This window comes from Phyllobates terribilis, unplaced genomic scaffold, assembly GCF_046119375.1.
Source record: "Phyllobates terribilis strain yellow unplaced genomic scaffold, ASM4611937v1 Scaffold_25__1_contigs__length_18738178, whole genome shotgun sequence".
Lineage (NCBI taxonomy): Eukaryota > Metazoa > Chordata > Amphibia > Anura > Dendrobatidae > Phyllobates > Phyllobates terribilis.
Genome location: NW_027362785.1, coordinates 6,573,039 through 6,633,110, shown reverse-complemented (window position 1 = coordinate 6,633,110; position 60,072 = coordinate 6,573,039). Strand labels below are relative to the sequence as shown.

At 47.7% G+C, this 60,072-nt stretch overlaps 3 protein-coding genes across 4 annotated transcripts; 2 read left to right on the top strand and 1 right to left on the bottom strand.

Annotated features, from left to right (window-relative positions):
• The first annotated feature begins 26,865 nt into the window (after window positions 1-26,865).
• LOC141176339 (uncharacterized) lies at window positions 26,866-37,902 on the top strand. Of its 2 annotated transcripts, none has more exons than XM_073660285.1 (8): window positions 26,866-27,004; window positions 29,020-29,076; window positions 30,784-31,264; window positions 34,160-34,981; window positions 35,741-35,854; window positions 36,033-36,080; window positions 36,164-36,290; window positions 36,380-37,902. In XM_073660285.1, the coding sequence occupies exons 3-8, from the start codon at window positions 30,785-30,787 to the stop codon at window positions 37,150-37,152; spliced, it is 2,364 nt and encodes a 787-aa protein (XP_073516386.1). In that variant the 5' UTR covers window positions 26,866-27,004; window positions 29,020-29,076; window position 30,784; the 3' UTR covers window positions 37,153-37,902. The 2 variants fall into 2 exon arrangements, with proteins under 2 accessions (XP_073516386.1, XP_073516385.1); XM_073660284.1 differs by having other exon boundaries at window positions 36,152-36,290; window positions 36,380-37,898.
• A 2,656-nt stretch (window positions 37,903-40,558) lies between these two features.
• LOC141176424 (E3 ubiquitin-protein ligase TRIM39-like) lies at window positions 40,559-43,385 on the bottom strand. The gene has a single exon (XM_073660409.1). The coding sequence runs from the start codon at window positions 43,307-43,309 to the stop codon at window positions 41,864-41,866; it is 1,446 nt and encodes a 481-aa protein (XP_073516510.1). The 5' UTR covers window positions 43,310-43,385; the 3' UTR covers window positions 40,559-41,863.
• An 11,212-nt stretch (window positions 43,386-54,597) lies between these two features.
• On the top strand, window positions 54,598-58,092 carry LOC141176423 (uncharacterized). The gene is made up of 4 exons (XM_073660408.1): window positions 54,598-55,001; window positions 55,080-55,148; window positions 56,853-56,921; window positions 57,464-58,092. The coding sequence occupies exons 1-4, from the start codon at window positions 54,782-54,784 to the stop codon at window positions 57,820-57,822; spliced, it is 717 nt and encodes a 238-aa protein (XP_073516509.1). The 5' UTR covers window positions 54,598-54,781; the 3' UTR covers window positions 57,823-58,092.
• The last annotated feature ends 1,980 nt before the right edge of the window (window positions 58,093-60,072 follow it).

Sequence of the window (60,072 nt, the reverse complement as noted above, 5' to 3'; positions counted from 1 at the left end):
ATATAATATACAGAGTATCTTGTGGCTGTCGGTATATAATATACAGAGGAGCTTGTGCTGTCGGTATATAATATACAGAGGACCTTGTGCTGTCGGTATATAATATACAGAGGAGCTTGTGCTGTCAGTATATAAAATACAGAGGAGCTTGTGCTGTCAGTATATAATATACAGAGGAGCTTGTGCTGTCAGTATATAATATACAGAGGAGCTTGTGCTGTCAGTATATAATATACAGAGGAGCTTGTGCTGTCAGTATATAATATACAGAGGAGCTTGTGCTGTCAGTATATAATATACAGAGGAGCTTGTGCTGTCAGTATATAATATACAGAGGAGCTTGTGCTGTCAGTATATAATATACAGAGGAGCTTGTGCTGTCAGTATATAATATACAGGAGGAGCTTGTGCTGTCAGTATATAATATACAGAGGAGGCTTGTGCTGTCAGTATATAATATACAGAGGAGCTTGTGCTGTCAGTATATAATATACAGAGGAGCTTGTGCTGTCAGTATATAATATACAGGAGGAGCTTGTGCTGTCAGTATATAATATACAGAGGAGCTTGTGCTGTCAGTATATAATATACAGAGGAGCTTGTGCTGTCAGTATATAATATACAGAGGAGCTTGTGCTGTCGGTATATAATATACAGAGGAGCTTGTGCTGTCAGTATATAATATACAGAGGAGCTTGTGCTGTCAGTATATAATATACAGAGGAGCTTGTGCTGTCAGTATATAATATACAGAGGAGCTTGTGCTGTCAGTATATAATATACAGAGGAGCTTGTGCTGTCAGTATATAATATACAGAGGAGCTTGTGCTGTCAGTATATAATATACAGAGGAGCTTGTGCCTGTCAGTATATATTATACAGAGGAGCTTGTGCTGTTATATACAGTATATAATATACAGAGGAGCTTGTGCTGTCAGTATATAATATACAGAGGAGCTTGTGCTGTCAGTATATAATATACAGAGGAGCTTGTGCTGTCGGTATATAATATACAGAGGAGCTTGTGCTGTCAGTATATAATATACAGAGGAGCTTGTGCTGTCAGTATATAATATACAGAGGAGCTTGTGCTGTCAGTATATAATATACAGAGGAGCTTGTGCTGTCAGTATATAATATACAGAGGAGCTTGTGCTGTCGGTATATAATATACAGAGGAGCTTGTGCAGTCAGTATATAATATACAGAGGGAGCTTGTGCTGTCGGTATATAATATACAGAGGAGCTTGTGCTGTCGGTATATAATATACAGAGGAGCTTGTGCTGTCGGTATATAATATACAGAGGAGCTTGTGCTGTCGGTATATAATATACAGAGGAGCTTGTGCTGTCAGTATATAATATACAGAGGAGCTTGTGCTGTCAGTATATAATATACAGAGGAGCTTGTGCTGTCGGTATATAATATACAGGAGGAGCTTGTGCTGTCAGTATATAATATACAGAGGAGCTTGTGCAGTCAGTATATAATATACAGAGGAGCTTGTGCTGTCAGTATATAATATACAGAGGAGCTTGTGCAGTCAGTATATAATATACAGAGGAGCTTGTACTGTCGGTATATAATATACAGAGGAGCTTGTGCTGTCAGTATATAATATACAGAGGAGCTTGTGCTGTCAGTATATAATATACAGGAGGAGCTTGTGCAGTCAGTATATAATATACAGAGGAGCTTGTGCTGTCAGTATATAATATACAGAGGAGCTTGTGCTGTCAGTATATAATATACAGAGGAGCTTGTGCTGTCAGTATATAATATACAGAGGAGCTTGTACTGTCAGTATATAATATACAGAGGAGCTTGTGCTGTCAGTATATAATATACAGAGGAGCTTGTGCTGTCGGTATATAATATACAGAGGAGCTTGTGCAGTCAGTATATAATATACAGAGGAGCTTGTGCTGTCAGTATATATATACAGAGGAGCTTGTACTGTCAGTAAATAATATACAGGAGGAGCTTGTACTGTCAGTATATAATATACAGAGGAGCTTGTGCTGTCAGTATATAATATACAGAGGAGCTTGTGCTGTCAGTATATAATATACAGAGGAGCTTGTACTGTCAGTATATAATATACAGAGGAGCTTGTGCTGTCGGTATATAATATACAGGAGGAGCTTGTACTGTCAGTATATAATATACAGAGGAGCTTGTGCTGTCAGTATATAATATACAGAGGAGCTTGTACTGTCGGTATATAATATACAGAGGAGCTTGTGCTGTCAGTATATAATATACAGGAGGAGCTTGTGCTGTCAGTATATAATATACAGTGGAGCTTGTGCTGTCAGGTATATAATATACAGAGGAGCTTGTGCTATCAGTATATAATATACAGGAGGAGCTTGTGCTGTCGGTATATAATATACAGAGGAGCTTGTACTGTCAGTATATAATATACAGAGGAGCTTGTACTGTCGGTATATAATATACAGAGGAGCTTGTACTGTCGGTATATAATATACAGAGGAGCTTGTGCTGTCGGTATATAATATACAGAGGAGCTTGTGCTGTCGGTATATAATATACAGAGGAGCTTGTGCTGTCGGTATATAATATACAGAGGAGCTTGTGCTGTCAGTATATAATATACAGAGGAGCTTGTGCTGTCAGTATATAATATACAGAGGAGCTTGTGCTGTCAGTATATAATATACAGAGGAGCTTGTACTGTCAGTATATAATATACAGAGGAGCTTGTGCTGTCAGTATATAATATACAGAGGAGCTTGTGCTGTCAGTATATAATATACAGAGGAGCTTGTACTGTCAGTATATAATATACAGTGGAGCTTGTGCTGTCAGTATATAATATACAGAGGAGCTTGTGCTGTCAGTATATAATATACAGAGGAGCTTGTGCTGTCAGTATATAATATACAGAGGAGCTTGTGCTGTCAGTATATAATATACAGAGGAGCTTGTGCTGTCAGTATATAATATACAGTGGAGCTTGTACTGTCAGTATACAATATACAGAGGAGCTTGTGCTGTCAGTATATAATATACAGAGGAGCTTGTGCTGTCGGTATATAATATACAGAGGAGCTTGTGCTGTCAGTATATAATATACAGAGGAGCTTGTGCTGTCAGGTATATAATATACAGAGGAGCTTGTACTGTCAGTATACAATATACAGAGGAGCTTGTGCTGTCGGTATATAATATACAGAGGAGCTTGTGCTGTCGGTATATAATATACAGAGGAGCTTGTGCTGTCAGTATATAATATACAGTGGAGCTTGTGCTGTCAGTATATAATATACAGAGGATCTTGTGCTGTCAGTATATAATATACAGGAGGAGCTTGTGCTGTCAGTATATAATATACAGAGGAGCTTGTGCTGTCAGTATATAATATACAGAGGAGCTTGTGCTGTCAGTATATAATATACAGAGGAGCTTGTGCTGTCAGTATATAATATACAGAGGAGCTTGTGCTGTCAGTATATAATATACAGAGGAGCTTGTGCTGTCAATATATAATATACAGAGGAGCTTGTGCTGTCAGTATATAATATACAGAGGAGCTTGTGCTGTCAGTATATAATATACAGAGGAGATTGTGCTGTCAGTATATAATATACAGTGGAGCTTGTGCTGTCAGTATATAATATACAGAGGAGATTGTGCTGTCAGTATATAATATACAGAGGAGCTTGTAGTGTCGGTATATATTATACAGAGGAGCTTGTGCTGTCGGTATATAATATACAGAGGAGCTTGTGCTGTCGGTATATAATATACAGAGGAGCTTGTACTGTCGGTATATAATATACAGAGGAGCTTGTACTGTCGGTATATAATATACAGAGGAGCTTGTGCTGTCAGTATATAATATACAGAGGAGCTTGTGCTGTCGGTATATAATATACAGAGGAGCTTGTGCTGTCAGTATATAATATACAGAGGAGCTTGTGCTGTCGGTATATAATATACAGAGGAGCTTGTGCTGTCAGTATATAATATACAGAGGAGCTTGTGCTGTCAGTATATAATATACAGAGGAGCTTGTGCTGTCGGTATATAATATACAGAGGAGCTTGTGCTGTCAGTATATAATATACAGAGGAGCTTGTGCTGTCAGTATATAATATACAGAGGAGCTTGTGCTGTCAGTATATAATATACAGAGGAGCTTGTGCTGTCAGTATATAATATACAGGGGAGCTTGTGCTGTCAGTATATAATATACAGAGGAGCTTGTGCTGTCAGTATATAATATACAGGAGGAGCTTGTGCTGTCAGTATATAATATACAGAGGAGCTTGTACTGTCAGTATATAATATACAGGAGGAGCTTGTACTGTCGGTATATAATATACAGGAGGAGCTTGTACTGTCGGTATATAATATACAGAGGAGCTTGTGCTGTCAGTATATAATATACAGAGGAGCTTGTGCTGTCAGTATATAATATACAGAGGAGCTTGTGCTGTCAGTATATAATATACAGAGGAGCTTGTGCTGTCAGTATATAATATACAGAGGAGCTTGTGCTGTCGGTATATAATATACAGAGGAGCTTGTGCTGTCAGTATATAATATACAGAGGAGCTTGTGCTGTCGGTATATAATATACAGAGGAGCTTGTGCTGTCAGTATATAATATACAGAGGAGCTTGTGCTGTCAGTATATAATATACAGGAGGAGCTTGTGCTGTCGGTATATAATATACAGTGGAGCTTGTGCTGTCAGTATATAATATACAGAGGAGCTTGTACTGTCGGTATATATTATACAGAGGAGCTTGTGCTGTCGGTATATAATATACAGAGGAGCTTGTGCTGTCGGTATATAATATACAGAGGAGCTTGTGCTGTCGGTATATAATATACAGAGGAGCTTGTGCTGTCGGTATATAATATACAGAGGAGCTTGTGCTGTCGGTATATAATATACAGAGGAGCTTGTGCTGTCGGTATATAATATACAGAGGAGCTTGTGCTGTCGGTATATATTATACAGAGGAGCTTGTGCTGTCGGTATATAATATACAGAGGAGCTTGTGCTGTCAGTATATAATATACAGAGGAGCTTGTGCTGTCAGGTATATAATATACAGAGGAGCTTGTGCTGTCAGTATATAATATACAGAGGAGCTTGTGCTGTCGGTATATAATATACAGAGGAGCTTGTGCTGTCGGTATATAATATACAGAGGAGCTTGTGCTGTCGGTATATATTATACAGAGGAGCTTGTGCTGTCGGTATATAATATACAGGAGGAGCTTGTGCTGTCAGTATATAATATACAGAGGAGCTTGTGCTGTCGGTATATAATATACAGAGGAGCTTGTGCTGTCAGTATATAATATACAGAGGAGCTTGTGCTGTCAGTATATAATATACAGAGGAGCTTGTGCTGTCAGTATATAATATACAGGAGGAGCTTGTGCTGTCGGTATATAATATACAGAGGAGCTTGTGCTGTCAGTATATAATATACAGAGGAGCTTGTGCTGTCAGTATATAATATACAGAGGAGCTTGTGCTGTCGGTATATAATATACAGAGGAGCTTGTGCTGTCAGGTATATAATATACAGAGGAGCTTGTGCTGTCGGTATATAATATACAGAGGAGCTTGTGCTGTCAGTATATAATATACAGAGGAGCTTGTGCTGTCAGTATATAATATACAGAGGAGCTTGTGCTGTCAGTATATAATATACAGAGGAGCTTGTGCTGTCAGTATATAATATACAGAGGAGCTTGTGCTGTCAGTATATAATATACAGAGGAGCTTGTGCTGTCAGTATATAATATACAGAGGAGCTTGTGCTGTCAGTATATAATATACAGAGGAGCTTGTGCTGTCAGTATATAATATACAGAGGAGCTTGTGCTGTCAGTATATAATATACAGAGGAGCTTGTGCTGTCAGTATATAATATACAGAGGAGCTTGTGCTGTCAGTATATAATATACAGAGGAGCTTGTGCTGTCAGTATATAATATACAGGAGGAGCTTGTGCTGTCAGTATATAATATACAGAGGAGCTTGTGCTGTCAGTATATAATATACAGAGGAGCTTGTGCTGTCAGTATATAATATACAGAGGAGCTTGTGCTGTCAGTATATAATATACAGGAGGAGCTTGTGCTGTCAGTATATAATATACAGAGGAGCTTGTGCTGTCAGTATATAATATACAGAGGAGCTTGTGCTGTCAGTATATAATATACAGAGGGGCTTGTGCTGTCAGTATATAATATACAGGAGGAGCTTGTGCTGTCGGTATATAATATACAGGAGGAGCTTGTGCTGTCAGTATATAATATACAGAGGGGCTTGTGCTGTCAGTATATAATATACAGAGGAGCTTGTGCTGTCGGTATATAAAATACAGAGGAGCTTGTGCTGTCAGTATATAATATACAGAGGAGCTTGTGCTGTCGGTATATAATATACAGGAGGAGCTTGTGCTGTCAGTATATAATATACAGAGGAGCTTGTGCTGTCGGTATATAATATACAGAGGAGCTTGTGCTGTCGGTATATAATATACAGAGGAGCTTGTGCTGTCAGTATATAATATACAGAGGAGCTTGTGCTGTCAGTATATAATATACAGAGGAGCTTGTGCTGTCAGTATATAATATACAGAGGAGCTTGTGCTGTCAGTATATAATATACAGAGGAGCTTGTGCTGTCGGTATATAATATACAGAGGAGCTTGTGCTGTCGGTATATAATATACAGAGGAGCTTGTGCTGTCAGTATATAATATACAGAGGAGCTTGTGCTGTCAGTATATAATATACAGAGGAGCTTGTGCTGTCAGTATATAATATACAGAGGAGCTTGTGCTGTCAGTATATAATATACAGAGGAGCTTGTGCTGTCGGTATATAATATACAGAGGAGCTTGTGCTGTCAGTATATAATATACAGTGGAGCTTGTGCTGTCAGTATATAATATACAGAGGAGCTTGTGCTGTCGGTATATAATATACAGAGGAGCTTGTGCTGTCAGTATATAATATACAGAGGAGCTTGTGCTGTCAGTATATAATATACAGAGGAGCTTGTGCTGTCAGTATATAATATACAGAGGAGCTTGTGCTGTCAGTATATAATATACAGAGGAGCTTGTGCTGTCAGTATATAATATACAGAGGAGCTTGTGCTGTCAGTATATAATATACAGGAGGAGCTTGTGCTGTCAGTATATAATATACAGGAGGAGCTTGTGCTGTCAGTATATAATATACAGAGGAGCTTGTGCTGTCGGTATATAATATACAGAGGAGCTTGTGCTGTCAGTATATAATATACAGGAGGAGCTTGTGCTGTCAGTATATAATATACAGAGGAGCTTGTGCTGTCGGTATATAATATACAGAGGAGCTTGTGCTGTCGGTATATAATATACAGAGGAGCTTGTGCTGTCAGTATATAATATACAGAGGAGCTTGTGCTGTCAGTATATAATATACAGAGGAGCTTGTGCTGTCAGTATATAATATACAGAGGGGCTTGTGCTGTCGGTATATAATATACAGAGGAGCTTGTGCTGTCAGTATATAATATACAGAGGAGCTTGTGCTGTCAGTATATAATATACAGAGGAGCTTGTGCTGTCGGTATATAATATACAGAGGAGCTTGTGCTGTCAGTATATAATATACAGAGGAGCTTGTGCTCTCAGTATATAATATACAGAGGAGCTTGTGCTGTCAGTATATAATATACAGGAGGAGCTTGTGCTGTCAGTATATAATATAAAGAGGAGCTTGTGCTGTCAGTATATAATATACAGGAGGAGCTTGTGCTGTCAGTATATAATATACAGAGGAGCTTGTACTGTCAGTATATAATATACAGAGGAGCTTGTGCTGTCAGTATATAATATACAGAGGAGCTTGTGCTGTCAGTATATAATATACAGGAGGAGCTTGTGCTGTCAGTATATAATATACAGAGGAGCTTGTGCTGTCAGTATATAATATACAGGAGGAGCTTGTGCTGTCAGTATATAATATACAGAGGAGCTTGTGCTGTCAGTATATAATATACAGAGGAGCTTGTACTGTCAGTATATAATATACAGAGGAGCTTGTGCTGTCAGTATATAATATACAGAGGAGCTTGTGCTGTCAGTATATAATATACAGAGGAGCTTGTGCTGTCAGTATATAATATACAGAGGAGCTTGTGCTGTCAGTATATAATATACAGAGGAGCTTGTACTGTCAGTATATAATATACAGAGGAGCTTGTGCTGTCAGTATATAATATACAGAGGAGCTTGTGCTGTCAGTATATAATATACAGAGGAGCTTGTGCTGTCAGTATATAATATACAGAGGAGCTTGTGCTGTCGGTATATAATATACAGAGGAACTTGTGCTGTCAGTATATAATATACAGGAGGAGCTTGTGCTGTCAGTATATAATATACAGAGGGGCTTGTGCTGTCAGTATATAATATACAGAGGAGCTGTGCTGTCAGTATATAATATACAGAGGAGCTTGTGCTGTCAGTATATAATATACAGAGGGGCTTGTGCTGTCAGTATATAATATACAGAGGAGCTTGTGCTGTCAGTATATAATATACAGAGGGGCTTGTGCTGTCAGTATATAATATACAGAGGAGCTTGTGCTGTCAGTATATAATATACAGAGGAGCTTGTGCTGTCGTATATAATATACAGAGGAGCTTGTGCTGTCGGTATATAATATACAGAGGAGCTTGTGCTGTCGGTATATAATATACAGAGGAGCTTGTGCTGTCGGTATATAATATACAGAGGAGCTTGTGCTGTCGGTATATAATATACAGAGGAGCTTGTGCTGTCGGTATATAATATACAGAGGGGCTTGTGCTGTCGGTATATAATATACAGAGGAGCTTGTGCTGTCGGTATATAATATACAGGAGGAGCTTGTGCTGTCGGTATATAATATACAGGAGGAGCTTGTGCTGTCGGTATATAATATACAGGAGGAGCTTGTGCTGTCAGTATATAATATACAGGAGGAGCTTGTGCTGTCAGTATATAATATACAGAGGAGCTTGTGCTGTCAGTATATAATATACAGAGGAGCTTGTGCTGTCGGTATATAATATACAGAGGAGCTTGTGCTGTCGGTATATAATATACAGGAGGAGCTTGTGCTGTCGGTATATAATATACAGGAGGAGCTTGTGCTGTCAGTATATAATATACAGAGGAGCTTGTGCTGTCAGTATATAATATACAGAGGAGCTTGTGCTGTCAGTATATAATATACAGGAGGAGCTTGTGCTGTCAGTATATAATATACAGAGGAGCTTGTGCTGTCAGTATATAATATACAGAGGAGCTTGTGCTGTCAGTATATAATATACAGAGGAGCTTGTGCTGTCGGTATATAATATACAGAGGAACTTGTGCTGTCAGTATATAATATACAGGAGGAGCTTGTGCTGTCAGTATATAATATACAGAGGAGCTTGTGCTGTCAGTATATAATATACAGAGGAGCTTGTGCTGTCGGTATATAATATACAGAGGAGCTTGTGCTGTCGGTATATAATATACAGAGGAGCTTGTGCTGTCAGTATATAATATACAGAGGAGCTTGTGCTGTCAGTATATAATATACAGAGGGGCTTGTGCTGTCAGTAAATAATATACAGAGGAGCTTGTGCTGTCAGTATATAATATACAGAGGAGCTTGTGCTGTCAGTATATAATATACAGAGGAGCTTGTGCTGTCAGTATATAATATACAGAGGAGCTTGTGCTGTCAGTATATAATATACAGAGGAGCTTGTGCTGTCAGTATATAATATACAGAGGAGCTTGTGCTGTCAGTATATAATATACAGAGGAGCTTGTGCTGTCAGTATATAATATACAGAGGAGCTTGTGCTGTCGGTATATAATATACAGAGGGGCTTGTGCTGTCAGTATATAATATACAGGAGGAGCTTGTGCTGTCGGTATATAATATACAGGAGGAGCTTGTGCTGTCAGTATATAATATACAGAGGAGCTTGTACTGTCAGTATATAATATACAGAGGAGCTTGTGCTGTCAGTATATAATATACAGAGGGGCTGTGCTGTCGGTATATAATATACAGAGGAGCTTGTGCTGTCAGTATATAATATACAGAGGAGCTTGTGCTGTCGGTATATAATATACAGAGGAGCTTGTGCTGTCGGTATATAATATACAGAGGGGCTTGTGCTGTCAGTATATAATATACAGGAGGAGCTTGTGCTGTCAGTATATAATATACAGAGGAGCTTGTGCTGTCAGTATATAATATACAGAGGAGCTTGTGCTGTCAGTATATAATATACAGAGGAGCTTGTGCTGTCAGTATATAATATACAGAGGAGCTTGTGCTGTCAGTATATAATATACAGAGGAGCTTGTGCTGTCAGTATATAATATACAGAGGAGCTTGTGCTGTCAGTATATAATATACAGAGGAGCTTGTACTGTCTGTATATAATATACAGAGGAGCTTGTACTGTCGGTATATATATACAGAGGAGCTTGTGCAGTCGGTATATAATATACAGAGGAGCTTGTGCTGTCAGTATATAATATACAGAGGAGCTTGTGCTGTCAGTATATAATATACAGAGGAGCTTGTGCTGTCAGTATATAATATACAGAGGAGCTTGTGCTGTCAGTATATAATATACAGAGGAGCTTGTACTGTCAGTATATAATATACAGAGGAGCTTGTGCTGTCGGTATATAATATACAGTGGAGCTTGTGCTGTCGGTATATAATATACAGAGGAGCTTGTGCTGTCAGTATATAATATACAGAGGAGCTTGTGCTGTCGGTATATAATATACAGAGGAGCTTGTGCTGTCGGTATATAATATACAGAGGATCTTGTGCTGTCAGTATATAATATACAGAGGAGCTTGTGCTGTCAGTATATAATATACAGAGGAGCTTGTGCTGTCAGTATATAATATACAGAGGAGCTTGTGCTATCAGTATATAATATACAGGAGGAGCTTGTGCTGTCAGTATATAATATACAGAGGATCTTGTGCTGTCGGTATATAATATACAGAGGAGCTTGTGCTGTCGGTATATAATATACAGAGGAGCTTGTGCTGTCGGTATATAATATACAGAGGAGCTTGTGCTGTCGGTATATAATATACAGAGATCTTGTGCTGTCGGTATATAATATACAGAGGAGCTTGTGCTGTCGGTATATAATATACAGAGGAGCTTGTGCTGTCAGTATATAATATACAGAGGAGCTTGTGCTGTCAGTATATAATATACAGAGGAGCTTGTGCTGTCGGTATATAATATACAGAGGATCTTGTGCTGTCAGTATATAATATACAGAGGAGCTTGTGCTGTCAGTATATAATATACAGAGGAGCTTGTGCTGTCAGTATATAATATACAGAGGAGCTTGTGCTATCAGTATATAATATACAGGAGGAGCTTGTGCTGTCAGTATATAATATACAGAGGATCTTGTGCTGTCGGTATATAATATACAGAGGAGCTTGTGCTGTCGGTATATAATATACAGAGGAGCTTGTGCTGTCGGTATATAATATACAGAGGAGCTTGTGCTGTCGGTATATAATATACAGAGGATCTTGTGCTGTCGGTATATAATATACAGAGGAGCTTGTGCTGTCGGTATATAATATACAGAGGAGCTTGTGCTGTCGGTATATAATATACAGAGGAGCTTGTGCTGTCAGTATATAATATACAGAGGAGCTTGTGCTGTCAGTATATAATATACAGAGGGGCTTGTGCTGTCAGTATATAATATACAGAGGAGCTTGTGCTGTCAGTATATAATATACAGAGGAGCTTGTGCTGTCAGTATATAATATACAGAGGAGCTTGTGCTGTCAGTATATAATATACAGGAGGAGCTTGTGCTGTCAGTATATAATATACAGAGGAGATTGTGCTGTCAGTATATAATATACAGAGGAGCTTGTGCTGTCAGTATATAATATACAGAGGAGCTTGTGCTATCAGTATATAATATACAGGAGGAGCTTGTGCTGTCAGTATATAATATACAGAGGATCTTGTGCTGTCGGTATATAATATACAGAGGAGCTTGTGCTGTCGGTATATAATATACAGAGGAGCTTGTGCTGTCGGTATATAATATACAGAGGAGCTTGTGCTGTCGGTATATAATATACAGAGGAGCTTGTGCTGTCGGTATATAATATACAGAGGAGCTTGTGCTGTCAGTATATAATATACAGAGGAGCTTGTGCTGTCGGTATATAATATACAGAGGAGCTTGTGCTGTCGGTATATAATATACAGAGGAGCTTGTGCTGTCGGTATATAATATACAGAGGAGCTTGTGCTGTCAGTATATAATATACAGAGGAGCTTGTACTGTCAGTATATAATATACAGAGGATCTTGTGCTGTCGGTATATAATATACAGAGGAGCTTGTGCTGTCGGTATATAATATACAGAGGAGCTTGTGCTGTCGGTATATAATATACAGAGGAGCTTGTGCTGTCAGTATATAATATACAGAGGAGCTTGTGCTGTCAGTATATAATATACAGAGGGGCTTGTGCTGTCAGTATATAATATACAGAGGATCTTGTGCTGTCGGTATATAATATACAGAGGAGCTTGTACTGTCAGTATATAATATACAGAGGAGCTTGTACTGTCAGTATATAATATACAGAGGATCTTGTGCTGTCGGTATATAATATACAGAGGAGCTTGTGCTGTCGGTATATAATATACAGAGGAGCTTGTGCTGTCGGTATATAATATACAGAGGAGCTTGTGCTGTCAGTATATAATATACAGAGGAGCTTGTGCTGTCGGTATATAATATACAGAGGAGCTTGTGCTGTCGGTATATTAATATACAGAGGAGCTTGTGCTGTCGGTATATAATATACAGAGGAGCTTGTGCTGTCGGTATATAATATACAGAGGAGCTTGTACTGTCAGTATATAATATACAGAGGAGCTTGTACTGTCAGTATATAATATACAGAGGATCTTGTGCTGTCGGTATATAATATACAGAGGAGCTTGTGCTGTCGGTATATAATATACAGAGGAGCTTGTGCTGTCGGTATATAATATACAGAGGAGCTTGTGCTGTCAGTATATAATATACAGAGGAGCTTGTGCTGTCAGTATATAATATACAGAGGGGCTTGTGCTGTCAGTATATAATATACAGAGGAGCTTGTGCTGTCAGTATATAATATACAGAGGAGCTTGTGCTGTCAGTATATAATATACAGAGGAGCTTGTGCTGTCGGTATATATATACAGGAGGAGCTTGTGCTGTCAGTATATAATATACAGAGGAGCTTGTGCTGTCAGTATATAATATACAGAGGAGCTTGTACTGTCGGTATATATTATACAGAGGAGCTTGTGCTGTCGGTATATAATATACAGAGGAGCTTGTGCTGTCAGTATATAATATACAGAGGAGCTTGTGCTGTCGGTATATAATATACAGAGGAGCTTGTACTGTCAGTATATAATATACAGGAGGAGCTTGTGCTGTCAGTATATAATATACAGGAGGAGCTTGTGCTGTCAGTATATAATATACAGAGGAGCTTGTGCTGTCAGTATATAATATACAGAGGAGCTTGTACTGTCAGTATATATTATACAGAGGAGCTTGTGCTGTCGGTATATAATATACAGAGGAGCTTGTGCTGTCGGTATATAATATACAGAGGAGCTTGTGCTGTCAGTATATAATATACAGAGGAGCTTGTGCTGTCGGTATATAATATACAGAGGAGCTTGTGCTGTCAGTATATAATATACAGAGGAGCTTGTGCTGTCAGTATATATTATACAGAGGAGCTTGTGCTGTCGGTATATAATATACAGAGGAGCTTGTGCTGTCGGTATATAATATACAGAGGAGCTTGTGCTGTCAGTATATATTATACAGAGGAGCTTGTGCTGTCGGTATATAATATACAGAGGAGCTTGTGCTGTCGGTATATAATATACAGAGGAGCTTGTGCTGTCAGTATATAATATACAGAGGAGCTTGTGCTGTCGGTATATAATATACAGGAGGAGCTTGTGCTGTCAGTATATAATATACAGAGGAGCTTGTGCAGTCAGTATATAATATACAGAGGAGCTTGTGCTGTCGGTATATAATATACAGAGGAGCTTGTGCAGTCAGTATATAATATACAGAGGAGCTTGTGCTGTCGGTATATAATATACAGAGGAGCTTGTGCTGTCGGTATATAATATACAGAGGAGCTTGTACTGTCGGTATATAATATACAGAGGAGCTTGTGCTGTCGGTATATAATATACAGAGGGGCTTGTGCAGTCAGTATATAATATACAGAGGAGCTTGTGCTGTCAGTATATAATATACAGAGGAGCTTGTGCTGTCGGTATATAATATACAGGAGGAGCTTGTGCTGTCAGTATATAATATACAGGAGGAGCTTGTGCTATCAGTATATAATATACAGAGGAGCTTGTGCTGTCAGTATATAATATACAGAGGAGCTTGTGCAGTCAGTATATAATATACAGAGGAGCTTGTACTGTCGGTATATATTATACAGAGGAGCTTGTGCTGTCAGTATATAATATACAGAGGAGCTTGTGCTGTCAGTATATAATATACAGGAGGAGCTTGTGCAGTCAGTATATAATATACAGAGGAGCTTGTACTGTCGGTATATATTATACAGAGGAGCTTGTGCTGTCAGTATATAATATACAGAGGAGCTTGTGCTGTCAGTATATAATATACAGAGGAGCTTGTACTATCAGTATATAATATACAGAGGAGCTTGTGCTGTCGGTATATAATATACAGAGGAGCTTGTGCTGTCGGTATATAATATACAGGAGGAGCTTGTACTGTCAGTATATAATATACAGAGGAGCTTGTGCTGTCAGTATATAATATACAGAGGAGCTTGTACTGTCAGTATATAATATACAGGAGGAGCTTGTACTGTCAGTATATAATATACAGAGGAGCTTGTGCTGTCAGTATATAATATACAGAGGAGCTTGTGCTGTCAGTATATAATATACAGAGGAGCTTGTACTGTCAGTATATAATATACAGAGGAGCTTGTGCTGTCGGTATATAATATACAGGAGGAGCTTGTACTGTCAGTATATAATATACAGAGGAGCTTGTGCTGTCAGTATATAATATACAGAGGAGCTTGTACTGTCGGTATATAATATACAGAGGAGCTTGTGCTGTCAGTATATAATATACAGGAGGAGCTTGTGCTGTCAGTATATAATATACAGGAGGAGCTTGTGCTGTCAGTATATAATATACAGGAGGAGCTTGTGCTGTCGGTATATAATATACAGTGGAGCTTGTGCTGTCGGTATATAATATACAGAGGAGCTTGTGCTATCAGTATATAATATACAGGAGGAGCTTGTGCTGTCGGTATATAATATACAGAGGAGCTTGTACTGTCAGTATATAATATACAGAGGAGCTTGTACTGTCGGTATATAATATACAGAGGAGCTTGTACTGTCGGTATATAATATACAGAGGAGCTTGTGCTGTCGGTATATAATATACAGAGGAGCTTGTGCTGTCGGTATATAATATACAGAGGAGCTTGTGCTGTCGGTATATAATATACAGAGGAGCTTGTGCTGTCAGTATATAATATACAGAGGAGCTTGTGCTGTCAGTATATAATATACAGAGGAGCTTGTGCTGTCAGTATATAATATACAGAGGAGCTTGTACTGTCAGTATACAATATACAGAGGAGCTTGTGCTGTCGGTATATAATATACAGAGGAGCTTGTGCTGTCGGTATATAATATACAGAGGAGCTTGTGCTGTCGGTATATAATATACAGAGGAGCTTGTGCTGTCGGTATATAATATACAGAGGAGCTTGTACTGTCAGTATACAATATACAGAGGAGCTTGTGCTGTCGGTATATAATATACAGAGGAGCTTGTGCTGTCGGTATATAATATACAGAGGAGCTTGTGCTGTCGGTATATAATATACAGAGGAGCTTGTGCTGTCAGTATATAATATACAGTGGAGCTTGTGCTGTCAGTATATAATATACAGAGGATCTTGTGCTGTCAGTATATAATATACAGGAGGAGCTTGTGCTGTCAGTATATAATATACAGAGGAGCTTGTGCTGTCAGTATATAATATACAGAGGAGCTTGTGCTGTCAGTATATAATATACAGAGGAGCTTGTGCTGTCAGTATATAATATACAGAGGAGCTTGTGCTGTCAGTATATAATATACAGAGGAGCTTGTGCTGTCAATATATAATATACAGAGGAGCTTGTGCTGTCAGTATATAATATACAGAGGAGCTTGTGCTGTCAGTATATAATATACAGAGGAGATTGTGCTGTCAGTATATAATATACAGTGGAGCTTGTGCTGTCAGTATATAATATACAGAGGAGCTTGTGCTGTCAGTATATAATATACAGAGGAGCTTGTAGTGTCGGTATATATTATACAGAGGAGCTTGTGCTGTCGGTATATATATACAGAGGAGCTTGTGCTGTCGGTATATAATATACAGAGGAGCTTGTACTGTCGGTATATAATATACAGAGGAGCTTGTACTGTCGGTATATAATATACAGAGGAGCTTGTGCTGTCAGTATATAATATACAGAGGAGCTTGTGCTGTCAGTATATAATATACAGAGGAGCTTGTGCTGTCAGTATATAATATACAGAGGAGCTTGTGCTGTCGGTATATAATATACAGAGGAGCTTGTGCTGTCAGTATATAATATACAGAGGAGCTTGTGCTGTCAGTATATAATATACAGAGGAGCTTGTGCTGTCGGTATATAATATACAGAGGAGCTTGTGCTGTCAGTATATAATATACAGAGGAGCTTGTGCTGTCAGTATATAATATACAGAGGAGCTTGTGCTGTCAGTATATAATATAACAGAGGAGCTTGTGCTGTCAGTATATAATATACAGAGGAGCTTGTGCTGTCAGTATATAATATACAGAGGAGCTTGTGCTGTCAGTATATAATATACAGGAGGAGCTTGTGCTGTCAGTATATAATATACAGAGGAGCTTGTGCTGTCAGTATATAATATACAGGAGGAGCTTGTGCTGTCAGTATATAATATACAGAGGAGCTTGTACTGTCAGTATATAATATACAGAGGAGCTTGTACTGTCAGTATATAATATACAGGAGGAGCTTGTACTGTCGGTATATAATATACAGAGGAGCTTGTGCTGTCAGTATATAATATACAGAGGAGCTTGTGCTGTCAGTATATAATATACAGAGGAGCTTGTGCTGTCAGTATATAATATACAGAGGAGCTTGTGCTGTCAGTATATAATATACAGAGGAGCTTGTGCTGTCGGTATATAATATACAGAGGAGCTTGTGCTGTCAGTATATAATATACAGAGGAGCTTGTGCTGTCGGTATATAATATACAGAGGAGCTTGTGCTGTCAGTATATAATATACAGAGGAGCTTGTGCTGTCAGTATATAATATACAGGAGGAGCTTGTGCTGTCGGTATATAATATACAGTGGAGCTTGTGCTGTCAGTATATAATATACAGAGGAGCTTGTACTGTCGGTATATATATACAGAGGAGCTTGTGCTGTCGGTATATAATATACAGAGGAGCTTGTGCTGTCGTATATAATATACAGAGGAGCTTGTGCTGTCGGTATATAATATACAGAGGAGCTTGTGCTGTCGGTATATAATATACAGAGGAGCTTGTGCTGTCGGTATATAATATACAGAGGAGCTTGTGCTGTCGGTATATAATATACAGAGGAGCTTGTGCTGTCGGTATATATTATACAGAGGAGCTTGTGCTGTCGGTATATAATATACAGGAGGAGCTTGTGCTGTCAGTATATAATATACAGAGGAGCTTGTGCTGTCAGTATATAATATACAGAGGAGCTTGTGCTGTCAGTATATAATATACAGAGGAGCTTGTGCTGTCGGTATATAATATACAGAGGAGCTTGTGCTGTCGGTATATAATATACAGAGGAGCTTGTGCTGTCGGTATATATTATACAGAGGAGCTTGTGCTGTCGGTATATAATATACAGGAGGAGCTTGTGCTGTCAGTATATAATATACAGAGGAGCTTGTGCTGTCGGTATATAATATACAGAGGAGCTTGTGCTGTCAGTATATAATATACAGAGGAGCTTGTGCTGTCAGTATATAATATACAGAGGAGCTTGTGCTGTCAGTATATAATATACAGGAGGAGCTTGTGCTGTCGGTATATAATATACAGAGGAGCTTGTGCTGTCAGTATATAATATACAGAGGAGCTTGTGCTGTCAGTATATAATATACAGAGGAGCTTGTGCTGTCGGTATATAATATACAGAGGAGCTTGTGCTGTCGGTATATAATATACAGAGGAGCGTGTGCTGTCGGTATATAATATACAGAGGAGCTTGTGCTGTCAGTATATAATATACAGAGGAGCTTGTACTGTCAGTATATAATATACAGGAGGAGCTTGTGCTGTCAGTATATAATATACAGAGGAGCTTGTGCTGTCGGTATATAATATACAGAGGAGCTTGTGCTGTCAGTATATAATATACAGTGGAGCTTGTGCTGTCAGTATATAATATACAGAGGAGCTTGTGCTGTCAGTATATAATATACAGAGGAGCTTGTGCTGTCAGTATATAATATACAGAGGAGCTTGTGCTGTCAGTATATAATATACAGGAGGAGCTTGTGCTGTCAGTATATAATATACAGAGGAGCTTGTGCTGTCAGTATATAATATACAGAGGAGCTTGTGCTGTCAGTATATAATATACAGAGGAGCTTGTGCTGTCAGTATATAATATACAGGAGGAGCTTGTGCTGTCAGTATATAATATACAGAGGAGCTTGTGCTGTCAGTATATAATATACAGAGGAGCTTGTGCTGTCAGTATATAATATACAGAGGGGCTTGTGCTGTCAGTATATAATATACAGGAGGAGCTTGTGCTGTCGGTATATAATATACAGGAGGAGCTTGTGCTGTCAGTATATAATATACAGAGGGGCTTGTGCTGTCAGTATATAATATACAGAGGAGCTTGTGCTGTCGGTATATAATATACAGGAGGAGCTTGTGCTGTCGGTATATAATATACAGGAGGAGCTTGTGCTGTCAGTATATAATATACAGAGGAGCTTGTGCTGTCGGTATATAATATACAGAGGAGCTTGTGCTGTCGGTATATAATATACAGAGGAGCTTGTGCTGTCAGTATATAATATACAGAGGAGCTTGTGCTGTCAGTATATAATATACAGAGGAGCTTGTGCTGTCAGTATATAATATACAGAGGAGCTTGTGCTGTCAGTATATAATATACAGAGGAGCTTGTGCTGTCAGTATATAATATACAGAGGAGCTTGTGCTGTCAGTATATAATATACAGAGGAGCTTGTGCTGTCGGTATATAATATACAGAGGAGCTTGTGCTGTCAGTATATAATATACAGTGGAGCTTGTGCTGTCAGTATATAATATACAGAGGAGCTTGTGCTGTCGGTATATAATATACAGAGGAGCTTGTGCTGTCAGTATATAATATACAGAGGAGCTTGTGCTGTCAGTATATAATATACAGAGGAGCTTGTGCTGTCAGTATATAATATACAGAGGAGCTTGTGCTGTCAGTATATAATATACAGAGGAGCTTGTGCTGTCAGTATATAATATACAGAGGAGCTTGTGCTGTCAGTATATAATATACAGGAGGAGCTTGTGCTGTCAGTATATAATATACAGAGGAGCTTGTGCTGTCAGTATATAATATACAGGAGGAGCTTGTGCTGTCAGTATATAATATACAGAGGAGCTTGTGCTGTCGGTATATAATATACAGAGGAGCTTGTGCTGTCAGTATATAATATACAGGAGGAGCTTGTGCTGTCAGTATATAATATACAGAGGAGCTTGTGCTGTCGGTATATAATATACAGAGGAGCTTGTGCTGTCGGTATATAATATACAGAGGAGCTTGTGCTGTCAGTATATAATATACAGAGGAGCTTGTGCTGTCAGTATATAATATACAGAGGGGCTTGTGCTGTTGGTATATAATATACAGAGGAGCTTGTGCTGTCAGTATATAATATACAGAGGAGCTTGTGCTGTCAGTATATAATATACAGAGGAGCTTGTGCTGTCGGTATATAATATACAGAGGAGCTTGTGCTGTCAGTATATATATACAGAGGAGCTTGTGCTCTCAGTATATAATATACAGGAGGAGCTTGTGCTGTCAGTATATAATATACAGAGGAGCTTGTGCTGTCAGTATATAATATACAGAGGAGCTTGTGCTGTCAGTATATAATATAAAGAGGAGCTTGTGCTGTCAGTATATAATATAAAGAGGAGCTTGTGCTGTCAGTATATAATATACAGAGGAGCTTGTGCTGTCGGTATATAATATACAGAGGAGCTTGTGCTGTGAGTATATAATATACAGAGGAGCTTGTGCTGTCGGTATATAATATACAGGAGGAGCTTGTGCTGTCGGTATATAATATACAGAGGAGCTTGTGCTGTCAGTATATAATATACAGAGGAGCTTGTGCTGTCAGTATATAATATACAGAGGGGCTTGTGCTGTCAGTATATAATATACAGGAGGAGCTTGTGCTGTCAGTATATAATATAAAGAGGAGCTTGTGCTGTCAGTATATAATATACAGAGGAGCTTGTGCTGTCAGTATATAATATACAGAGGAGCTTGTGCTGTCAGTATATAATATACAGAGGAGCTTGTACTGTCGGTATATAATATACAGAGGAGCTTGTGCTGTCAGTATATAATATACAGAGGAGCTTGTGCTGTCAGTATATAATATACAGAGGAGCTTGTACTGTCAGTATATAATATACAGAGGAGCTTGTACTGTCGGTATATAATATACAGAGGAGCTTGTACTGTCGGTATATAATATACAGAGGAGCTTGTACTGTCGGTATATAATATACAGAGGATCTTGTGCTGTCAGTATATAATATACAGAGGATCTTGTGCTGTCAGTATATAATATACAGAGGAGCTTGTGCTGTCGGTATATAATATACAGAGGAGCTTGTGCTGTCAGTATATAATATACAGAGGAGCTTGTACTGTCGGTATATAATATACAGAGGAGCTTGTGCTGTCAGTATATAATATACAGAGGAGATTGTGCTGTCAGTATATAATATACAGAGGAGCTTGTGCTGTCAGTATATAATATACAGAGGAGCTTGTGCTGTCAGTATATAATATACAGAGGAGATTGTGCTGTCGGGATATAATATAGAGAGGAGCTTGTGCTGTCGGGATATAATATACAGTGGAGCTTGTGCTGTCAGTATATAATATACAGAGGAGCTTGTGCTGTCAGTATATAATATACAGAGGAGCTTGTGCTGTCGGTATATAATATACAGAGGAGCTTGTGCTGTCAGTATATAATATACAGAGGAGCTTGTGCTGTCGGTATATAATATACAGAGGAGCTTGTGCTGTCGGTATATAATATACAGAGGAGCTTGTGCTGTCGGTATATAAAATACAGAGGAGCTTGTGCTGTCAGTATATAATATACAGAGGAGCTTGTGCTGTCGGTATATAATATACAGGAGGAGCTTGTGCTGTCAGTATATAATATACAGAGGAGCTTGTGCTGTCGGTATATAATATACAGAGGAGCTTGTGCTGTCGGTATATAAAATACAGAGGAGCTTGTGCTGTCGGTATATAAAATACAGAGGAGCTTGTGCTGTCGGTATATAATATACAGGAGGAGCTTGTGCTGTCAGTATATAATATACAGAGGAGCTTGTGCTGTCAGTATATAATATACAGAGGAGCTTGTGCTGTCAGTATATAATATACAGAGGAGCTTGTGCTGTCAGTATATAATATACAGAGGAGCTTGTGCTGTCAGTATATAATATACAGAGGAGCTTGTACTGTCAGTATATAATATACAGAGGAGCTTGTGCTGTCGGTATATAATATACAGAGGAGCTTGTGCTGTCAGTATATAATATACAGAGGAGCTTGTGCTGTCGGTATATAATATACAGGAGGAGCTTGTGCTGTCAGTATATAATATACAGAGGAGCTTGTACTGTCAGTATATAATATACAGAGGAGCTTGTGCTGTCAGTATATAATATACAGAGGAGCTTGTGCTGTCAGTATATAATATACAGAGGAGCTTGTGCTGTCGGTATATAATATACAGGAGGAGCTTGTGCTGTCAGTATATAATATACAGAGGAGCTTGTACTGTCAGTATATAATATACAGAGGAGCTTGTGCTGTCGGTATATAATATACAGAGGAGCTTGTGCTGTCAGTATATAATATACAGAGGAGCTTGTGCTGTCAGTATATAATATACAGAGGAGCTTGTGCTGTCGGTATATAATATACAGAGGAGCTTGTGCTGTCAGTATATAATATACAGAGGAGCTTGTGCTGTCGGTATATAATATACAGAGGAGCTTGTGCTGTCAGTATATAATATACAGAGGAGCTTGTGCTGTCAGTATATAATATACAGAGGAGCTTGTGCTGTCAGTATATAATATACAGAGGAGCTTGTGCTGTCGGTATATAATATACAGAGGAGCTTGTGCTGTCGGTATATAATATACAGGAGGAGCTTGTACTGTCAGTATATAATATACAGAGGAGCTTGTGCTGTCAGTATATAATATACAGAGGAGCTTGTGCTGTCGGTATATAATATACAGAGGAGCTTGTGCTGTCGGTATATAATATACAGAGGAGCTTGTGCTGTCGGTATATAATATACAGGAGGAGCTTGTACTGTCAGTATATAATATACAGGAGGAGCTTGTACTGTCAGTATATAATATACAGAGGAGCTTGTGCTGTCGGTATATAATATACAGAGGAGCTTGTGCTGTCGGTATATAATATACAGAGGAGCTTGTGCTGTCGGTATATAATATACAGAGGAGCTTGTGCTGTCGGTATATAATATACAGAGGAGCTTGTGCTGTCGGTATATAATATACAGAGGAGCTTGTGCTGTCGGTATATAATATACAGAGGAGCTTGTGCTGTCGGTATATAATATACAGGAGGAGCTTGTACTGTCAGTATATAATATACAGAGGAGCTTGTGCTGTCGGTATATAATATACAGAGGAGCTTGTGCTGTCAGTATATAATATACAGAGGAGCTTGTGCTGTCGGTATATAATATACAGAGGAGCTTGTGCTGTCGGTATATAATATACAGAGGAGCTTGTGCTGTCGGTATATAATATACAGAGGAGCTTGTGCTGTCGGTATATAATATACAGAGGAGCTTGTACTGTCGGTATATAATATACAGAGGAGCTTGTACTGTCAGTATATAATATACAGAGGAGCTTGTGCTGTCAGTATATAATATACAGAGGAGCTTGTGCTGTCAGTATATAATATACAGGAGGAGCTTGTGCTGTCAGTATATAATATACAGAGGAGCTTGTGCTGTCGGTATACAATATACAGAGGAGCTTGTGCTGTCGGTATATAATATACAGAGGAGCTTGTGCTGTCAGTATATAATATACAGGAGGAGCTTGTGCTGTCAGTATATAATATACAGAGGAGCTTGTGCTGTCAGTATATAATATACAGGAGGAGCTTGTGCTGTCGGTATATAATATACAGGAAGAGCTTGTACTGTCAGTATATAATATACAGGAGGAGCTTGTACTGTCAGTATATAATATACAGAGGAGCTTGTGCTGTCAGTATATAATATACAGAGGAGCTTGTGCTGTCAGTATATAATATACAGAGGAGCTTGTGCTGTCAGTATATAATATACAGAGGAGCTTGTGCTGTCGGTATATAATATATAGGAGGAGCTTGTGCTGTCGGTATATAATATACAGAGGAGCTTGTGCTGTCAGTATATAATATACAGAGGAGCTTGTGCTGTCGGTATATAATATACAGAGGAGCTTGTGCTGTCGGTATATAATATACAGAGGAGCTTGTGCTGTCAGTATATAATATACAGAGGAGCTTGTGCTGTCGGTATATAATATACAGAGGAGCTTGTGCTGTCGGTATATAATATACAGAGGAGCTTGTGCTGTCGGTATATAATATACAGAGGAGCTTGTACTGTCAGTATATAATATACAGAGGAGCTTGTGCTGTCAGTATATAATATACAGAGGAGCTTGTGCTGTCAGTATATAATATACAGAGGAGCTTGTGCTGTCAGTATATAATATACAGAGGAGCTTGTGCTGTCAGTATATAATATACAGAGGAGCTTGTGCTGTCAGTATATAATATACAGAGGAGCTTGTGCTGTCAGTATATAATATACAGAGGAGCTTGTGCTGTCAGTATATAATATACAGAGGAGCTTGTGCTGTCGGTATATAATATACAGAGGAGCTTGTGCTGTCGGTATATAATATACAGAGGAGCTTGTGCTGTCGGTATATAATATACAGAGGAGCTTGTGCTGTCGGTATATAATATACAGAGGAGCTTGTGCTGTCAGTATATAATATACAGAGGAGCTTGTGCTGTCAGTATATAATATACAGAGGAGCTTGTGCTGTCAGTATATAATATACAGAGGAGCTTGTGCTGTCAGTATATAATATACAGAGGAGCTTGTGCTGTCGGTATATAATATACAGGAGGAGCTTGTGCTGTCTATATAATATACAGAGGAGCTTGTGCTGTCGGTATATAATATACAGAGGAGCTTGTGCTGTCGGTATATAATATACAGGAGGAGCTTGTACTGTCAGTATATAATATACAGAGGAGCTTGTGCTGTCAGTATATAATATACAGAGGAGCTTGTGCTGTCAGTATATAATATACAGAGGAGCTTGTGCTGTCGGTATATAATATACAGGAGGAGCTTGTACTGTCGGTATATAATATACAGAGGAGCTTGTACTGTCAGTATATAATATACAGAGGAGCTTGTGCTGTCGGTATATAATATACAGGAGGAGCTTGTACTGTCGGTATATAATATACAGAGGAGCTTGTACTGTCAGTATATAATATACAGAGGAGCCTTTACTGTCGGTATATAATATACAGAGGAGCTTGTACTGTCAGTATATAATATACAGAGGAGCTTGTGCTGTCGGTATATAATATACAGAGGAGCTTGTGCTGTCAGTATATAATATACAGAGGAGCTTGTACTGTCAGTATATAATATACAGAGGAGCTTGTGCTGTCAGTATATAATATACAGAGGAGCTTGTGCTGTCAGTATATAATATACAGGAGGAGCTTGTGCTGTCAGTATATAATATACAGAGGAGCTTGTGCTGTCGGTATATAATATACAGGAGGAGCTTGTACTGTCGGTATATAATATACAGAGGAGCTTGTACTGTCAGTATATAATATACAGAGGAGCTTGTGCTGTCGGTATATAATATACAGAGGAGCTTGTACTGTCAGTATATAATATACAGAGGAGCTTGTGCTGTCGGTATATAATATACAGAGGAGCTTGTGCTGTCAGTATATAATATACAGGAGGAGCTTGTGCTGTCAGTATATAATATACAGAGGAGCTTGTGCTGTCAGTATATAATATACAGAGGAGCTTGTGCTGTCAGTATATAATATACAGAGGAGCTTGTACTGTCGGTATATAATATACAGAGGAGCTTGTACTGTCGGTATATAATATACAGAGGAGCTTGTGCTGTCGGTATATAATATACAGAGGAGCTTGTGCTGTCGGTATATAATATACAGAGGAGCTTGTGCTGTCGGTATATAATATACAGAGGAGCTTGTACTGTCGGTATATAATATACAGAGGAGCTTGTGCTGTCGGTATATAATATACAGAGGAGCTTGTGCTGTCAGTATATAATATACAGAGGAGCTTGTGCTGTCGGTATATAATATACAGAGGAGCTTGTGCTGTCAGTATATAATATACAGAGGAGCTTGTGCTGTCGGTATATAATATACAGAGGAGCTTGTGCTGTCAGTATATAATATACAGAGGAGCTTGTGCTGTCGGTATATAATATACAGAGGAGCTTGTGCTGTCAGTATATAATATACAGAGGAGCTTGTGCTGTCGGTATATAATATACAGAGGAGCTTGTACTGTCGGTATATAATATACAGAGGAGCTTGTGCTGTCAGTATATAATATACAGAGGAGCTTGTGCTGTCGGTATATAATATACAGAGGAGCTTGTGCTGTCAGTATATAATATACAGAGGAGCTTGTGCTGTCAGTATATAATATACAGAGGAGCTTGTGCTGTCAGTATATAATATACAGAGGAGCTTGTACTGTCAGTATATAATATACAGAGGAGCTTGTACTGTCAGTATATAATATACAGAGGAGCTTGTGCTGTCAGTATATAATATACAGAGGAGCTTGTGCTGTCAGTATATAATATACAGAGGAGCTTGTGCTGTCAGTATATAATATACAGAGGAGCTTGTGCTGTCGGTATATAATATACAGAGGAGCTTGTGCTGTCGGTATATAATATACAGTAATATATAGCAGGTATATACATAGTAACGGACACTACACGCGGACATCACTCACCTCTCACAGACGCGCACAATATAGTAATAACACGTTTGACAACGATGCTGCCTGATGATTGGTTAGCAGTCAGATACGTCATCAATCGGTTCCCTGAGCTGAGATAAGGATGCTGGGAGTTGTAGTTCTGTCCTCCTGTCTGCGGACTCTTCGCGCCCTGTAGTACGTCATAAAGCCCAGCCATTCACAACGCCGGATCTCCTAAGCAAAATAAACCATATTTCCCACAAGACCCAGCGGCCAGTGGTAGTACGCGATGACGTCACGGGGGTTCGCAGCCAATTAGCACCTCGGGAGAGTGTTGTTCTCGTAGCTGCACGCTGAGGGTTTGAGGGCAGGTAACGTGTGTGGGGCTGAGACCTGATTGCGGGGGCGGAGGTGTGACGGGGGTCGTTGTCCAGCATCCCCGTGTGTGTGTGTGTGTGTGTGTGTGGCGGAGGTATGGGTGCCTCGTGTTATCAGCGTACTACATGTGAGAAAGGCATGAAAATGGTGCTGGAATGATGCTCCAGGACTAATGCAGCAGTGCAATCATCCATGATATGTATAATAGGGGTGCCAGGACTAATGCAGCAGTGCAATCATCCATGATATGTATAATAGGGGTGCCAGGACTAATGCAGCAGTGCAATCATCCATTATATGTATAATAGGGGTGCCAGGACTAATGCAGCAGTGTAATCATCCATGATATGTATAATAGGGGTGCCAGGACTAATGCAGCAGTGCAATCATCCATTATATGTATAATAGGGGTGCCAGGACAAATGCAGCAGTGTAATCATCCATTATATGTCTAATAGGGGTGCTAGGACTAATGCAGCAGTGTAATCATCCATTATATGTATAATAGGGGTGCCAGGACTAATGCAGCAGTGCAATCATCCATGATATGTATAATAGGGGTGCCAGGACTAATGCAGCAGTGTAATCATCCATTATATGTATAATAGGGGTGCCAGGACTAATGCAGCAGTGTAATCATCCATTATATGTATAATAGGGGTGCCAGGACTAATGCAGCAGTGTAATCATCCATTATATGTATAATAGGGGTGCCAGGACTAATGCAGCAGTGTAATCATCCATTATATGTATAATAGGGGTGCCAGGACTAATGCAGCAGTGTAATCATCCATTATATGTATAATAGGGGTGCTAGGACTAATGCAGCAGTGTAATCATCCATTATATGTATAATAGGGGTGCTAGGACTAATGTAGCAGTGTAATCATCCATTATATGTTTAATAGGGGTGCTAGGACTAATGCAGCAGTGTAATCATCCATTATATGTATAATAGGAGTGCTAGGACTAATGCAGCAGTGTTATCATCCATTATATGCATTATAGGGGCGCTAGGACTAATCCAGCAGTGTCCTCGTCCATTATATGCTCTATAGGGGCGCTAGGACTAATGCAACAGTGTCATCGTCCATTATATGTATTACAGGGGCGCTAGCTCAAGTGGTGTCATCATTTTTATTATAGGGGCGCTAGGACTAATGCATCAGGGTCATTATTCTTTATATTTATTATAGGAGGCACTAGGAGTAATGCAGCGGTGTCATCATCCATTATATTATAGGGGCGCATGGACTAGTGCAGCGGTGTCATCATCCATTATATTATAGGGGCGCATGGACTAGTGCAGTGGTGTCATCATCCATTATATTATAGGGGCGCTAGGACTAGTGCAGTGGTGTCATCATCCATTATATTATAGGGGCGCATGGACTAGTGCAGTGGTGTCATCATCCATTATATGTATTATAGGGGCGCATGGACTAGTGCAGCGGTGTCTTCATCCATTATATTATAGGAGGCGTTGGGAGTAATGCAGTGGTGTCGTCATCCATTATAGGGGCGCTAGGACTAATGCAGCAGTGTCATCCATTATATGCATATTATAGGTGGACTTTTAAGGACTTTGCAGTAGTATATACATACAGTAAATGTGATGCCCATAGCAAACAATCAGATGTCAGTAATTTCTTATGAATGCTGAGTCTGTGATCTCTTTCTTTGCGGTCAGTGGTCTCCGCGGAGGTTAGAGGTCTCCTTTCTGCCGCTCAGTGCTCTCGGTGGAGGGCCGCGGTCTCCTTTCTTGCGGTCAGTGGTCTCTGCAGCGGTGCAGCGGTGCAGCGTTATCTGCGCCCCCACTACGGTGTGTTGTGACAATGGATGTACACACAGCTTCTGCTCCAGTAATCACCAGGATATGTGGTTGGATGCAGAATTTTCGAGCCGATTCGTGGCCGATACCATAAATAACCGATGCCACAGACCCCGTTCACTGTACGTGGTGCCGGCGCCGGTCTTGTGCCACCATTACTGAATCTTCTCTTTACAGGACTCTGCGTCGTCATCTGTGGATCCAGATCTGTAGACTTCTCTTACTTTTATGAAGGTGAGCGCAGCCACCTTTTCTGTTCTCCGTACTGACTCCTCGCCTTACCCCTGCCTGCTGCTGCTGACCTAGTCTGTTCTCCGTACTGACCCCTCGCCTTACCCCTGCCTGCTGCTGCCGACCTCGTCTGTTCTCCGTACAGACCCCTCCCTTTAATCCTGCCTGCTGCTGGCCTCGTCCATTCTTGCTACTGACCCCTCACCTTACTCCAGCCTGCTGCTGGCCTCGTCCGTTCGCCGTAATGACCCCTCACCTTACCCCTGCCTGCTGCCTACCTCGTCCATTCTCCCTACTGACACCTCACCTTACCCCTGCCTGCTGCCGACCTCTTTCCTTCTTCGCACTGACCCCCTCCCTTTACCCCTGCCTGCTGCTGGCCTTGTCCGTTCACCTTAATGACCCCTCACCTTACCCCTGCCTGCTGCCGGCCTTGTTCCTTCTCTGTACTGACCCCTCCCTTTACCCCTGCCTGCTGCTTGCCTCGTCATTTCGCCGTACTGACCCCTCACCTTACCCCTGCCTGCTGACGGCCTCGTTCCTTCTCCGTACTGACCCCTCACCTCACCCCTGCCTGCTGCTGCCGGCCTCGTCTGTTCTCCGTACTGACCCCTCACCTTGCCCCTGCCTGCTGCTGCCTGCCTCTTCCTTTCTTCGTACTGACCCCTCACCTCACCCCTGCCTGCTGCTGCCGGCCTCGTTCCTCCTCCGTACTGACCTCTCACCTTGCCCCTGCCTGCTGCTGGCCTCGTCCGTTCTCCTTACTGACCCCTCACCTTACCCCTGCCTTCTGCTGCCGGCCTCGTTCCTTCTCCGTACTGACCTTTCACCTTGCCCCTGCCTGCTGTCGGCCTCGTCCGTTCTCCGTGTTGAGCCCTCCCATTATCCCTGCCTGCTGCCTACCTCGTTCCTTCTCCGTACTGACCTCTCACCTTGCACCTGCCTTCTGCCGGCCTCGTCCGTTCTTCGTACTGACCCCTCACCTCACCCCTGCCTGCTGCTGCCCGCCTCTTTCCTCTTCCGTACTGACGTTTCACCTTGCCCCTGCCTGCCGCCGGCCTCATCCGTTCTCCGCGTTGACCCCTCACCTCACCCCTGCCTGCTGCTGCCTGCCTCGTTCCTTCTCCGTACTGACCTCTCACCTTGCCCCTGCCTGCTGTCGGCCTCGTCCGTTCTCCGCGTTGACCCCTCCCCTCACCCCTGCCTGCTGCTGCCCGCCTCGTTCCTTCTCCGTACTGACCTCTCACCTTGCCCCTGCCTGCTGTCGGCCTCGTCCGTTCTCCGCGTTGACCCCTCCCCTCACCCCTGCCTGCTGCTGCCCGCCTCGTTCCTTCTCCGTACTGACCTCTCACCTTGCCCCTGCCTGCTGCCGGCCTCGTCCGTTCTCCGCGTTGACCCCTCACCTTACCCCTGCCTGCTGCCTGCCTCTTTCCTCCTCCGTACTGACCTCTCACCTTGCCCCTGCCTGGTGCCGGCCTCGTCCGTTCTCCGCGTTGACCCCTCACCTTACCCCTGCCTGCTGCCTGCCTCGTTCCTCCTCCGTACTGACCTCTCACCTTGCCCCTGCCTGCAGCTGGATTCGTTTCTCCATTTCCTTCCCACTTTTTACCCAATTCTCCTGTTTGCAGACTCTAGGGATCTGTGCACACAGGCCCTGAGAAAGACGTTGTGTGCACAGACCCCAAGGAGGAATCTTTGCATTTCTTGCAGGATGACGTCTTGTATCGTCAGGGGATGTCCGATAACCTGGAGGAGCGACGTCCCCGGCGTGACGCTGCATTCATTCCCAGACCACATCGGCCACATCAAGTCTTGGCTGCTGCAGACTGGACTGAACTTCCAAGAAACGGAGGAAATGTCACAGAAGATCCTAGGTGACAAATCTAAATCCTTGTACCAGATCTGTTCCCGCCACTTCTCCGCGGAGAGCTACACGATAGTGGATGGGCGCAGGGTTCTGAAGAAGGACGCGGCCCCAACGCTGATGATCCAGCGGGCTTCACTTTCCTCTCCGCCATTAGACTCCAAGATAGTCCACATAAAAACAGAAGAGTGCGACTACGACTCCTCATCACCAACACCGTCCGCCAGCGGCACCAACACCTCCTGCATCACCCCACCACTGAAGATGGAGCCGCCGCTCTCCCACAGTCCTTCCACAAGTCCAATCCACCCAGAACCCGAGCAATCGGCAAGTCACTTACAGCTTATAGTGCCAGCACAGACTTACTCATAAATGGCAGTATTATACCAGCTATAATCCTATACATAAGGGGCGGTATTATACCAGCTATATTCCTATACATAGGGGGCGGTATTATACCAGCTATACTCCTATACATGGGGGCGGTATTATACCAGCTATAATCCTATACATAGGGGGCGGTATTATACCAGCTATAATCCTATACATAGGGGGCGGTATTATACCAGCTATAATCCTATACATAGGGGGCGGTATTATACCAGCTATATTCCTATACATAGGGGGCGGTATTATACCAGCTATAATCCTATACATAGGGGGCGGTATTATACCAGCTATAATCCTATACATAGGGGGCGGTATTATACCAGCTATACTCCTATACATAGGGGGCGGTATTATACCAGCTATATTCCTATACATAGGGGGCGGTATTATACCAGCTATAATCCTATACATAGGGGGCGGTATTATACCAGCTATATTCCTATACATAGGGGGCGGTATTATACCAGCTATATTCCTATACATAGGGGGCGGTATTATACCAGCTATATTCCTATACATAGGGGGCGGTATTATACCAGCTATATTCCTATACATAGGGGGCGGTATTATACCAGCTATATTCCTATACATAGGGGGCGGTATTATACCAGCTATATTCCTATACATAGGGGGCGGTATTATACCAGCTATATTCCTATACATAGGGGGCGGTATTATACCAGCTATATTCCTATACATAGGGGGCGGTATTATACCAGCTATATTCCTATACATAGGGGGCGGTATTATACCAGCTATATTCCTATACATAGGGGGCGGTATTATACCAGCTATATTCCTATACATAGGGGGCGGTATTATACCAGCTATATTCCTGTACATAGGGGGCGGTATTATAGTAGTTATATTCTTGTACATAGGGGCGGTATTATAGTAGTTATATTCTTGTACATAGGGGGCAGTATTATAGTAGTTATATTCTTGTACATAGGGGGCAGTATTATAGTAGTTATATTCTTGTACATAGGGGGCAGTATTATAGTAGTTATATTCTTGTACATAGGGAGCAGTATTATAGTAGTTATATTCTTGTACATAGGGAGCAGTATTATAGTAGTTATATTCTTGTACATAGGGAGCAGTATTATAGTAGTTATATTCTTGTACATAGGGAGCAGTATTATAGTAGTTATATTCTTGTACATAGGAGGCAGTATTATAGTAGTTATATTCTTGTACATAGGAGCAGTATTATAGTAGTTCTATTCTTGTACATAGGGGGCAGTATTATAGTAGTTCTATTCTTGTACATAGGGGGCAGTATTATAGTAGTTATATTCTTGTACATAGGAGCAGTATTATAGTAGTTATATTCTTGTACATAGAGGGCAGTATTATAGTAGTTATATTCTTGTACATAGGGGCAGTATTATAGTAGTTATATTCTTGTACATAGGAGCAGTATTATTGTAGTTATATTCTTGTATATAGGGAGCAGTATTATAGTAGTTTTATTCTTGTATATAGGGAGCAGTATTATAGTAGTTATATTCTTGTATATAGGGGGCAGTATTATAGTAGTTATATTCTTGTACATAGGGGCAGTATTATAGTAGTTATATTCTTGTACATAGGAGCAGTATTATTGTAGTTATATTCTTGTACATAGGAGCAGTATTATTGTAGTTATATTCTTGTATATAGGGGGCAGTATTATAGTAGTTATATTCTTGTATATAGGGGGCAGTATTATAGTAGTTATATTCTTGTATATAGGGGGCAGTATTATTGTAGTTATATTCTTGTATATAGGGGGCAGTATTATAGTAGTTATATTCTTGTATATAGGGGGCAGTATTATAGTAGTTATATTCTTGTATATAGGGGGCAGTATTATAGTAGTTATATTCTTGTATATAGGGGGCAGTATTATAGTAGTTATATTCTTGTATATAGGGGGCAGTATTATAGTAGTTATATTCTTGTATATAGGGGGCAGTATTATAGTAGTTATATTCTTGTATATAGGGGGCAGTATTATAGTAGTTATATTCTTGTACATAGGGGCAGTATTATAGTAGTTATATTCTTGTACATAGGGGGCAGTATTATAGTAGTTATATTCTTGTATATAGGGGGCAGTATTATAGTAGTTATATTCTTGTATATAGGGGGCAGTATTATAGTAGTTATCTTCTTGTACATAGGGGCAGTATTATAGTAGTTATCTTCTTGTACATAGGAGCAGTATTATAGTAGTTATATTCTTGTACATAGGGGGCAGTATTATAGTAGTTATATTCTTGTACATAGGAGCAGTATTATAGTAGTTATATTCTTGTACATAGGGGCAGTATTATAGTAGTTATCTTCTTGTACATAGGAGCAGTATTATAGTAGTTATATTCTTGTACATAGGGGGCAGTATTATAGTAGTTATATTCTTGTACATAGGAGCAGTATTATAGTAGTTATATTCTTGTACATAGGAGCAGTATTATAGTAGTTATATTCTTGTACATAGGGAGCAGTATTATAGTAGTTATATTCTTGTACATAGGAGCAGTATTATAGTAGTTATATTCTTGTACATAGGGGGGCAGTATTATAGTAGTTATATTCTTGTACATAGGGGGGTGGTGTGATAGCAGGTTATATCCTTGTACATGGGGGGCGGTATGACAGTAGGGGGCAGTATTGCAGCCTCAATGCTCGTCATTCGGCCATGTTTCTGGCTTGCTGACATACTGTATATAGTAGTAATCTTTCCTTTCTTTTACGCTCTTGTCATGTGTTCGGTGCGGTGTTTCTCGTTTGCCCACTATGGCGGTGTAATGCCTGTTCTCGTCTGATCACGGTGTTTCTCCGCAGGGTGACGTCACGCTGAGATGTATTGTTACAGACTGTCCGAACTTCTCGGCGCTCCAGCACCCCAATGTGGCTGTTCATACGTTCCCCAGTAACTTCTCTATGGTGCGGCTGTGGCTGCGGCAGACCGGGCAGAACTTTGGTGATCTGGACCTCGCTGCCCGGCAGGTTCTGGACATGAGCCCCTCGGAGAGATTTGGGATGTGTTCTGATCACTTTGCCCCCACTAATTACACAATTCGGGGGACGGAGGTGAAGCTCAAACCTGACGCTGTGCCAACCATATTTCCGGGTCTGCAAAGAAACCCTGTGAAGGAGGAGGAGGTGGAGGTGGAGGTACCGTATCAGTCTGATCCGAGCTGCGCTGGATCCAGAGGAGCCGTCACCGTGTACGCCGATAAGAACCACAAACTGAGACACGTCGCCACCAGCACTGACCCCTACTGGGGCGTCCGCAGCATTGGACTTCTCACCAGACCCATTCTTGTCCGTGAAGCGTCAACATCCACGCGGTTTGGAAGATTCCTCACTCCTCTGAAGGCTCAGCCGTGCACGTCAGACAAGGCCGTCCAGTGCTCGGAGCACTTACTGAACCGCAGAGACGATTCCTGGAACGTCAGACCGGACTACCTCTATCGGTTTGGTCATGCTGTCCCACCCAGAGACATGACCTCAGGGGGCACCCAAACCGTGGCTCCAATGCACGAAGCAGAAGAGCAGAAATGGTCGGATTTAGTGCAAGGGTTAACGCCAGACCATTCCCAATTACCAAGAAACATCCCCGTAAAAGACAGCAGGCTGTTCTTTGCAATGGAGGAAGTGATGGTAGGTCTCCATTGGGTCTATACCTCCCGTTTTATGGACGCTGCACCAGCCCCCTGACTGTAAGCTGCGGCCGTGTGGACGCTGCACCAGCCCCCTGACTGTAAGCCGCGGCCGTGTGGACGCTGCACCAGCCCCCTGACTGTAAGCCGCGGCCGTGTGGACGCTGCATCAGCCCCCTGACTGTAAGCCGCGGCCGTGTGGACGCTGCGCCAGCCCCCTGACTGTAAGCCGCGGCCGTGTGGACGCTGCGCCAGCCCCCTGACTGTAAGCCGCGGCCGTGTGGACGCTGCGCCAGCCCCCTGACTATAAGCCGCGGCCGTGTGGACGCTGCGCCAGCCCCCTGACTATAAGCCGCGGCCGGGTGGACGCTGCGCCAGCCCCCTGACTATAAGCCGCGGCCGGGTGGACGCTGCGCCAGCCCCCTGACTATAAGCCGCGGCCGGGTGGACGCTGCACCAGCCCCCTGACTATAAGCCGCGGCCGTGTGGACGCTGCACCAGCCCCCTGACTGTAAGCCGCGGCCGTGTGGACGCTGCACCAGCCCCCTGACTATAAGCCGCGGCCGGGTGGACGCTGCACCAGCCCCCTGACTGTAAGCCGCGGCCGGGTGGACGCTGCACCAGCCCCCTGACTGTAAGCCGCGGCCGGGTGGACGCTGCACCCCCTTCCCTGTAATCCCATTCGGCATGGGCAGTGCACCCCCTTCCCTGTAATCCCTGACCCTATGGCCGCCCTGCTGATCTTTTCTCTTCTCCTCAGGTCTCGCTCATGCAGCATTTGCTGAACACTCCCTTTATTGAAGAAACTTCCAAGATGATGACACAGAAGTTCCTGAATCAGATCCTGGAGATCGTGGCTCTTCTGACCGGAGACGTAAGTTTTCCTGTGGTCACGGTGGTTTCAGTCCACAAGGGGACTTGTCTGCATTTATGCTTCCCCTCCATTAATCATCATTTACAGCTGTCGGTGGAGTTTGGGGGTCTTTGCTCCTTCAGGGTAATGATTGCTTTACAGATACTTTTCTGGCTGACATCTTTGTCGTCTTCTATAGAAATGGCTGCTTGCTGATCGCGAGGACTCCCCTGACAATCCTAAGGAGGTGAGTCCTGTGCCCCTTGTACGTGACCGTGTGCGTCTCGCCAGTGTTCACCCAGATCTCTTATGTGCCAGGTGCCGGTGAAGTGTGACGACATCGCCATGTATTTCTCCACCGAGGAGTGGGACTATATTAAATCGCACAGGGAGCTGTACGGCGACGTGGCCGTAGAGGAGGACGTGGTCACAGAAATGGTGGACGATACAGACTCGGGTAGGTTTGGTGCCGCTCCACTAAACTCCGTCATCTCATGGATGGAAACCCATAAATGTGTAACAATCGTGGCTTATCTCACATCACAGATGAGTCCGGCAGCGAGGAAGAAGCCAAAGCCACCACAAAGCAGCCTAACTCCCCGGAATGGCTGCCGGACGGGGTGGTCAGCGAGTACAGCGAGTCCGAGCTGCTGTCAGAAGACGAGGATGGCGAGGACTCCATGCTCGGAGACGAGGACTTCTCCATTCTTCCCGGCTCGTCCGGTGACGCCGCGCCCAATGGAGGCTCCAAGCTGAAGAAATACAGTTTACTCCGTGGAAAGGGCAGAATCTACCACTGCAAGAAGTGCGACATGACCTTCCCCAAAAGACTGGCCTTCAGGAGGCACCTCAAGTCCCAGAAGCACTTAAAGAGTTACGAGGTGGAGGAGGTGGACGTGGAATGTGAGGACTGCGGCCAAGTGTTTGTCACCAAGTCCTTGCTGATCAAGCATCGGGCGGAGAACCACGCCGTGAAGCGCTACGCCTGCACCATCTGCGGCATCCAGTACGACTACAAGTCCCAGTTCATCATCCACCAGCGGGCGCACACCGGAGAAAAACCCTTCGAGTGTGACCAGTGCGGAAGGAAGTTCGGCCATAAGTGCAGCCTGCTCGTTCACCAGCGGAGGCACACCAAGGGCAAGACCATATCCTGCAGCAAATGCGACCATCGCTTCGACACCAAGTCCCAGCTGGCCAAACACGAGAAGATCCACGACCACGAGAAGCCCATCATGTGCCGCCTGTGCGGGAAACGCTTTGCCCACAAGTCCCACTTCATGAAACACAAGTGGGCCTTCCACCACGAGGAGATTTGACGGCCGCAGACTCGGCCGCTCCTTGTGAAATTATTTTTTAGGCGTTAAGTTCACCACAAGTGCCATCGAGAAGAAAATAAAACTCATTTGTTGAACATTGTGAGATTTTTTTTTCTTGTTTTTTTAGTCCTCCATAGGGCGGCACTCATGACCCGGCTTTTCTGCTTCCTTTTTTGTCCCCTCCGGGTTCAGGTATGAGGTGAGTGACGCCCGAGACGTCATAGGGATGTCTGCATTACAGGGGCATTACGTGTCATGTGAATAGAGACCCCCCATCATTGCCAGATTGATGGGGCCGCCGTCCATCACCTATGGGATGGTGGAAGATGGTCTAGAAAACCACCAGACATCTCTGACAAGTCCTCTGCTCTAGCAACCGGTGGGGGGTGTCGGCAGTCAGACCCCCCAACGTGCTGCTCCTCTCATGTCCACCACTATCTTAAGAAATGGCTTTCTCCTTGCATATGACGTCTATCTCCCCTCCTAATCTCCATTCCATGAACAATGGAGGATGTTTAGTCCTAGAAGGTTTCTCTGAATTCGGCCGCGTGGTGCTGAGTGTCGGCCCACCGCCATCATACGTGGTCTCGGCAGCCTCCACAGGGGGGCGGTGTGCTCCTCCATACTATAGGATGGCGTTGTCTCATTACATTCCTTAGTGGTGTCTCTATTCGGGGTCTTTGGCTGCCGGGACCACTCACATTCATTGCTGAGACAGGTTTTATTTGAAGGTTCTGTCCATATAATGGGGGGGGGGGGGATAGAAAGTATTTGTCAGGGTCTCCAAGTCATTGGCACCCCATTATCAGTCCATCCCAGACCAGATGATTTATGGGGCCATATAAGCAGGTGACATTAACATAAGTCCTCACGCCCTGTCTATGACTTCTGTAGAGGACGATCCTATGTGGAGATACAATAAAAGCAATGTCGATCTTGTCTGGAGTCTGATGTATCACACATGTCCCCGAGGTCGTGCGTCATCTTGTCGTGTGCACAGTGATGTCATAGCATCAGATACTGACCCGGGGGTCCGGACTACCCTGTGCCGGGGCAGTTTTGTCCCGTATGTTCTGTTCCTGCCATGACGGCTGGCGTTCATAGGTCACCGTGATTTTAACTATATACTGCTATACAGGTGTATATATCATCAGATATCGCAGGTTCAAATATTACAGTGAGCGTCGTGAGGTTCCTACTGATCCCATCCACGGTATGGGGACCGTACGACGCTGCACAGTGACAAGGTTCATCATGGGAACGTATCCTAAGAGGTCATGAACAATGGCGACCAATGCATTTACAGTGGATAGAAAAAAAAGCCCCCAATTTTTTTTTTTTCACAAGGGTAACAGGAGAAATTGGACCCCAAAATTTGTTGTGCAATTTCTCATGAGTACGCAGATACCCCATATGTGGGGGAAAACTACTGTTTAGGTGCACAGCATGGTTCAGAAAGGAAGGCATGACGCTTTGGAATGCAGAGCCCCCTGCATGTGCCTAAACGGTGGAAACCCTCCACAAGTGACCCCATTTTTGAAACTAGACCCCCCTCAAGGAATTTTTCTAGACCTGTGGTGAGCACTTTGAATTCACAGAATTTTACAACGTTGATCTGTAAAAAATGTTTTAGCCCCAAATCTTCTCATTTTCACGAGGATAGCATGAGAAAATGGACCCCAAAATTTGCTGGTATCTGGTTGAAAACTACTTTTGAGGCACGGTGCAACGCTCATAAGGGAAAAAGTGCCATCTTGGAGTTCAGATTTTACTGGACTGGTTTGAGGATGCCATGAAACATTGGTAGAGCCCCTGAGGTTCCAGAACAGCAGTCCCCCCCCCCCCCATAAGAGACACCATTTTACAAACTACACCTCTCAATGAATCCATCGAGCGGTGCAGTGATCATATTGACACCACAGGTTGGTCACAGCATATTATACCATTGGGCAGTGAAGAAAAAATACATTTTTTTTTACCACCAAAATTTTGTTTTAGCCCCAGATTTTACATTTTCACACTGGAAAATGGGTAAAAAATGGCACTAAAATTTGTCCCACAATTTTTGCTGAATGTAGAAATACCCCATATGTGGCTATACGGTACTGCTTAGCCACACGGTGAGACTCGGGAGGGTATGAGCGCTATTTGCCTCCTGGAGCACAAATTTTCCTAGAATAGTTTGCAAACTCCATATACAGAGCCCCCAAGTGCTAGAAGAGCAGAATCCACCCTCAAGTGACCCCATTTTGGAAATTACACCCCTTTGGGAATTTATCTACAGGTGTTGTGATGATTTTGACTCCATTGGTGGTTTCCAGAAACAATCAGCAGTGGATGTTGCTCAGTGAAAATTGCAAACTGCCGTTGTAGTGACCAGGCCGTTGTAGTGACCAGGCCGTTGTAGTGACCAGGCCGTTGTAGTGACCAGCTCATGCTTCTGGAGACATGCACCCTTAAATTAGGCAGGCTCTCATCACTACACAAATGGCAAACGTGTGGACGCTTACTGCAGTTTAGACACACTGTTGGGCTCAGAAGGGAGGGAGACATTTGGATTTGGGAGCACAGAATTTGCTGAATTTCTTTTGGAGGGAGCCATTTTGCTTTTCCATAGCCTTTGTGCCACCAGTAACGTGAAAGTCCCCTATATTTCCATTGAGAGATGATGGACCTGAGTGAGGAATTGCTTATTTTGTGAATGGAGTTGAAGCTTTTATTGGGAACATTTTCCATAACATTTTGGGTCACATTTATCCTGCGCTCTACACTGAGCACTTATATTGGGGTTTCCATTAAAATTTCCGAGTAACGTGACAGATGAAACCCCCGAGGGATCCATTCACTATAATGAGGCAGTAGAGTTACTCTTGACTCCGTCTAGCCTCTGTTTAGGGGTGTCCTTCTTATCAAAAGTGCACAAAACTGTGGCCAACCGCACTTTTCTGCACACCTAAAAAAGACGGACACTGCCGGATCACAGGCCAGACGGTGTCCATGGTGCCTCCATCTGCCTCATTACAAAGAATCTTCCGCTGGGGGATCCGTCTGAATTATGTATTTCAGAGATTTACACGGAAACCCCGGTGTAAGCACTCAGGGAAGGATGAATGTGAGCTGAGCCTTACTGAGATCTTTGGGAGGCAGAATGAACAAATCAACAGTAGATCAAGAATTTGGTTTCATTTTTTACGCTGTTCCTCGTGCGCTATAAATGATTAGATGACTTTATTCTTCGGGTCGGTGCGATTACAGCGATACCAGATTTATATCGGGTTTTTAGGTTTGGCTGCTAAATGACACCTTTTTATTGCAAAAACAAGTTTTTGCATCCCCATGTTTAGACAGCTATAATTTTTCCACATTTCTGATGACAGTCATGTGAGGGCTTGTTTTTTGCGGGACGAGTTGACGTTTTTATTGGTGACATTTTTTAATCGCTTTCTATTCCGATTTTTGGGAGGCAGAATGAACAAAAAACAGCAATTTAGGATTTTTTTTTATTTTTATGCTGTTTCACGTGTGGTAAAACTGATAAGGCAGCTTTAGTCTTCGGGTCAATACGATTACAACCAGACCACATTTATATCTTTTTTTTTTTTTTAATGTTTTGACACTTTTACACAACAAAAACAATTTTATAGATAAAAATATGTTTGCATCGCTTTATTCTGAGAGCTATAACTTTATTTTTCCGCTTACGGAGCTGTATGGCGTCTTGTTTTCAGGCGTCACATCCGGACCTTCCGGTGCGTCACATCCGGACCTTCCGGTGCGTCACATCCGGACCTTCCGGTGCGTCACATCCGGACCTTCCGGTGCGTCACATCCGGTCCGTGAAGCGCATAAGTGGGACATATGTGTCGCCAAACTCGCGTCATATCGGCATATGGACCGCGCTCCTGGAACGCATGCCTCACTATCAAGTGCCAGCTCCCTGGTATCATTTCCTGTGCGTCACATGCCACCACCGATATATTACCATGCAACAACAACGTATCCAAGAAACCAAATTCATATAGGATGGTGAGAAAGACAAAGGGAGCGCCCTTTCGTAGCAATGATTTTATTTATACAAGCTAACAGATATGTGCACCACTCATCTCTATTTCCAAAAGGACAATAAGTCCCATATATAATTGATTACCAAATCAGGTTTTAGGCAGGTTTATCCATACAACATAGTGCGAGGACTATAATTAACTAATTTTAATGAAAGATGATACTTGTTCATGAGTGAGTATGAATGGCAAGAGGAGTATTTTCTATAGCTGAATATTCCTCTTGCCATTCATACTTGCCCTTATTCATCTAACATACCCTTCATTCACCATTTCTTACGAAGGCAAACATTCAGGCCCGGCGATGTTCTGCCAAAACCTCTATCGCATCAGCCAGAAGCAGGAAATGTGTTCTGTCTGATGAGATGAACATTAATTCTGGTCATCACCAGAAGATCACCATCCCCACAGTGAGGCATGGTGGGGGCTGCATTATGCTTTAGGGATGGTTTTCAGCCATTGGAACTGGGGCTTTAATCAAGAGGGGAGGAATTATGGACTGAACAAATATCAGACAATTTTACATCAGAACTTTCCTCTGCTAAAAAGCTGAAGATGAGGATTTTTGCCTTTCAGTTTAATGACCTCCATCACCCTGCAATGGTCCTCACCAGGGGGCCATTTTAGAAGCGACTTGTCACATCACTTTGCTATAACTTGTCACTTACAATTTTTATATATCCTTCCATCATTACCATAAAGGCGGCATGCAGGGGCTCGGTGAAGGTGGCCTTCAAGGTTGTCAAGTACCTGATGGGGTCCGTGAGATCGTAGAAGGACAGCTGCCCGACATCATAATCCAGATAGATCCCTATTCTATTGGAGGAGACCTCGTCGGGAAGCTGAGTGGCTTTTCCGTCATGTTCTACAAACCACCGGTAAGCCACGTATTTGAGGCACCAGGACTTCTTGTTCTCCCCGATGTACACGTATCCTTTTCTGGCTATACTGGGATAACACACTCCAATCCCCATATTTCCGGATTTACTGATTTCCACCACCCAGTAATGTCGTCCTGACGAGAAGACTCTACTGCTCAGAGCTTGAAAATGGTCAAACCTCTCGGCCGTTTCTGGACGATTGTGTCCTTCATATGAGAGTTGAATTGCTTTCAGGTCCCTGGACAAAGTAACGTCGTTCGAGACCGTGTCCACGTCCAGTAGGAAGTCTACAGGCTTCAGCATATGGATCCACACGTTTGTGCCGGCGCTGATGTCCGATAAACCCGTTTGTAGGAATAGAGCGATCTGACGGTCGTTAATGTCTTCGATGCGGTAGACCTCCTCATCGGTGGCCCAGTCCTTATCGTTTCTTTGCTCTACGTCTCGTAAGAAGTCCTTGTGTAGGATGGTCAGATGATCGCTCGTCTTACACATCTTCTCAATGTCAAGGATCTTCCTGGACAATTCTTCCCTCTTGACTTGCAGATGGTCGATCAGGTCCTCTACTGTATGCAGCACCTTCTTCTCTTGCTTGGAGATGACCTCCAGAGCTGTCATTTCTAAGCGATTTAGCTTCTTTCTGAGGTCTCTGAACAAGGAGTAAACTCTTTTTTCCATTTCTGCCGCTTTGTCTTCCACACCTTTCCTGAATTGCGCGAGCTGGTGAATTTCTCTGTCGGCTTTCTGTCTCGCCGTCAGAACTTTTTCCAGCTTTTGCCTTTTCTTTATTTCCAAGGCTTCGAGCAGGAAATTCACATTGTGTCCCTGGTGGCGTCCAGCTACAAAGCAGCTAATGCAGACACCGGTGGAGTCATCCAAGCAGAAATATTCAAGGATCTTGTTGTGGACGGAGCACGTCCTGTGACCCAGGTTGTTGGTGGGTTCCGATAAGACGTGTTGCGGAGACTTCTCCGGCAGAATCGGCGGGAGACAATCTATTACCTTAGCCAGGACTATGTTCTTGCAGAGCTTGGAGCGATCTCTGAACCCTGCTCCGCAGTCGGGACAGGAGTAAGCTTTGGACTTTTGTGAATCCAATTTGTGATTAATGCAGTCCCGGCAGAAGTTGTGTCCGCAGCTGAGGGTGACGGGATCGGTGTACGTGTCCTGGCAGATGGAGCAGCTCAGCACGTCTCTCAGATCAGCTGACGCCATTGTTATCGGAAAGGGAAATGATTCAAAATGAAAGTAAAGTCAGCGGCTTCCTCAGGATGAAACTTCCTCATACGCTACAAATTTAAAGGGACTTTGCAAAAAAAAAAAAAAAAAAAGTGGGCATGGTCCTAACAGAACAGGAAGATCTTGCAGTGCGGTTTTATTACAGGATGAGAGCAGACAGGTTGTGTCACAGTCCGAGGCAATAAAACAAGCACACAAGGCGCGGCTTTGACTCGCACTTTTGCAGGACTGTCAGGAAAACGACACTTGGTCAGACCTTGCAGCCCTCTGGCGCCCCCTTATCCTGCTGGTCAAACACGGTATTGACCGAGGATAAGGATGGGCGCAGCTGCTCTAATTTATGTTGACTATTGTGGCACGTGATGTGACAGGACGTATATATACCACCAGTTCCTTCCAGGAACGTATATATACCTCCGACCAGCCACCCTCAAACCACAATATCACATAAATACTGGTATACTGCCACCACCGATCGCTGAACAGGTGGATCGGGTACCCGTTAGGTAACGTGAATTAGCGGGTGAAGAACGTGTTTGCTCGACATAGGACAAGAAGAACGAAGCTGGTAAATAATAATGATTTACTCCCGAAAGTGGGCAGTGTTTACAAAATATATACAAGATATTATAAAGGAGACAATTTACATATATGCATAAACAGTTATTAAAATAAAAGGGATAAGTGATAGCAAAACCTGCGACACGAGGTGATGGTCTCAGATTCTGTGGGGGGGGCGGCTCACCGGAAATTAGAGGTGATTCTTCCACGCAGCGAGTAGTGCATGCGTATGACGTCCTGGGTAAGAATGACTTAAAAATGGCCGTTCTGGTTTTTAGTAAGGGGCCAAAACATTAGGAGACACCCATGTTGTTTACCTCACACGGGGGCTCGGTTTTGTGAACCCACCCAGCTGCATAAGACATAAAAATCCTTCAGATTTCATATCTTGGTATGGGGGGGTCCCACATCCAAGATTGAGACATCATGTTTGCCGTCACCAATATTCATGAAGATGGATATCAAATATGATATCTCTATGACGCTCAGAAGCTTAGAACCCATTTCCCAGGCTCCTGGTGGACTCCCAGCCACGAAAACCACACCATCACAATTGGAAAAAGGTGAGCATTCCAAAAATGTGGTCCCTGTGTTTGTGACAGTCATGTGCATTATTAAAATCGACATTAAACGTTTGTACAGTTTAGATCTTGGAGGGAATTTCCAGTTTAGACCAGAATGCTTGCTCTGGGCTGAAGCTTTATGGCGGTCATAAAAATTCCTGGTTTGGTTAAAGCAGAGAAGTTCTATGTAGCCTCTTCCAAATGAGCGGGGGGTGGAGATTTAAGACATCTCTTATTTTTTAAAACTAGGACAAAAATACATTTTGCCTGACAAGGAAATACCCCAGCTACGATAGTTACATATCCCGATGTCCTGCCGCCAGTTATATTGAGCCTCATAATGCCCTCCATAGATCCGTGCCATCCTCTCCTCCCACGTCGGGGTATTCTTTGATGTGTAGTGCTCCATACATCAGGTGCAATAATGAAAGTTGGCTCCAAGATTGGTTACCATAAGTACACAGGCCATCTAATGGTGGACTCTCTACTTTTTGTAATATTTAAAATGTAAAAGATGAAAAAATATATATATTTTTTGTCTAAAATACAAAGGAAATGTGTTATCTTTTAACTTTAGGCCTTTTAGAGATCATCTTCAACTTGCTTAACCGTTCGAAATAACAGTAATTTTGACTAGGGGTGCCCAAACTTTTACATGCCGCTGTACATAATTATATAGCTCTTAGACCTGATGAGGCTGGTGTATTTACTTCAAAGATTGAGCATATTAAGAGTTGAGCTATAGAGTGAGTCTAATGAGTCCAAGTGTATACAATCTCTGCCCACTGAGCCCATCACCTTACTACGTCCTTCAGATTTCCTATACCTAGCACAGCAGTGCAGACTACCACTCCTATCCTCCTACTTCTAGTTCAGCGCAGTCCTGTAATAGGAGCCTCTGGGGTAACAAGTCCATTCCTGACATTTTTTCCCTCCTAAATCTTCCTCATCACCAGTGAGAAGTGGAAGGAAACGCAGCCACGAAGTGGAAACCCCTGTGACGTTACAAAGCGGGGGGGCCCGAGTGCTGAGGAGCAGAGGGCAGAAAAGTCCCCACCGCTCTGCTGACCCTAAAATTGGAGAGTCCAGACCTCCTCTGGTATCAGCACAAGCACTGCGCCCCCCGCCTGGAGCTTCATGGCTGAGCAGCTGCATGTAGCCGTACATCACCAAGCACAATGCCGGATGGAGTGGTGTAAAGCAGTCCAGTGGTGGAGACGTGTTCTGTGCTGTGACGGATCGCACTTCTCTATCTGCGTCTGATGGAGGAGTCTGGTGATTCCAGGAGGACGTTATCCCCTGACTGCATTGTGCCCCCTGTACAGATGGTGGAGGAGGATAATGCTATAATAAATATTCCCACCGCTGCCCTTTATTCTCCAGACTTCTGCCCTTCCCCTGGCAGCTGGATATCGGCTTTTGGGTAGATCTGACTGATGGCCGCCGGTTCTTGTCTCATCAGTCTGATCCTTGCACTTTCTGCAGAATATTAGTCTGTCGTTGATATTTTTCTTGGAGCTGTGGCTTCTTTGCTGCTCTTCTTGACACCAATATCCTTTGCCTCCCTGTGTGCACATGCACCAGGAGCGGACATATTATTGATGCAACCTGTGCGGCCGCACAGGGGCCCACGAGGTAAGGGGGCCCATCTATACCTCCACGCAGGTGCAATTTTGCATTTTTAGGAACTCTTGGGCTGCAAAGGGCCCATATATTGTTCTTGCACAGGGGCCCTTTTCTGTATTTGCCCGCCAATGAGATGCACTGACACTGCCTGCTGCCGCCCCTGGGAAGCTCTGCGCTGGTGCTGACCTCATCCCACAGCTGAATCCTTTAGCAGCCGGTCCGGGCATTTGCTGGACATTTTAGGACACCTTCTTCACAGCAACTGAATCTCTTTATTTGAATTCTTGATCCAATAAATGGCTGGTTTAGGGGCAACTTAGAAGCAGCAATGTCCTCGCCTGTAAACCCTTTAGATGCAAAGCAATGATGACTGCATAAGTTTCCTTGGAGGTGACAGTGGTTAACAGAAGACATTGATTTCACCCCCAGCCTCCATTATACAGTAGCTAGCCTGCTCTTATCCTGTCAGCCTGACAGAGATATCAGCTGCCTTGTCCTCTTTCACACTTTCTCCTGAGCTAGCGAACAACTATCACTATAAATCTGAAGCAGCCAAACCAGAACGTGTGTCAGTGTATAAGCTTGTGGCCAGGACAGTGCACACCATGCGACAGTATCTCTGCGCCTGCAATGCGGCGGTATCTCTGCACACCTCCTGCGGTGGTATCTTTGTGCATCCTCTGCGTTGGTATCTCTGTGCCTGCAATGTGCCGGTATCTCTGCACACCTCCTGTGGTGGCTATCTCTGCGCCTGCCCTGCAGCGGTATCTCTACGCAGGCCTTGAGGTGGTATCTCTGCGCACAGCCTGTGGCGGTATCTCTCCTACCGCCGCGCGGTGTCTATCTCTGCGCACGCCTTGAGGTGGTATCTCTGCACATGCCCTGCGGTGGTATCTCTGCGCACGCCCCTGAGGTGGTATCTCTGAACCTGCCTCTGGCTCCTATCTCTGCACCTGCGGTGGTATCTCTGCGCACGCACCTGCGGTGGTATCTCTGTGCATGCCCCTGCGGTGGCTATCTCTGCGCACGCCCCTGCGGAGGTATCGCTGAACCTGCCCCTGCGGTGGCTATCTCTGCGCACGCCCCTGCGGTGGTATCTCTGCGCCTGCACCTGCGGTGGCTATCTCTGCGCATGCCCCTGCGGTGGTATCTCTGGCCACACCCCTGCGGTGGTATCTCTGCACATGCCCCTGTGGTGGTATCTCTGAACCTGCCCCTGCGGTGGCATCTCTGCGCACGCCCCTGCGGTGGCTATCTCTGCGCATGCCCCTGCGGTGGTATCTCTGCGCCTGCGGTGGTATCTCTGCGCCTGCGGTGGCTATCTCTGCGCATGCCCCTGGGGTGGTATCTCTGCACACGCCCCTGCGGTGGTATCTCTGAACCTGCGCCTGCGGTGGCTGTCTCTGCGCACGCCCCTGCGGTAGCTATCTCTGCGCACGCCCCTGCGGTGGCTATCTCTGCGCACGCCCCTGCGGTGGCTATCTCTGCGCACGCCCCTGCGGTGGCATCTCTGAACCTGCCCCTGCGGTAGCTATCTCTGCGCATGCCCCTGCGGTGGTTTCTCTGCGCCTGCACCTGCGGTGGTATCTCTGTGTCTGCATTGGTATCTCTGCGCCTGCACCTGCGGTGGTATCTCTGCCCACGCCCCTGCAGTGGTATCTCTGAACCTGCCCTGTGATGGCTATCTCTGCGCACGCCCCTGCGGTGGTATCTCTGAACCTGCCCTGTGATGGCTATCTCTGCGCCTGCACCTGCGGTGGTATCTCTGAACCTGCCCCTGCGGTGGCTATCTCTGCGCACGCCCCTGCGGTGGTATCTCTGAACCTGCCCCTGCAGTGGCTATCTCTGCGCACGCCCCTGCGGTGGTATCCCTGCGCACGCCCCTGCGGTGGTATCTCTGAACCTGCCCCTGCGGTGGCAATCTCTGCGCACGCCCCTGAGGTGGTATCTCTGCTCACGCTCCTGTGGTGGTATCTCTGAACCTGCCCCTGCGGTGGCTATTTCTGCGCACGCCCCTGCGGTGGTATCTCTGCGCACGCCCCTGCGGTGGTATCTCTGCGCACGCCCCTGCAGTGGTATCTCTGCGCAGACCCCTGCGGTGGTATCTCTGCGCACGCCTCTGCGGTGGTATCTCTGCGTACACCCCTGCGGTGGTATCTCTGAACCTGCCCCTGCAGTGGCTATCTCTGCGCACGCCCCTGCGGTGGCATCTCTGAACCTGCCCGTGCAGTAGCTATCTCTGCGCACGCCCCTGCGGTTGGTATTTCTGCAAACGCCCACACGGTGGTATCTCTGCGCACTCCCCTGCGGTGGTATCTCTGCGCACTCCCCTGCGGTGGTATCTCTGCGCACTCCCCTGCGGTGGTATCTCTGCGCACTCCCCTGCGGTGGTATCTCTGCGCACTCCCCTGCGGTGGCAATCTCTGCGCACGCCCCTGAGGTGGTATCTCTGCTCACGCCCCTGCGGTGGTATCTCTGAACCTGCCCCTGCGGTGGCTATTTCTGTGCACGCCCCTGCGGTGGTATCTCTGCGCTCGCCCCCGCGGTGGTATCTCTGCGCAGACCCCTGCGGTGGTATCTCTGCGCACGCCCCTGCGGTGGTATCTCTGCGTACACCCCTGCGGTGGTATCTCTGAACCTGCCCCTGCGGTGGCTATCTCTGCGCACGCCCCTGCGGTGGTATCTCTGAACCTGCCCGTGCAGTAGCTATCTCTGCGCACGCCCCTGCGGTTGGTATTTCTGCAAACGCCCACACGGTGGTATCTCTGCGCACTCCCCTGCGGTGGTATCTCTGCGCACTCCCCTGCGGTGGTATCTCTGCGCACTCCCCTGCGGTGGTATCTCTGCGCACTCCCCTGCGATGGTATCTCTGAACCTGCCCCTGCAGTGGCTATCTCTGCGCACGCCCCTGCGGTGGTATCTCTGAACCTGCCCATGCAGTAGCTATCTCTGCGCACGCCCCTGCGGTTGGTATTTCTGCAAACGCCCACACGGTGGTATCTCTGCGCACTCCCCTGCGGTGGTATCTCTGCGCACTCCCCTGCGGTGGTATCTCTGCGCACTCCCCTGCGGTGGCAATCTCTGCGCACGCCCCTGAGGTGGTATCTCTGCTTACGCCCCTGCGGTGGTATCTCTGAACCTGCCCCTGCGGTGGCTATTTCTGTGCACGCCCCTGCGGTGGTATCTCTGCGCACGCCCCTGCGGTGGTATCTCTGCGCACGCCCCTGCGGTGGTATCTCTGCGTACACCCCTGCGGTGGTATCTCTGAACCTGCCTCTGCGGTGGCTATCTCTGCGCACGCCCCTGCGGTGGTATCTCTGAACCTGCCCGTGCAGTAGCTATCTCTGCGCACGCCCCTGCGGTTGGTATTTCTGCAAACGCCCACACGGTGGTATCTCTGCGCACACCCCTGCGGTGGTATCTCTGCGCACGCCCCTGCAGTGGTATCTCTGAACCTGCCCCTGCGGTGGCAATCTCTGCGCACGCCCCTGAGGTGGTATCTCTGCTCACGCTCCTGCGGTGGTATCTCTGAACCTGCCCCTGCGGTGGCTATTTCTGTGCACGCCCCTGCGGTGGCTATTTCTGTGCACGCCCCTGCGGTGGCTATTTCTGCGCACGCCCCTGCAGTGGTATCTCTGCGCAGACCCCTGCGGTGGTATCTCTGCGTACACCCCTGCGGTGGTATCTCTGAACCTGCCCCTGCGGTGGTATCTCTGAACCTGCCCGTGCAGTAGCTATCTCTGCGCACGCCCCTGCGGTTGGTATTTCTGCAAACGCCCACACGGTGGTATCTCTGCGCACACCCCTGCGGTGGTATCTCTGCGCACTCCCCTGCGGTGGTATCTCTGCGCACTCCCCTGCGGTGGCAATCTCTGCGCACTCCCCTGCGGTGGCAATCTCTGCGCACTCCCCTGCGGTGGCAATCTCTGCGCACTCCCCTGCGGTGGTATCTCTGCGCACGCCCCTGAGGTGGTATCTCTGCTCACGCCCCTGCGGTGGCTATTTCTGTGCACGCCCCTGCGGTGGTATCTCTGCGCACGCCCCTGCAGTGGTATCTCTGCGCAGACCCCTGCGGTGGTATCTCTGCACACGCCCCTGCGGTGGTATCTCTGCGTACACCCCTGCGGTGGTATCTCTGAACCTGCCCCTGCGGTGGCTATCTCTGCGCACGCCCCTGCGGTGGTATCTCTGAACCTGCCCGTGCACTAGCTATCTCTGCGCACGCCCCTGCGGTTGGTATTTCTGCAAACGCCCACACGGTGGTATCTCTGCGCACACCCCTGCGGTGGTATCTCTGTGCACTCCCCTGCGGTGGTATCTCTGCGCACTCCCCTGCGGTGGCAATCTCTGCGCACTCCCCTGCGGTGGCAATCTCTGCGCATGCCCCTGAGGTGGTATCTCTGCTCACGCCCCTGCGGTGGTATCTCTGAACCTGCCCCTGCGGTGGCTATTTCTGTGCACGCCCCTGCGGTGGTATCTCTGCGCAGGCCCCTGCGGTGGTATCTCTGCGCAGGCCCCTGCGGTGGTATCTCTGCGCAGACCCCTGCGGTGGTATCTCTGCGCAGACCCCTGCGGTGGTATCTCTGCGCAGACCCCTGCGGTGGTATCTCTGCGCAGACCCCTGCGGTGGTATCTCTGCTCACGCCCCTGCGGTGGTATCTCTGCGTACACCCCTGCGGTGGTATCTCTGAACCTGCCCCTGCGTGGCTATCTCTGCGCACGCCCCTGCGGTTGGTATTTCTGCAAACGCCAACACGGTGGTATCTCTGCGCACTCCCCTGCGGTGGTATCTCTGCGCACTCCCCTGCGGTGGTATCTCTGCGCACTCCCCTGCGGTGGTATCTCTGCGCACTCCCCTGCGATGGTATCTCTGCGCACTCCCCTGCGATGGTATCTCTGCGCATTCCCCTGCGATGGTATCTCTGCGCACTCCCCTGCGGTGGTATCTCTGAACCAGCCCCTGCAGTAGCTATCTCTGCGCCTGCCCCTGCGGTGGTATCTCTGCGCCTGCCCCTGCGGTTGGTATTTCTGCAAACGCCCACATGGTGGTATCTCTGCACCTGCCCCCGCGGTGGTATCTCTGCGCACACCCCTGCGGTGGTATCTCTGCACCTGCCCCTGCGGTGGTATCTCGGCGCACTCCCCTGCGGTGGTATCTCTGTGCACGCCCCCTGCGGTGGTATCTCTGTGCACGCCCCCTGCGGTGGTATCTCTGCGCACGCCCCCTGCGGTGGTATCTCTGCGCACGCCCCCTGCAGTTGTATCTCTGCGCCTGCACCTGCGGTGGTATCTCTGCGCACGCCCTCTGCGGTGGTATCTCTGCGCACGCCCTCTGCGGTGGTATCTCTGCGCACGCCCCTGCGGTGGTATCTTTGCGCACGCCCCCTGCGGTGGTATCTTTGCGCACGCCCCCTGCGGTGGTATCTGTGCACTCCCCTGCGGTGGTATCTGTGCACCTGCCCCCTGCGGTGGTATCTGTGCACCTGCCCCCTGCGGTGGTATCTGTGCACCTGCCCCCTGCGGTGGTATCTGTGCACCTGCCCCCTGCGGTGGTATCTGTGCACCTGCCCCCTGCGGTGGTATCTGTGCACCTGCCCCCTGCGGTGGTATCTGTGCACCTGCCCCCTGCGGTGGTATCTGTGCACTCCCCTGCGGTGGTATCTGTGCACCTGCCCCCTGCTGCGGTGGTATCTGTGCGCGCGCCCTCTGCGGTGGTATCTGTGCACCTGCCCCCTGCGGTGGTATCTGTGCGCGCGCCCTCTGCGGTGGTATCTGTGCACCTGCCCCCTGCGGTGGTATCTGTGCGCGCGCCCTCTGCGGTGGTATCTGTGCACCTGCCCCCTGCGGTGGTATCTGTGCACTCCCCTGCGGTGGTATCTGTGCACCTGCCCCCTGCTGCGGTGGTATCTGTGCGCGCGCCCTCTGCGGTGGTATCTGTGCGCGCGCCCTCTGCGGTGGTATCTGTGCACCTGCCCCCTGCTGCGGTGGTATCTGTGCGCGCGCCCTCTGCGGTGGTATCTGTGCACCTGCCCCCTGCGGTGGTATCTGTGCGCGCGCCCTCTGCGGTGGTATCTGTGCACCTGCCCCCTGCGGTGGTATCTGTGCACTCCCCTGCGGTGGTATCTGTGCACCTGCCCCCTGCTGCGGTGGTATCTGTGCGCGCGCCCTCTGCGGTGGTATCTGTGCGCGCGCCCTCTGCGGTGGTATCTCTGCGCACTCCCCTGCGGTGGTATCTCTGCGCACTCCCCTGCGGTGGTATCTCTGCGCACTCCCCTGCGGTGGTATCTCTGCGCACTCCCCTGCGGTGGCAATCTCTGCGCACGCCCCTGAGGTGGTATCTCTGCTCACGCCCCTGCGGTGGTATCTCTGAACCTGCCCCTGCGGTGGCTATTTCTGTGCACGCCCCTGCGGTGGTATCTCTGCGCTCGCCCCCGCGGTGGTATCTCTGCGCATTCCCCTGCGATGGTATCTCTGCGCACTCCCCTGCGGTGGTATCTCTGAACCAGCCCCTGCAGTAGCTATCTCTGCGCCTGCCCCTGCGGTGGTATCTCTGCGCCTGCCCCTGCGGTTGGTATTTCTGCAAACGCCCACATGGTGGTATCTCTGCACCTGCCCCCGCGGTGGTATCTCTGCGCACACCCCTGCGGTGGTATCTCTGCACCTGCCCCTGCGGTGGTATCTCGGCGCACTCCCCTGCGGTGGTATCTCTGTGCACGCCCCCTGCGGTGGTATCTCTGTGCACGCCCCCTGCGGTGGTATCTCTGCGCACGCCCCCTGCGGTGGTATCTCTGCGCACGCCCCCTGCAGTTGTATCTCTGCGCCTGCACCTGCGGTGGTATCTCTGCGCACGCCCTCTGCGGTGGTATCTCTGCGCACGCCCTCTGCGGTGGTATCTCTGCGCACGCCCCTGCGGTGGTATCTTTGCGCACGCCCCCTGCGGTGGTATCTTTGCGCACGCCCCCTGCGGTGGTATCTGTGCACTCCCCTGCGGTGGTATCTGTGCACCTGCCCCCTGCGGTGGTATCTGTGCACCTGCCCCCTGCGGTGGTATCTGTGCACTCCCCTGCGGTGGTATCTGTGCACCTGCCCCCTGCGGTGGTATCTGTGCACCTGCCCCCTGCGGTGGTATCTGTGCACCTGCCCCCTGCGGTGGTATCTGTGCACCTGCCCCCTGCGGTGGTATCTGTGCACCTGCCCCCTGCGGTGGTATCTGTGCACCTGCCCCCTGCGGTGGTATCTGTGCACCTGCCCCCTGCGGTGGTATCTGTGCACCTGCCCCCTGCGGTGGTATCTGTGCACTCCCCTGCGGTGGTATCTGTGCACCTGCCCCCTGCTGCGGTGGTATCTGTGCGCGCGCCCTCTGCGGTGGTATCTGTGCACCTGCCCCCTGCGGTGGTATCTGTGCGCGCGCCCTCTGCGGTGGTATCTGTGCACCTGCCCCCTGCGGTGGTATCTGTGCGCGCGCCCTCTGCGGTGGTATCTGTGCACCTGCCCCCTGCGGTGGTATCTGTGCACTCCCCTGCGGTGGTATCTGTGCACCTGCCCCCTGCTGCGGTGGTATCTGTGCGCGCGCCCTCTGCGGTGGTATCTGTGCGCGCGCCCTCTGCGGTGGTATCTGTGCACCTGCCCCCTGCTGCGGTGGTATCTGTGCGCGCGCCCTCTGCGGTGGTATCTGTGCACCTGCCCCCTGCGGTGGTATCTGTGCGCGCGCCCTCTGCGGTGGTATCTGTGCACCTGCCCCCTGCGGTGGTATCTGTGCACTCCCCTGCGGTGGTATCTGTGCACCTGCCCCCTGCTGCGGTGGTATCTGTGCGCGCGCCCTCTGCGGTGGTATCTGTGCGCGCGCCCTCTGCGGTGGTATCTGTGCACCTGCCCCCTGCTGCGGTGGTATCTGTGCACCTGCCCCCTGCTGCGGTGGTATCTGTGCGCGCGCCCTCTGCGGTGGTATCTGTGCACCTGCCCCCTGCGGTGGTATCTGTGCACCTGCCCCCTGCGGTGGTATCTGTGCACCTGCCCCCTGCGGTGGTATCTGTGCACCTGCCCCCTGCGGTGGTATCTGTGCGCGCGCCCTCTGCGGTGGTATCTCTGCGCGCGCCCTCTGCGGTGGTATCTGTGCACCTGCCCCCTGCGGTGGTATCTGTGCGCGCGCCCTCTGCGGTGGTATCTCTGCGCGCGCCCTCTGCGGTGGTATCTCTGCGCGCGCCCTCTGCGGTGGTATCTCTGCGCGCGCCCTCTGCGGTGGTATCTCTCTCCAGAGCAGCAGACACGCCATTATGGAGCTGCTCCGTGTAGGAGGATCACTCTGCAGGTTGTGGGGCACAGGCCGCGCACACTCGGCTGCCACAGCAACAGACGGAGTCCGACGGAGTCCAATCTGTGGCTGAGGCTACAATAAGATGGCCGCCGTGCTGAGGACACTGTGGCCGGCTGAGGCCATACACACTAGTGCTCATCTTATCGTTCCCGTGTATTGGCTGACAGTCCGGTAACGTTGGCGACGCTGATTGGCGGATCTTTACTGAGGCTGTGTACGATCACGTGACTTCTGAGCGGCCTTAAGCAGTTATGTCTGCGCAGAGCGTCATGCGCAGGTCACATGACTGCTGAGCTTTGATGTTCTTCTCGCCCCTCTGCGCTCCATGGATTCATTGTAGTGACGGTAACGGGGCTGCTGCTCTCCCCGGTGCAGCCGGGAACCATGCCCCGGTCCAAGGACTTCTCCGAGGAGGTGCGGAGAAGGGTGGTGGAGGCCCACGAGGCTGGGAAAGGCTACAAAACCATCAGTAAGATGTGTGAGCTGCACCACTCCACTGTGAGGAAGATCATCTACAAGTGGAAGACCTTCAACACCATCTCCTCCCTGCCCCGGAGCGGGCGCCCCACCAAGATGGCCACTGTTTTGGCCCAGCTCCATAGAGGTAACGAGTCCGGCCGCTGCTCCGGGTCCAGGGACGGCCGCTGCCTGGCTACTCGTATCACTGCCCTTCTTTCCACAGGTTGTCAGAGCCGGAAAATCATCTCAAAAGGAGTCAGAGCCAATGGGGCGGAGAGCGCGCGGGTGTCAGGTACGAGAGCGGAGAGCGTGCGGGTGTCAGGTACGAGAGCGGAGAGCGCGCGGGCGTCAGGTACGAGAGCGGAGAGCGCGCGGGTGTCAGGTACGAGAGCGGAGAGCGCGCGGGTGTCAGGTACGAGAGCGGAGAGCGCGCGGGTGTCAGGAACGAGAGCGGAGAGCGCGCGGGTGTCAGGAACGAGAGCGGAGAGCGCGCGGGTGTCAGGAACGAGAGCGGAGAGCGCGCGGGTGTCAGGAACGAGAGCGGAGAGCGCGCGGGTGTCAGGTACGAGAGCGGAGAGCGCGCGGGTGTCAGGTACGAGAGCGGAGAGCGCGCGGGTGTCAGGTACGAGAGCGGAGAGCGTGCGGGTGTCAGGTACGAGAGCGGAGAGCGCGCGGGCGTCGGGTACGAGAGCGGAGAGCGCGCGGGTGTCGGGTACGAGAGCGGAGAGCGCGCGGGTGTCGGGTACGAGAGCGGACAGCGCGCGGGTGTCAGGTACGAGAGCGGACAGCGCGCGGGTGTCAGGAACGAGAGTGGAGAGCGCGCGGGTGTCAGGAACGAGAGCGGAGAGCGCGCGGGTGTCAGGAACGAGAGCGGAGAGCGCGCGGGTGTCAGGTACGAGAGCGGAGAGCGCGCGGGTGTCAGGTACGAGAGCGGAGAGCGCGCGGGTGTCGGGTACGAGAGCGGAGAGCGCGCGGGTGTCGGGTACGAGAGCGGAGAGCGCGCGGGTGTCGGGTACGAGAGCGGAGAGCGCGCGGGTGTCGGGTACGAGAGCGGAGAGCGCGCGGGTGTCGGGTACGAGAGCGGAGAGCGCGCGGGTGTCAGGAACGAGAGTGGAGAGCGCGCGGGTGTCAGGAACGAGAGCGGAGAGCGCGCGGGTGTCAGGAACGAGAGCGGAGAGCGCGCGGGTGTCAGGAACGAGAGCGGAGAGCGCGCGGGTGTCAGGTACGAGAGCGGAGAGCGCGCGGGTGTCAGGTACGAGAGCGGAGAGCGCGCGGGTGTCAGGTACGAGAGCGGAGAGCGCGCGGGTGTCAGGTACGAGAGCGGAGAGCGCGCGGGTGTCAGGTACGAGAGCGGAGAGCGCGCGGGTGTCAGGTACGAGAGCGGAGAGCGCGCGGGTGTCAGGTACGAGAGCGGAGAGCGCGCGGGTGTCAGGTACGAGAGCGGAGAGCGCGCGGGTGTCAGGTACGAGAGCGGAGAGCGCGCGGGTGTCAGGTACGAGAGCGGAGAGCGCGCGGGTGTCAGGTACGAGAGCGGAGAGCGCGCGGGTGTCAGGTACGAGAGCGGAGAGCGCGCGGGTGTCAGGTACGAGAGCGGACAGCGCGCGGGTGTCAGGAACGAGAGCGGACAGCGCGCGGGTGTCAGGAACGAGAGCGGAGAGCGCGCGGGTGTCAGGAACGAGAGCGGAGAGCGCGCGGGTGTCAGGAACGAGAGCGGAGAGCGCGCAGGTGTCAGGAACGAGAGCGGAGAGCGCGCGGGTGTCAGGTACGAGAGCGGAGAGCGCGCGGGTGTCAGGTACGAGAGCGGAGAGCGCGCGGGTGTCAGGTACGAGAGCGGAGAGCGCGCGGGTGTCAGGTACGAGAGCGGAGAGCGCGCGGGTGTCAGGTACGAAAGCGGAGAGCGCGCGCGGGTGTCAGGAACGAGAGCGGAGAGCGCGCGGGTGTCGGGTGTTGGAGTTTTGCCTGTGCAGTTACATTATTTGTGTCCTTTTGTATCTAGAAAATGAGAACATGAAAATCGAAGAAGGGAGCGTCAGCGCGGGGGGCGAGGGGGACACGCGAGTGTTGGGTAAGTCCTCTGTTAGTGACAATGTTAGTGGGGTCTCCCACACACAAAGGGACAATTATCAGTAGATGATGACGACCTAAGCTCCTTCACTGGATGTTTTTTTAATGACTGCCATCCAGAGTGCGGAGCTTAAGCTGCTCCGGACATCCCCCGTGTGCTGCGCTGTGCCCGGGCAGATGCTGCAGCTCATGGTCGCGTATTCCGCTTCTGGTGATCAGCTGGAGGGTCCACAGCCCGTGGCACCTGTGTACTGTCGTGACTTATGACTACCCCCTCGCCAGAAGCGGTGTACACAACCCTCAGCTGCAGCATCTCTACGTGGCCGGGGACGGCGGGTTACAGGGACACAGTGAAGACTCTCCGCATATCAACAGTTTAAAAAAATGCTCAAATCATCCAGTTCTGTAAGTGCTGAATATCTGATAATGTGCTGATTACAATGTAGTCTTGTTTGTGAGACAACCCCTTTAATTATGGGTCTTGTCTGGCTGCTGCGGTTGGAGCTGCAGGACACTGATGATCTCGCTGTCGTTGTCTTTCAGGTACGGACCGTGGCCCAGACTGCGCCGGCCTCGCTGCGGGGGTGGAGGACGAAGCCTCCGTGACTCTTGTGCTCCCTGATGTTCCCGCGATCACAAGGAAGATGACAAAAAGAATAAAACGGAAAGAAAAGATGAAGTGTAACCGCCAGCTGGGATCACCGCCGCCATCTGCAGAGCATCACATGGAGGTAATACTCTGCTGCGAGATCTGCGGCACCTGCTTCACTACAGAAACGGATCTGGAAAGTCACCAGGCGCAGCACCTGGACAAGACGCCGCACGAGTGCGAGGAGTGCGGGAGAGCCTTCCAGTCCGCCGCCGGCCTGAGAGCACACAGGAGAAGAAAACATGGCTGCTGAGCAGCCCCAGCCCCAGGGCATGCTGGGAGGAACTGACCACATGGGATCGGCTGTCACCGGGCCGCGCTCGTTATAGTGGCAGCCTGCTATACGCTGTGACTGGTGAACCCCCGCGGATGGAGGGGACACTAATGTACATTTGGGAGAGGACTCCTGCACTCAGCGTCTCCTGATTCTCTCTTGTCCTGCCCGCGGCCCTCGGCTCCCCTCTCCTCTCCTGCCCTCGGCTCCCCTCTCCTCTCCTGCCCTCGGCTCCCCTCTCCTCTCCTGCCCTCGGCTCCCCTCTCCTCTCCTGCCCTCGGCTCCCCTCTCCTCTCCTGCCCTCGGCTCTCTTCTCCTTCTCCTCTCCCGCCCGCGGCCCTCGGCTCCCCTCTCCTCTCCCGCCCGCGGCCCTCGGCTCCCCTCTCCTCTCCTCTCCTGCCCGCGGCCCTTGGCTCCCCTCTCCTCCTCTCCCCTCCTGCCTGCTGCCCTCGGCTCCCCTCTCCTCCTCTCCCTCCTGCCTGCGGCCCTCGGCTCCCCTCTCCTCTCCCTCCTGCCCTCGGCTCCCCTCTCCTCTCCCTCCTGCCCTCGGCTCCCCTCTCCTCTCCCTCCTGCCCTCGGCTCCCCTCTCCTCTCCCTCCAGCCCGCGGCCCTCGGCTCCCCTCTCCTCTCCCTCCTGCCCGCGGCTCCCCTCTCCTCTCCCTCCTGCCCGCGGCTCCCCTCTCCTCTCCCTCCTGCCCGCGGCTCCCCTCTCCTCTCCCTCCTGCCCGCGGCTCTCCTCTCCCTCCTGCCCGCGGCTCTCCTCTCCCTCCTGCCCGCGGCTCTCCTCTCCCTCCTGCCCGCGGCTCTCCTCTCCCTCCTGCCCGCGGCTCCCCTCTCCTCTCCCTCCTGCCCGCGGCTCCCCTCTCCTCTCCCTCCTGCCCGCGGCTCCCCTCTCCTCTCCCTCCTGCCCGTGGCTCCCCTCTCCTCTCCCTCCTGCCCGCGGCCCTCGGCTCCCCTCTCCTCTCCCTCCTGCCCGCGGCTCCCCTCTCCTGGCCGCAGCTCTTCTTTCCCGTCCGCGGCCCTCGGCTCCCCTCTCCTCTCCCTCCTGCCCGCTACTCCCCTCTCCTGGCCGCAGCTCTTCTTTCCCGTCCGCGGCCCTTGGCTCCCCTCTCCTCTCCTGCCCTCGGCTCCCCTCTCCTCTCCCTCCTGCCTGCGGCTTCCCTCTCCTCTCCCTCCTGCCCGCGGCTCCCCTCTCCTCTCCCTCCTGCCCGCGGCCCTCGGCTCCCCTCTCCTGGCCGCAGCTCTTCTTTCCCGTCCGCGGCCCTCGGCTCCCCTCTCCTCTCCCTCCTGCCCGCGGCTCCCCTCTCCTGGCCGCAGCTCTTCTTTCCCGTCCGCGGCCCTCGGCTCCCCTCTCCTCTCCCTCCTGCCCGCGGCCCTCGGCTCCCCTCTCCTGGCCGCAGCTCTTCTTTCCCGTCCGCGGCCCTCGGCTCCCCTCTCCTGGCCGCAGCTCTTCTTTCCCGTCCGCGGCCCTCGGCTCCCCTCTCCTCTCCTGCCCTCGGCTCCCCTCTCCTCTCCCTCCTGCCCGCGGCTCCCCTCTCCTCTCCCTCCTGCCCGCGGCCCTCGGCTCCCCTCTCCTGGCCGCAGCTCTTCTTTCCCGTCCGCGGCCCTCGGCTCCCCTCTCCTCTCCCTCCTGCCCTCGGCTCCCCTCTCCTCTCCCTCCTGCCCGCGGCTCCCCTCTCCTGGCCGCAGCTCTTCTTTCCCGTCCGCGGCCCTCGGCTCCCCTCTCCTCTCCTGCCCTCGGCTCCCCTCTCCTCTCCCTCCTGCCCGCGGCCCTCGGCTCCTCTCTCCTGGCCACAGCTCTTCTTTCCCGTCCTCGGCTCCCCTCTCCTCTCCCTCCTGCCCGCGGCTCCCCTCTCCTGGCCGCAGCTCTTCTTTCCCGTCCGCGGCCCTCGGCTCCCCTCTCCTCTCCCTCCTGCCCGCGGCTCCCCTCTCCTCTCCCTCCTGCCCGCGGCCCTCAGCTCCCCTCTCCTGGCCGCAGCTCTTCTTTTCCGTCCGCGGCCCTCGGCTTCCCTCTCCTCTCCCTCCTGCCCGCGGCTTCCCTCTCCTCTCCCTCCTGCCCGCGGCCCTCAGCTCCCCTCTCCTGGACGCAGCTCTTCTTTCCCGTCCGCGGCCCTCGGCTCCCCTCTACTCTCCTGCCCTCGGCTCCCCTCTCCTCTCCTCTCCCTCCTGCCCGCGGCCCTCGGCTCCCCTCTCCTCTCCCTCCTGCCCGCGGCCCTCGGCACCCCTCTC

What these genes read in the sequence shown, in the direction of transcription:
- LOC141176339 (XM_073660284.1), top strand. Translation starts at nt 30,785, where the DNA reads ATGACGTCTTGTATCGTCAGGGGATGTCCGATAACCTGGAGGAGCGAC. An exon ending in ACCCAGAACCCGAGCAATCG is followed by an intron (nt 31,265 to 34,159) that starts GCAAGTCACTTA and finishes GTTTCTCCGCAG; the next exon opens with GGTGACGTCACGCTGAGATG. An exon ending in CCCCTGACAATCCTAAGGAG is followed by an intron (nt 36,081 to 36,151) that starts GTGAGTCCTGTG and finishes CTTATGTGCCAG; the next exon opens with GTGCCGGTGAAGTGTGACGA.
- LOC141176424 (XM_073660409.1), bottom strand. Translation starts at nt 43,309, where the DNA reads ATGGCGTCAGCTGATCTGAGAGACGTGCTGAGCTGCTCCATCTGCCAG.
- LOC141176423 (XM_073660408.1), top strand. Translation starts at nt 54,782, where the DNA reads ATGCCCCGGTCCAAGGACTTCTCCGAGGAGGTGCGGAGAAGGGTGGTG. An exon ending in TTTGGCCCAGCTCCATAGAG is followed by an intron (nt 55,002 to 55,079) that starts GTAACGAGTCCG and finishes TTCTTTCCACAG; the next exon opens with GTTGTCAGAGCCGGAAAATC. An exon ending in GGGGGACACGCGAGTGTTGG is followed by an intron (nt 56,922 to 57,463) that starts GTAAGTCCTCTG and finishes GTTGTCTTTCAG; the next exon opens with GTACGGACCGTGGCCCAGAC.